The sequence below is a fragment of the Cryptomeria japonica genome, chromosome 5, assembly GCF_030272615.1.
Source record: "Cryptomeria japonica chromosome 5, Sugi_1.0, whole genome shotgun sequence".
Classification (NCBI taxonomy): Eukaryota; Viridiplantae; Streptophyta; class Pinopsida; order Cupressales; family Cupressaceae; genus Cryptomeria; species Cryptomeria japonica.
Genome location: NC_081409.1, coordinates 142,300,393 through 142,372,481, shown reverse-complemented (window position 1 = coordinate 142,372,481; position 72,089 = coordinate 142,300,393). Strand labels below are relative to the sequence as shown.

Sequence of the window (72,089 nt, the reverse complement as noted above, 5' to 3'; positions counted from 1 at the left end):
AAACCCTTGAGGTTCAGATTCCTTATGTAGGGGCTATTAAAATAACAATTGAGAACTGTAATTGCTCTGCAAATTTATGAATTAACATCTTAAAGTTGCATGTAAATTAGCATTTTAAAGGGTGCAAACTTGCACTCATATCAGTAATTGGAATTACAAGGTGAAAAAAGTCTTAGCTGGTCTCATAATGGAATAAGTGAAACCATCATTATTCAATACTTTAACGTATTAAAAATTCAATTAAGTGTACTCGAAATGCCTCAAAGAAATGTGGTCACATGAAATGCCATGATTCGTGGATATCCGCAGAAAGGATTTCCTGAAAAGACTTCAGGAATTGGCAGATGTAAAACCAGACTCCGCAACTTCTGCCAGTAGCTTCTCTGCCTGTGCGAAAACGGGAGCTTTGGAACAGGGTAAGGAATTCGTCAAGTTATAAAGGACAGAGGAATTTTGTCAGATGCTATAGTTGCAACTACCCTGGTAGACATGTATGCAAAATGTGGAAGCGTAAACGGGGATCCGTAACTGTTTGACAAAATGCCTCCAATTAATGTGGTCTCATTGAATGCCATGATTGCAGGATATGCACAAAATGGATTTGTGGCAAGGCTATAAAATCTTTGAAACAAAAAGATTAGCAGCATACTTCCTGCCTATGATAGCTTAAGAACAGGGTACAGACATCCATCAAAGCTCAACAAAAGGGGGATTTTTGTGAGATATTATCGTTAGAATCGCCCTGGTAGACATGTACGAAGCATTAACAAGGCACAATAAATGTGGTCTCTTGGAATTCAATGTTTGTGAGATATCCATAAAATGGACTTCACCAAGGATGCTCTCAGAATATTTGAATTATTGAAGCCTTCTGAACAGATCCCGACATTATAAAGATTGTTTGTGTTATATGTGCATACAGCCGTGTAGGTTTAGTGCATGTTGGCTGTACGTTCTTCAATCACATGGGTAACCCTTATTGCAATACAGCCACAATTGATCATTGTGTCTTTGACCTACTTCTTCGTGTTGGCTATCTCATGGACTTTATCATAAAGATGGTTGTGTGATCTTGGGATCACATATGAATATAGGCTCAAGCAGGCTTCGAATTAAACAATGACTTTTATTTGTCACATCAAAATTTTATGATAGTTTTGTTATTTAAATGTCTTACATTCAAGTTTGAAGAAAAATATAAATTGTCACAAAATATTTAATTTATGAAGAATTTTATATAAAATAATTTATATTTAACATTATTGTAGTGTTTTTTTTTTTTATATTGAAACACATGCAAACTTGATGGAGAGCATGAACAAAAATGTGAGAAAAAATTATATGTTTTTTTTTTTAAAATTTCTTAGGCTTGAAATGGTTGTCCAAGTCTTTGGGTTGGATGCCCAAGGCAAATCCAAGCAAAAGGCTTGGTGTTTCCCAAAGCAACACATTTGGCATGCATCAAATATAGCGCACACCAACTTTAAAAAATGCACATTTTACATTTGGCGAGTGTCAAATATGGTGTGCACCAAATGTGAAAAATTGAAAATTTTTCTAGTTTGGACACAAGTTAGACCCAATCCCTGGAGAAGAATATATACATGCAAACGAACATTTAAGTATAAGAAATGATTATGACATATTGAATATAATCCTTTCTTATACTTTAAGTTGCATCTCATATATATATTGGTAGAATTTTTTAGAGTGGTTTCAGATCTCTAGGAGCTATAATAAAAATTCTAGGTTTTAGAAGATCATATAAATTTTTCAGACTTAGTCAAATTTAAATAATCAACATGCCCCTATCGGGATTTTCTCACTCTTTCTATCTGACTCTCTTTACCTTCACCAAACTCTAGACCTATCTATCTCCCTCTTTTCTCTCTCTCGCCTTTCTCTCCCTCTCATCTTTCTCACCTCTATCTCCCCTTTCTAGGCCTCTCCCACCTTCTCTCGCTCCTTACCTTACCTAGCTTCCTTAGCCCCATCTTTGTCCCTACCTCCCTTTCTCTTCTCCTCTATCTCCCTCTCTCTCCATTCTCTCAATCACTACCTCTCTCTCTCATGCTTTCTCTCCCCATCTCTTGGTCTCTCCCTATCTCCCTCTTTACCTCACCACCTCTCCCTCCCTATCTCATCACCCACCTCTCTCTCCCCCTCTATCTCTCATTTATATATTCCCCCCTACATCTCTTACCCCCCTCTCCTCAAACTCTACTTCTCTCACTTATATAGATCTCCCCTCTCTAGTTTTTCTCTCTCTCTCTCAACCTCTCTCCTTTCCTCCTTGCCCATATTTTTCTCTCTATGAACTTCTCTTTATTGCCCCTCTTCCTTTCTACCTTACCCTCCCTCCCTCCTTAGCCCACTCTATCTTTCTCTTCTTTCTCTTCTTTTCTCTCTCCTTTCTCCTCACTTGGTTGTCATCTCTCCCTCCCTTGTAGAGAGTTTAGGGAATAGGGTACATGATATAGGATTTAGAGTATAGGGTACAAGATTGATGTTATAGGGTACATAGGGTTGAGGGTATTGCCTATATTGATACTTCCCTTTATCTCTATCTCCCTCTCTCTTCCCTCTCTAGTTATCTCACTCCCTTTCTTCCTCTCTCCCTGTCAATCTCCCTCCTCTCTCTCTCTCTCTCTCTCTCTCTCTCTCTCTCTCTCTCTCTCTCTCTCTCTCTCTCTCTCTCTCTCTCTCTCTCTCTCTCTGGTCTCTCCCTCTCTTTCCCTCCCTCCTTCCCTTTCTCACTTGGACTCCCTCTATCTAAAGGTTAGAGACCTAGATCCTAGGGGAAGAGGGGTGAGAGAACTGGGGAGAGAGATAGAGGTGAGAGAGATAAAGGGAGAGAGATGTGGGTAATGAGATAGGGAGGGAGAGGTGAAGAGAGGTATAGATGGAGGGAGGGAGAGACATAGGGATGGGGAGAGAGAGAGGGAGATGGAAAAGAGATGGAGGGAGGCAGGGAAGAGAGCAAGGCCATCGATTTACTATATATTCATTTACTTTTTCCTCCAAAAATAGGAAATTTGAATTCACTTGCTTTTTATATATCCATGTACTTCAATCAATTTATTCATTCATTATTTCGCTTGTTATAGCTTTTGTTTGTTGTCTCATTCTCACTTTTATTCTCATTTCACAATGACTAGCATGAAACTTAGGTAGGATTGTGTTGAACCTACATAATCTTGGTATGGCCATTCTTTTCTTTGTTAACAGTATTAGGGTTGAGATTAAATAGGTGCAAATGGGATTGTGAAGCTTTTACATATTATAAGATTTTGTGATGTAGAAAAAACATAGCTTCACAATGCTAGGAACATCATCATAGTGAATGACATATCTTCTAATTCACTAATGCAAAATGATCTCTAAAATAATAAAAAATCATATATAAAAACTTTATTTACCTTTTGTACATACTTCTTAATCCTTAAGACCTATCCTATCTCATTTATTAAATATATATATTCACTTAATATTTAAGTAATAATTTAAACTATATTTTAATTATTTTATAACCCCACATATTATATATATTTTTCTATTTTAGAAGTGAATTCCTTTTAACCTTAAGCGGTTCAATTATTCTCATCACAATATTGCTTGATAGTATGTTTGCTAAAATTACAATGCACTTATTTTTTAATAATGTATTTAACATATATTTTTCTATAAATTAATAAATTATGTTTTACCGTTTTTAAGCTCATCGGCAATGAGTTCGATGTACGAGGAATTCGTAGAGATGACGCGGTATGGTACCCAAAGCTGGAGAACCCATTCTCCCCATCCCCGCTTATACGGGAACCACAAGCTCCACGTCCTAACAAGCGCTCCTTCTTTAGTGATGAGGATCAGTTGCCATTATTTTTGCAAAGTCAAAATATAGGCGGATTAAAACTTCTCGCCTTTCAAAATTCTACTCTTCTTCAGCGATTTAACAGTGTCTCCGGAGATTTGATATGGTTTCGCTGGCGTGACAAGTACGCTTTAATTCGTTCAATCCCTTCTACTCTCTTGCTCAAAAATTTAAGAGTGTTGGAAGTTCATGGTGTCGACGCTCAAGATCTCTGCAAAATGTTTGATGATCATGAGGTATGTACATCAATTGTAATTGTAAAATTCGTAGCAATTAGAACCAGAGCTTTTCCATTTCGTAGTTGTTGTAAATATTCATAGCAATTGAACCATAATTGGTAAATATTCGCAGCCTCCTTCGCAACTGCGTGAGTTGACAGTCACTTGCACAAGAGACAATCAAATGTACAGTCCATGGATAGCTGGTCGTCCAACACCTGCTTTCAAGAGAATCTTAAAGACTTCATATTCACTTCCTTCAACAGTTGGTTTCCCAAAACAAGGGTTACCCTCAGAGACTTCAGATTCATTGCAAGCTCCAAATCTTTTTGGGAGTTCAGAGACTTCAGATTTATTGCAACCTCTAATAAAATTTGGACGGTGGTTTCAGGCCTGGTTAGGAAAGCTGAATTTCAAGAATATGGTTAAGCTAGTTTTACAATATATTCAAGGCCTGAAAACACTCCCAATTAAGTTTGAGGAAGTAAGAAACCTCAGGCATTTAGATCTTTCTGGCTGCAGCGATTTGGAGGCCTTGCCAGATTCTTTTACTCAAGAATTATTGCAACTTCAATATTTAGCATTGACAGATTGCAGGAAGCTCATTCTCCGAAGTTTGGGAAAAATCTCCACGCTTGAGTACCTCGACTATGAAGGTTGCTCTATGCTGATTGAATTGCCTAGGGGAACGGAGGCTCAAAGGTCCTTAAAGTATCTAAATGCGCTCCGTACTGGACTGAGGAAATTGACTCAGGATCTACAACAGCTGGGAAATCTGGAAGAACTACATATAGGGAGCTCAGATTTGACCGAGTTACCATCTTCTCTATATACTTTGAGTAGTTTAACAGACTTGACCTTGTTTGGATGCACAAATCTACTCTTTATTGACAACTCTATTGAAAAGTTGGTGCATTTGGAAAGGTTTAGAATATATAATTGTGAAATTGGAGCATTACCAGAAAGAATTGCATGGACGAATGTGAAAAGTTTTGATGTTCAAAGGTGTCCATTGTATTTCAATAACTTAGTGATAGGTGTAGATTCAGGAAGTACGCCAGCGGGTAGTTCTCGGGCCACTCGAAGCATCGATCACAATCGCTCAAGTTGTTTGACAAATCTGATTATAAGAAACAGCCACATTTTAGGGATAGATATTCCTGAAGCCGAAAGTCTTTTTCCCAAGCTTGAAATTGTTGATCTGTCCGGCAATGACTATTTGAGAGAGATTGGTAGGTTACCAGGCAGTTTGATAACCCTGAACCTGATAAACTGTTTTTCTTTGCGAACACTGGCATGCTTCTCTACTTTGGCAGGACTTAAAGTTCTTGATATAAGTGGATGTGTTGAACTAGAAACACTTAATGTGGAAGGTCTCAGCTCAATAGAAGTAATTAAAGCCGACAGGTGTTGGAAAATACAGAGCATTGAGGGCCTGGAGCAGTTGCAAAAGTTGTCTTATTTTCAGATATCAGTCCATAGTTTGCCCAGACCCAGTTGCACTGACATCATGGTGAGCCACCAAAACTATTCATAATCTTAGCCAGAAAAATATCTCAAAAAGCTTTATTTGCCATAAATGACAAAATCAAATTATGTTGTGTGGCACTTAACTGATTGTGCAGACTTGTGCTCGCAATATATCAACAGCTGTCCTTTCCGGAACAACTTCGAAAATGGAGGACGTTGATGAAATGGTAGGATCAGACTGTTACTCCTGCATTTGCATCTTTGTAAAATAACATTGCGTGATGAAACTTGACTGACGCGTTTCTTTTAAATGTACGCAGGATAGAATTGCACGCAGATTTGAAGGTGTTGAAGTGCGGAGGATTTTACAGAGGGATCCGTTGCAGATTCATGAGAAGCCGAAAGGTGCCATTTTTCTATACCTTATAACGGATCCGTTAACCAGCATTGAAGTGACATTCTTTGGCCATGTTTACACTACCCAATCTTCTGCCTCTAATTATCCAGTACATATACTGATGTGGACAGAAGATTCAGAAGCGTATAAAGATTTTAAATCCTCTAGTGTTAAGGCACAAGATTTTAGTTTGTTGAAAGCACAAATGAAAAAAGGATGGATGGTGCAAGCCGAAAATTCAGAGGTTTGTAAGCAGTTCATAAGACATCTCTTCTTTGAGGGGTACATATGAGTTAGTCCGTTGCATGAAATTAGATTAGGTTTGTAATCTAGTCAAAAGTACAACTCTTCTAATTACAGTTGTGTATTTTCTTTATTGTAAATTGAGAATTAACTTAGATCTATTAAGAAAGTTTATCTTTAAATTAGCATTATTCGTAATTAGAGATCATGAAAGATTAAGTAAATGATTTGGATAAATGTGACAAAGGGTTCTAGTTGGCCTATTTGATTGAAGGAAAGTCATTAATCGTAATGGAAATTTAAAATAAATGAGAATAGATGGAAAGTTGAAGTGGTAAAAGGCCTATTTAGCGGCTAAGGGTTAGTACAAGGTTAAGGGATTGCATTTTGAATGACATCTTTTAATCTATGACTAAAATAACATTATAATATTCCTTTTATCAATCACTATTGAACTTAATTTATAGGTAGAGAAAATTGATGTAAAAATAGTATTTATACATGTGGGTATTAACGAAGAAATATGTATGAAATAGCCTTTATTCTTTTGTGGTGAAGAGGTAGGGGCACTTGGTTTGGAGGTTGAAGTAATCTATGTATGGTTTGGCATAGTAAAAAATTATATGGTGTTATCAAATTGATACTTTCACATCGAGTCATGATTTTATTATAAGTGAAGCTGATCAATTATGTTTATTTTAAATTAATTGATGACTAATTACTAATCATTGTCTTATATGTTATTGATTGGTAATGATAAGGGAATTGCTAAGAAAATTGTTGACATCAATTTACTTAATCACAATTTGTGTTGACATCAATTTGTAATAACAAGGGAATTGTCGATGATCGATTATGTGATACATTTGATATGACATATTTAGGGGATAAAAACCATATTTGGGTATAGAAATATGCAAGGATTGAGTCAACACAAATTGTGGTTAAAATAAAAAAGCTATGTTAGAAATATTTTGTAGTATTTTATCATGTAAGATTATAAGATGCTTTAGATTAATTTAGTAGTTGGCACTAGACTCTTAATGGAATAGTGTCCTAAAATAGATGATGAAATTGAAGAGGCATAGAATATTTTGTATGATAGTTTTATTTGAAGTCTCATGCATGTCATGGTCAATATAAGGCCTAATATTGACCAAGCAAGGTGAGGTATAAGTAGGTTTGCGTTAAACCCTTCTAAATTAAATAAAACATATTTGCATGGAACTTAGTGGTATATATAATAGGTAGCTCTATAGGAGTCATGAATCTATGTATTAACATAGATGGTGATGGGTAAATTTGCTGCTATGGTTGAAAAGTGTGAAGTGTTGCAAAAGTCTATGAAGGAGATTAGTGAGAAATTTAACCATGGTAATGACACAAAGGATTTGGCAGAAGTGGAGGAGGTGTTGCATGACAATCAAGACTCCATGAAAAGGAAAATGAAGAAAATGTCTGTGAAGAATATGGAGATGATCAAGAAGAACTCTACTGCTCTCCAAGCTATACAAGATGAAATTGCGAGGAGGTGTACTAAGAAGAGTCACCATTTGGATTCCTCTACTACTATAGGGCTGGAAGCATTCGTGTCCAAGGTGGAGGCTACACAAGGCTCCTCAACAATATCCTTTGGGAAAGGTTCAAATAGAAGGCTCTTTTTTTTTCAGAGAAAGATAGATATTTGCTAGGATAGGAAGTTGGTGTTTTCCCCCACCAAGTAGGCCATCAATTCGTGCCTTCTGTGGGGGCGTGTCCTATTTTTTTTGGTCAGTTGGGTCTGGTTGTTCTATTTTCTAGGTTTTGTTAGTGGTTCTTGAAGCTTGTTGGGTTCATTATTTTTTCCAGTAGGCTTTTTGGTTTGGGGCCTCACATCTCGTGAGCCCTTGGTTTTTGTCGATCGTTGGTTTTGCATTTACATAGAGGTTCAAGCCTCTCCTAGTTTAATATTTTCAGAATGAGGAAATATTTATGAAATAGGCTTACTTTTTTTGTGGTGAAGGGGTAGGAGGATTTGGTTTGGAGGTTGGAGTGATCTATATATGGTTTAACCTTGTCAACAATAATACAGTATCATGAGTTTGACACTTATACATTGGCTCATTACTTTATTATAAGTGAAGTTGATCGATTATGTTTACTTTAAATTAAGTGATGATTGATTGATAATCAATATCCTATATGTTGATGATATATTATTTATTGGTAATGACAAGGGAATTGTTAAGGAACTTAATGATCAATTATCTAATGCATTTTATATGATATATTTAAGGGATAAAAACTATATTTGGGTATAGAAATATGCAAAGATCGAGTCAACATAAATCACTATTGTATTTGACTACAAATTGTGATGAATGTTTGGTGACACATCAACATAATATTGTTGACTTATCGACGAAACCTTGGCTTAAATTTCATCACTGGAATTTCATCGCTGTAACGACCAATTCTTATATGTGAAAACCACGACCCATAATCGTCGGTTAGTGCCAAAAAAAAGTTTGTGGTGTTCGTCACTAAATCGACCCAACTGTCGTCCATTTTCCGATGAGGTGGAGAAAACGCCGTGTGTACAACAACCTCGTCACAAATTTTTGTGGTTCGATGAGCTATGTTTGTCAAAATTTCAACAAGAATAATTGATTAGAATAAATTTGAGAATTAGCGTACCCCTTTCAAGTTATTAGAATGACTTGTGTTGTTAGGATGGTCTCTAAATGTCATGCCAACCGTGTTACCTATTCTAATAGAACTATCCTTTTGATGATCGCTATAGCTATGCTAAAAAGGTCATCTTTGAGGAAGTTTGTTTATTGGTATAACATATGCCGATAGCTATGTTCATCAAAATTTTGACAAAACCCTTCAGTTTAAAAAAATAATTATTTGATGAAAAATTATTCTGGACTCAGTGGAAGCATATCGGGATAATTTACCGATGGTTAGTTTTCACATTGACAAGAGTTATCGGGATAGATTTGTCGATGGCTAGCTAATCAAAATAGTTTCTACTATCGATTTAAAGTTTTCGTGCTATTTCGATAGTATAATTTTGGCCGATGAGTCTTGATCGATATAGCTATACTGATAGTGTTCCAAGGTGCATTTTGAGAATAAGTCTATACTGCCAGTTTATCCATTTTGTGCAATTACAATAGTGTTGGGGATTCCGATGGGATTAGGTTTCGGGATACCAATGCCAATAGAGGGGGATTAACAGTGTGTCATCGAAATGACTTATACTATCATTTTAGTAGGTTTTTGTTATACTGATAGTGTTGATGATTCCGCTGAGAGGTCATTTGGCTTGGATGATCCGTTCGAGGTAACCTATGTCGATGAAGTTTGTCACTGTGGAGATTGACTTTTGGGATGCTTATTCCAATATGATTTGAGATGGACGTTTGAGTGACTGTTGACTTGTTTGGATTGCTAGCATATACGGATGTGATTGGATCGATGTGGTGAGTGTACCGTGACTATTCAACGACCAAGGGAGTTGACAGTTGAACTTCTAGGAACCAAAATGAACCATATGAGAACAAAGAGAACCGATTTGAACAAAATTTATAGCTATGATCGAATTGGGAACAAGGTTGGATAATTTGTACATTTGCTGGTCGATTGGATAGAGAGTTGAAACAATATTGGACATGTATGATCGTGTTGTTGTTGGACTGTAGTAAGCAGTTGAGTATCTACGGATTTGATGCTCTGTATACTATTGAACAGAAAATCATTTGAGCTTGATCTAAACTTGTATGTAATCTTATTTTTGTTGTAATACAAGTGATCTCTCTTTGGTGTGGTGGGTTTTTTTCCATAACAGATTTCCCATGTAAAATCTATGTTCTTTGCGTGTGTCATCATTATTTAATTTGCTGCTATATACTTGTGAATGTGTATTGTTTAATGAGCTATAATGAATTGAAAACAAACTTTGCACTCTCCCATTAGAGTAGTCCTCTCTACCTGATGGGGCCAGCACATCATGTTCCAGATCTTGTCTACCCTGATCATGCTCAACATGTTGATCACACTCTACATGCTCTAAAGTTGAAACATGAAAGGTTACATTAAGGAATGGGTTGTCAACATAAGGCTACAAGGAAACATTAAAGGCATTTACATGAGATGAAGGAAAAGATACAACTATTCAATACATTAATGCATGATCATCAGGTACAGATTGAAAAGGATAGACACCATAATGAGGATCATTATGTACAGTAGAGATATCACATTAGAAAGACAACTTCATGATGCAATGCTATAAGGAAAAGTATAGAGTACAAAAGAGTTTCATAAAGATAAGTACATTTTCACATGATGGAAGCTACATGAAACATCTTTAATTTGCAGTAATAGGATAAGACACTGGTACAGTAAGCTAGTCACTAAGTACATCATCTATAGAGATGAAAAAGGAGAAAATGGAATTGGAAAGTAATTAACTAATTATTCTTGCTTCTACACAAAGAGTCATTGTTTAAACAATGATATAAAGAGGAATGACAAAGATTCATCGATTGTTCTATTTATACAATAAATACAAGAGCACATAGAAACATAGTCATGTTTGAAGTTACAGAAGTAAACATATTATCAAAAATATGGTTGTCAAAAATATCAATTTTTAACATTCATTAACATATGGGGAAGGTTTTACGCCCCCAATACAAAGGCAACAAGGTATAAGTTTTGGAAAAAGATTGAGGAGAAGAGGGGGTTTTTTTCTCATGAAAGCTGGTTGATTATGGGAGATTTTAATACCCCTCTCTAGGCAGCTAAAAAATATGGGGGATCTCAAGCTCATTTGGATAACATAATGGATTTTATGGAGTTTATCAATAAAATGGCTCTTTTTGATGTTGAGTTGCAAGGGGCTTCCTATACTTGGTCTAATAGGAGAGATGGTGATGATTTAATCCAGGTAAGGTTGGATAGATCTCTGATTTCTAATGAATGGCTCTCTAAATACCATTGTTCTTTATCCACCATTAACAGAGTTGGGTTAGATCATTTCCTCATTTCCTTCACTAATGACAATCTCATTAAAAAATGCAACTTTCATTTCAAATCTGAGAAAATATGGTTATCTCACCCTTCCTTGGAGAAAAATATATTGAGATGGTGAAAAATCAGTGTGGAGGGCACTGTGATGTTTAAAGTGGTTAAAAAATTAAGATTTGTTAAGGACAATGTCAAATCTTGGAATAAAGAGGTCTTTGGAGACATATTTGCTACTAAACCAACTTTACAAATGGAGTTAAAACTGGTTCAGGATAGTATTTACAAAGAAGGATATAAGTCTATTTCAAGAGCTAAAGAAAATGAAATCCTAGCCAAATATCATAGTATCATTGCTAATGAGAAAGAATACTAGAGACAAAGGTCAAGAGCTTTGTGGCTTTCGGTGGGGGATAAGAACACTAAATATTTCCATATGTCTACTATGAAACACAAAGCTGCAAATAGAATATCCTAGCTAGTGATAGATGGAAATGTTATTAAAAAAGAGGACGACATTGTAGCTGAGGTTGTTCGGTTTTTTGTTGCCCTTTTGACTGCTGAGTCTAATCTCTGTATGAGAAGTCAAGATTATTTGCTTGAAAATATTTCGAAAGTTATTGGGGATGATCAAAATAAAAGCTTATTGGTTATTCCTACTGTGGAGGAGATAAAAAAGGTTGTGTTTTCCTTTCAAGGAGACAAAGCCCCTGATCTTGATGGATATACCATGTTTTTCTTCCAATATTTTTGGCACATTATTGAGAAGGATATTGTTAATGTTGAATGTTGTTAAGGAATTCTTTGGGTCTAAATCTCTTCTCAAGGAGGTAAACTCAACTTTTCTGGTTCTTATCCCCAAAATCTCTGAGTTAGACTCTTTAGACAAATTTAGACTTATTAGTCTTTGTAATTCCCTATACAATATTATTTCCAAGGTTGTCACTTGTAGGATGTTGGTTGTTCTCCCCTCCCTCATATCCCCGTAGCAGAATGGCTTCATTCTGGGGAGACAAATATTGGATTCCAATATTATGAGAATATTCTAAGAAAGAGGGGTTTCTTATTAAGCTAGATCTTGCTAAAGCCTATGATAGAGTTGATTGGTTTTTTCTGAGGAGGATCCTCCAAGCTTATGGCTTTGATGACAGAGTTTCTAGTATTATTTGGCAACATATCTCTACTCCTTCTTTCTTTGTTATCATTAATGGATCCCCATCTAGATTTTTCAAGACCTCAAGAGGTTTAAGACAAGGAGACCCCATCTCCCCCATCTTGTTTACTATCATTGCAGAAACCTTGAGTAGACATCTTCAAAATTTGGCTAAAACAATGGAAATCAAAGGTTTGAGGCCTTCATCTTCCAATCTTGTCTGCTCACACAAGCAATTTGTGGATGATACCATCCTCCTTGGAGCTGCCAGTATCCATGAAGCTAGATATTTCAAAGGTGCCTTACAATTCTATACTCAAGTTTCTGATCAGAGTATAAATTAGAATAAAACTTCAGTCTTCTTTATCAATACTCCCCCTCGGAGGCAGAGAAAAATTGTTGAAATCATTGGATGTTCAGTGGAGTCCTTCCCTTCAATTTATTTAGGTCTCCCGCTAGGATCATCCCCTCCTGACTCCTTTTGGAGCTCCATTGTTGAAAGATTCAATAAGAAACTGGTAGGATGGAAAGGTGCCTTTCTTAGTCAAGATGGGAAATTGCAATTGCTGAAATCTTTGCTTCAAAATCTTCCTATTTATGCTTTGAGTCTATTTTTGATCCCCTCCAAATTTGTTGAAGCTATTGAGAATATACATATAAAAGATTCTTTTGGTCTCGAGTGGAAGATAGGAGAAGTATTCCTTTGGTTGCTTGGGAGAAAGTTTGTTTACCTAAAGCTTTGGGGGGGCTAGGCTTAAGGGCTTTTAAAGACTTTAACAATGTTTTGTTAGTTAAACAAGTTTGGAGGTCTTATGGTGATAGAAAGGAATGAAATTCAGTGTGGTTCAATAAATATCTTAATGGTGTTCCTAATATGGTGTCTTTCTTTCATTCCTTTTATATTCCACATGGTTCTTTCATCTGGAACATCATTCTCAAGGCTAAAAAGGTGGCTGAAGCTAGAGCTGGTTGGGTTTTAGGTAAGGGTTCTTGTATCAGATTTTGGGAAGATTTTTGGATTTTTTATGAACCCCTCTGTTTGTGCTCCGATCTGTTGCCCTTTTTCAATATTTGCAAAGCTATATTTGACTTTTTTGTTTCTAACTACTGGCAAAACTCTTCTTGGGTTAATCTGGATGAAATCAACGTTGTCTTTTCTCCAATCCAACAGGCTCTGCTATCCTTGTTTGTTAATCCTCTAGTTGAAGATTGTTTTATTTGGAGGTTAACCCCAGATGGATCTTTCTCTGTGGCCTCAACTGTTAATAGATTGGTTTCTCCCCTGCCCCATCCTCCTGTTTGGGCCAAGGCTTGGGTCAAAAATCTCACCCCTAAAGTTAATATTTTCTTCTGGCTTTTTCTTCAAAATAAAATCCTTACTACTGACAACTTAAGTAAGAGGGAATTCCTGATCCCAAATAGATATCATTTGTGGCTCAATGCTAAAGAACCTGTCTCTCACCTTGTGCTTCAACACCCCTTCATGTTTGAGATTTGGAGCTTAATCTTGAAAAACTGGAAGATAGCTTGGGCCATTCTGGATAAAGTCGAAGATTTCTTTGTTCAATGGAAGTGTCCCTCTTCCAACTCTTTTATCAAAATTCTTTGGTCCCTATTGTTTCCCTATGTTTCTTGGCATGCTTGGAAGGAAAGAAACAACAAAATCTTTAGGGAATCATTTTGTACAGCTGAGATTGTTTTTGACAAGGTGTGTAGATCAATTAAAGAAAACATGAAGTTAATTTGGAGTAGTTTTAACCACCTACCTTCCACTTCTATTTCTGAGGAGGATAAGAGGATCTCTATGGAGTGGGGGTTAGAGGATGCTTTTGGAAAAGTCAAAGCTAAGCAATCTAGAGACAGTGTTGTCTAGAATTACCCCCTAGAGGGATGGGTGAAAGTTAATTTTGATGGGGCAGGTAAGGGGAACCCTGGACCTGCTAGAGGGGGGAGGAGTGGTTAGAGACTCTAAAGGGCGTTGTATGGTTGCAGTGGCCCTGCCTTTGGCTTCCAGTCCAATCACATAGTTGAAGCTATGGAAGCTATGGCAAGCCTTAAAATCATTGATAAATTGCAATTTTAAAAAGTTTGGATAGAGGGGGATTCTTTAAATATTACCAATTGTCTAAAAGGTCGAGCTAAGCCCTCTTGGAAAATTAAAAACATTATTATAAGGGCCCTTAAAATTATTGAAGGCCTCGATAGGTGTGTTATAGTGCATACCTATAGGGAAGCAAATAAGGTTGCAGACACTTTTGCCAACATAGGAGTTAAGTTATCGGCCCCTATTATTTGGCAAGGTGAAAGTAATATGTCTTTAGAGGCTAAGGAGAAATTATTTTTAGACCACATAAATGGAATGGTTGCTCCCTTATTATTTCATGATGGCCCTTAGATCGAGTTGTTTCATTAATGATGGGTGAGCTGGCAGGAAGTTTCTAGACTGCATGAGGTGGACTTCCCTGCACGCTTTGTGGGCGATTATGTGTATGCTCTGCCTTGGCTCTGCTATTCTCTGTTGTTTTTGTAGAGCCTATTTTTTATCTAGTGAAGGAGGAGTGGTTGGAACTGCTAAAACCATGGGGGGCAATATTAACAAGAATGAGATGACGAGCTATGAAGGTTGGAAGCAGGAACATAAAGTTTGGAGAAGATTACAAAAAGGGCGGATAACAGGTTATATTGAGAAGCTACATGATAAAAAGGACAATGTTTCCAAACTCTTTGTCAAGAGACGGAATAAGAAGAAAGTCACTCTGTTTGGGCAAATGGTGAAGTTGGATGAGAAGTTGATTGTGGAGGTAACAAGGTTGTCGATGGAAGGAGCCAAATTCTTCAGGGATAGAAAATTCTCTGACAATGTTGTGAAGACATTTCCCAAGAACGAAGAGGAAAAGGACAGGCTTGTCAAGCATGATAGGACTTAATTTGCTCCTAACCACGTAAAACGTTTCTGGCGCAAAATGTTGAAAGTGGTAATGGAATTTGTTACAGTTGATGGGAGGTTTACTAAAGTTTATAGCTACCATTTTGTGTTTCCGAATCATTTTAGATATGGGAATAAGATTTCTTTTCCCTTTTATCCAGTTTCTTCCCTTAATGACTCCCTGGATGACCACATTAAGAACCCTAAGTCAAGCTCTTTAGCGCATCAGGGTTTAATCCTTTTAATTTATGAGCATTTGAAAGCTAGGGTTAATAGAGTAAAGGCTATTCTTGGTGATAAAGATGAGGGTTACATCCCTAGTGATGGTTTAGATGATTCTGAGTCTGATGTCAAGGTTGCCACCTTTAACCCCCCATGAAGAGGGTTAGAATCCCAACGAACAACAATGATATTTCATCAGAGGAGGAAACCTCTCGTTGCAAGGTGAAGCCCAAGGGGAAGGGTAAGAGGGTTATTTTATCTGATTCTGATACTGGGGATAAGAAGCCTCCTAATATTTCTAAAAACCAAGAATCAGAACCTATGGACTTGGATTCCTAGGACTTACAAGACAAGCCTGAAATGATGTTCGATATATTGGGAACTGCTAGAAGTGCCTCAGTTGATATTTATTGATTCCAACATTAGGTGTTTCATGAAATTAAGACTCTACATCTTAAGAAGAGAACTTCCTTAGCTAAGATGGAAAGGATTGAAGGGGTTGTGAAGAAAGAGGAGGCAAGAATAAAGGAAAAGGGGAAAGGAAGTGTTTTTGAAAGCAATGAGTGCACCCTGTGGAAAGAAGATGAAAAAATAATGATGTCGAAATGCCTTCAGAAAAATGGTGAGGCTATAGAGCTTTTTAAGTATACATATGATGAAAAATTTGGGGAGATCAACCTCAAAATGTAGAAAATTGAGACTACTCTTAAGAATATCATGGAGAACAGTGCGGCTATGCTAAGAGTGTCTACTACCAATACGTCAGCTATGGTGGCTAGATTGGAGAAAATGCACAATGACAGGAGCTTTGTGGATTTGGAGATGGATGTTAGGGTCTCTAGCTCCAAGGATATCCCTCGCACCACGAGGAGAACTAGGCAAAGCACTAAAGCTGTGGAGGTACTTGTGCCTCAGGATCTTCTCGACCTTAAGAAAGCTGCAAAGACTATGTTAGTGCTAGAGACAGAGGTCATTGATAGTCTCAATATTTTCATGTAGCTGGTTGGTTGTTTTTTGTTGTTTCGTTTTGCTAGCACCTCGTTGGTTTTTCTTGTTGTCTTTTCCTTTGGTTGTTGTGTTAATGATGTCCTTCTCTCTTGCAGCCTGTTATTTTTCGTTGTTGTTAGTTTTGGTCAAGATACTTTAATGATCTGTCTTTGGATTTGATGTATGGGGTTTCGAGTCCCCTCAAAACCTGTTTTTACTTAATCAAAAACATATGGGGAAGGTTGATTAAAGGATATGACACCAATTTAAGGATTGGCACGAATAACAGAGCTGAAGCTATGGAAACCTGGATGGGTCTCTCTTGGATTCAACATAATTTGATGGAGAATGTAATCTTGGAAGGAGACTCAAAGTTGATCATTGACTATCTTAATAACTCCATTTCTCCCCCCTAGGAGATCAAAGGGATTATAAACAACTCTAAATATCTCCTTAATCTCTTTGGGAACATTACCGTTTGATGCATAGCCTATGTTTAAAAGTACATATTATTTTTGCAATTATTGTATTATAATATTTAATGTAACCAATTTATTTTAATATATATTATATAAAAAATAAATATTAATCTTATTTAATTTTTAAGTATATAGATAAATGAAGATAATTTTTTAATCAAAATAATTGTTGTTTTTTCATAATTGTAGTCATATTATAATTATATATAAGTTGAATTAAATAAATTAATAATAAATTATAGACTAATTTTTTAGCTTTTAAATAAGTTTTATTATATTTCTAATTTTTTAAAATTTAAAAATTTAAATATAATTTACGTTTATTTTAAATATTTTATTAGAAGTGTCATTTTAATTATTATAATTTAATTTTTTATTTATGAATTCAATTATATTTACTCTCAAGTTTATAATTTATTATTTGTTAATATTGAATTTATATTTCAATAAATGTCAATATTGTTTGTAATGTATTAGTTATATTTTTAGGTATATATTATTTAATATTTTAATTATAATAAATTAAAATTTAGGTTTACTTTTTGAATTTAATTACTATCAACTTAATAAGCATATTATTTATTATTAATTTAAAAAAAAAAATTAACTATATTTAGATTTTGATATAATTAGAACTTGTGCATTTAGTTTATTCTATTTTAATTTTTAATTTAAATTTAACTTTAAAATTTATTATAGTTGTTCTTGTCTTTTTATGAAATTAGAAATAATAATTTAAAGTTCTAATTAATAAAAATCAAGACAGGGCCTATACCCTTACATAACTAGGAGGAACTCACAAGTTGTTAGACCATTAGACACCAAAAAAGAGAACACCCCTTTTTTGAAAGTAGAGCTTTTGACAAGAGCACCGAAAGAATGGGAAAAAGAGTCTCGAACCCTCAGTAGACTTTCATATTTAGAACAAAGGGTTTTAGGAAAGAACCTCAAACTAAAGACTAAATGAAAACCCTTGCATTGGCCAAACAATGAAGGAAAGAAGAAACTAATAGCGAGTTTTGAAAGGCAACCCATAACCTTTTTGCTAAAGGGACACCATGAGAAAAGACTTTCTTAGCCATGGAAGGAGACCATAAGGATCTGGGGGCATTCAGATTACTTACAATCACAAAAATAATAGCCCCAACAAAAATCGTAAACCATAATAACAAGGGACTGAATCTTTGTATGAAAAATTAACCTTCAAGAACAACAGAGTTAACCATCTCAATAGGTTCATTTGCAGTAGAGCTTCTATGAGACAACGAGCCAACAAAAAGGGTCCTCTCCACGCATAGATCAATAAAACTTAAGTGCATTCCCTTTAGAGAGAAACTAGATCTAAGAGGAAAGCAGACAAAGGAGAATATAGAATCCACTAGAGGAAGTACATATTAAACAATAAAGGGATCTTGATGGAAGAAAAGAACATATTGGTTAAGCACCTATAGGGTATTCGACCCTTGCTGTGCAACCAATGCCCACCCACAAATAGCAGTAAACAAAGAACATCAAATGAAAAGCCATCAATAGCAGAAGTAGACACAATCTTAGAACACCCCCAACACACTCCACTCCCAGACATCTTAGAGGTCAAAAGTCGAACAACCTCCCAAGAATCAACCTTAGTAGGATCACCAACCAGGTTGCCACTCCACACAACCTCAGAAAGAATAGAAGCAACCAAAAAATGCAACAACCACCTCCATAAGAACTATGCAATCGTTCCCCTCCTCTAAGGCTAAAAACATGGAACAATAGAAAAAATCCCAAAAACGGTAGAGGGAAAATTCATAAAATTGACCACAGTCCCCTGGGAGGCCAAGGCGTAGAGCCCCATGCCACACCAATTGCCAAAAAATGATCTCTGCAATCCGAGTAGGGAAGGCACAATAAGCACATATCATATTGATTGGAACCCACTAGAATCGAGCAAGAACAAACACATGAACCATGACCAAACAACAACAACCACAAAGAGAAATAACCCACCTTTATCCATAACCTATTGCCAACAATACAATAAACTGATAGAGGGGGGTGAATTAGTTTTCTCATAAATTTTACTCAAGCTGAACAACTGAAAACCAACCTCAATATTGGACCTCAACCACCTACAAACACCATACCAAAAACCCTTTAATACGTATCATCTCATCTACAACACATAGGCCAAACCAACTCACACAATCTAACTACAACACTGAAAAACACAGATGAATATATTGACATCAATGACAAGACATCAATCCAGCAAACTTCAAATAATATCTAACAATCTCCCCCCTTTGCATTGATGGAAACATATGAATGTGAAAAACAATTAATGCAAAGAAAAATAATAATCAACTCCAACAATCTCCCCCCTGAGATCATACATATAGCTCAACAAGCTATCTTTCCAAATGATATTGCAGTTTTTCGCATGACTCTTCTCCCCCTTTGACATCAATGCCAAAGGCATATACACTACATAAACAAATATTCTCCCCCTTTGAATCACGATCAGTCCCCTGTAAGGAGAACAACAAAACTCACAAATTTCTCTCCCTTTAGCCAAACAAAATCTTTGAATAACAAAACCAATATCTTTTACCAAAAACCTGAACACCAATCAGAACTCTCTCCTCCTTAGATCTGATTCACAAATCTGAACATCTAAATTACAATACTGACTACTCCCCATAAGTAGCAACCACCTCATCAATCCGGATCACAAAATATCTCTTTGAAGTTCACTAGATTGATGCAACTCAGTGCATCTTAGTTCTCATCAAGATTGGAAATCAACCCTAGCTTCTCCCCGAGAAACTCAAAAGTATCTTTGGGCAAAGGCTTAGTAAAGATATTTGCAATGTGTTCCTTTGTAGATACATACTCCAATATGACTTCCTTCCCATTGACTGTCTCTCTCAAGAAATGAAACTTGATTGATATATGCTTAATCTTAGAATGTAGCACCAAGTTCTGAAAAATATTAATAGCACTTGAATTATCACAATATATATCAATAGGCTCATCATAAACAACTCTAATATCCTTCAACATCTACTTCATCCACAATACCTACGTAGAATTGCCAACAACAATAATGTATTCAACCTCTGTAGTAGACAAGGATATAGCATTTTGTTTCTTTTTCATCCATGAAACCAACTTCTGCCCCAAGAAAAATGCACCACCACTAGTACTCTTCTAGTCATCAACATCACCTGTCTAGTTAGCATCAGTATAGGCACACAAATTAAAGTCATCATCTTTAGGATACTATAAACCAAAATCAACTATTTCTTTCAAATATCTGAATATCCTCTTCATAGAAATAACATGAGATTCCTTAGGATCATCTTGCAATCTAGCAACAAGACACACAATATTCATAATTTCTAGTCTAGTCTGAGTCAAATATAGCAATCCATCAATCATAAACTTGTATCTAGTCTAATTTTCCTTCAGAGAATCATCATCCTTTGTCAACTTACATCCGACTATCATAGGAGTACCAACTGGCTTTGAGTCCTCCATACCAAACTTCTTGAAAAATCTTTCACATATTTGGATTAAGATACAAAGATACTTTATCCAGCTGAGTAATTTACAATCCCAAAAATAATTTCATCTCACCAATCATTGACATCTCAAACTCATTGTGCATATCATCAGCAAAAATTTTGCACAAACCATCATCTCCTCCAAAAATAATATCATCAACAAATACCTCAACAATCAAAATGTTATCATAATCAATCTTGAAATACAAATTACTATCAGTACTACCTTTATTGAATTCCAACTTTAGTAGTGCCTCCTTGTGTATGGAACTTCTGCCCCACCTTTTAGTGAAGCAAGAAAGCATTTAGTATATGAAACTTTTCATATCATGTTCTCTATTCAACTATTATGAGGCCTATGTGTTTTCCTTTATAGAAATTTTAAAAAAATCATTGTAGAAATTTCATCTTAGCTGATTATTTGATAAGATCATATTTTTATCAATGGCAAACTAACAAATATTAGTAATTGAGTAATTGAGTAGTGTTTTTCTTTTCATAACCATGTTTGATGTTACACGGTTGCTTTTTATAGCATACAAAATTGTAACTGGAGAAAAATTCATTTGAAGTGCATTTATTTTAATGGAGAGTTCAATATTAAGAATAGGTTATCTGCATGAATATGAGCTCCAAATTACTTTAGCATGTTTACCTATATGATTTTTGTGTGTAACTAGATGTTCTAGTGAGCCTTTGATAGTAGTTCTAGATATATTCCAAGCAATGTTTCAAGACTTTTGGTTCTTATCAATAATAACATGCACACAAAAATTCTATATGTCCAATAATGAATGTATCGAGAAAAATTATGCTAACTTTCAAATCTTTGTCATTGTCACCCCAAAGACAAAATAAGAATCTTCACATGCACCAATAGTTTGAATATCAACTTAAAACAAATAAAAAGTGTTACATTTTTTGTGTAGTATGAACCTCTAAGAAGCTTAGAATTTGACTAATCTAGATTCTAAAGATTAGGTAGTGGTTTGTGAGACTTGGATATTACATACAAAGAGCATGTGTCCATACATATGAGAGTGGGTACATACTAACTATTTATGTACACATTTTAAATATATGGGATGAGACTATGCATATAGTAAAAGAAGCAAGGAGAAACACTTCTCTCTTCACCATTTATTAATTTAAAATATTTGAAGACCTACTTTATTTTTTTACTCTATTTATGAATTTTACTAATGGTTTCCTAAAATATGAAATTTTTATCTATAAGGGTTGAATCCTATGCCCCCATATGATATGAATCTTAAGGGTGATTTCTGAAATGGAAAAAAATGATAATCCAAAAGGACTAAAATTAAAAAAAAAATGTGAAGATGAACCAATTTCTAATATTGAAGAAAGTGCGCACATATGAAAAAATTCTTCCATGACTTAGCATTAATGATTTATGTTTTTCTATGATTCTTTCATTGGAATATACGGTATGAATCCTCAATCAATTACCAATAACTTATTGGATCCGAAGGTATTTATTTACAAATTATATTTTTAATGATAAGTATTACTAGTTGTTATTTAATTTGATTTAAGTGAGATAATGGAAAAATGAAATAGCCATCTCCATATATAATGGCATCTTTCTGCATATTTTACATATATTTTTTTTTAAATATAAATATGTTAATTAATTTATGTTAATTAGTTTATAACATTACCTAAAATTCTAATTAATCAATAAAAAGAAAATATGCATCTTGAATACTACAGAGAAATTGTCACCCTAACACCATTAATCATTAAATCTACTCTATACTATAATATGAAAATATCTTCCCAAAAATATGTGTAAGGGTCACCCGTAGTTGTCATAGAACTTTTTAAATTTTATCAAATCTTACATATATAAAATGAAAAAAAATGTGTAAGCTTATCAACGTACATATGTGGAACAACAAATGCCTTTCACCCTTAAAGATTTGACAAAACTCGAATCTTTATATTGTTGAATCACGGAGACCGTTCGAATGGTATGTAAGAACATCTTTATTCATGTCTGCTCATCGAAGAAATGAAGAGAAGTTGAAATAAATTTTACATTAAAATAAGTTTTTTTTTAATTTTATTTTTTAATACAAAGCTTCAATGTTACTCATATGTAGCCATGAAAGAAGAAATATCGTATATGAACTGCTTACAAACCTGTGAATTTTTGGCTTGTACTATCCATCCTTTTTTGATTCGTTACGTCCACATTAGTATATGTACTGGACAATCAGTTACGTGCCACAAACATAATTTGATTTAGTAAAATATGGCAAATAAACATGTTTGAGGTTTTTTTCTGGCTAAGATTATGAATAGTATTTGTGACTCACCATAATGTCAGTGCAATTAGATCTGGGCAAACTATCGACTGAGATCTGAAAATAAGACAGCTTTTGCAACTGCCCCAGGCCCTGAATGCTCTGTATTTTCCAACACTGGTCGGCTTTAATTACTTCTATTGAGCTGAGACCTTCCACATTAAGTGTTTGTAGTTTACAACATCCATCCAATATTATCAAGAACTTTAAGTCCTACCAAAGTAGAGAGGCACGCAAGTGTTCTCAACTCTGAACAATTCATCAGGTTCAGGGTTATCAAACTGCCTGGTAAGCTACTAATCTCTCTTAAATAGATATTGCTGGACAGATCAACAATTTCGAGCTTGGGAAAAAGACTTTCGGCCCAAGAAATATGTATCTTTAAAATGCGGCTGTGTCTTATAATCAGATTTGTCAAGCAGCTTGACCAATTGTGATAAACACCGTGATCAATGATTACCTGCGCCTGTGAACTACCCGGTGGTATATTTCCTGAATCCACTCCTATCACTAAGTGATTGAAATACAGTGGACACTCTTGAACATCAATTTTTAGTAAGTGAAATAGATTAGCAAAGGGGTTGGTCAATTATTGTGAGCAATATTGTAGTCCATTAAAGCGTTGGATTCATATCTATATATAATTAAACTAGCAATCCCATCTTGGTGTGTAATGGGTACATCGAAGAGTTGTGGAAGTTGAATTAGGAAAAAAATTGGTATATTTTTTGCATACATTTTTGTAGGTTGGGATGTCAAATGATAGGCCATTTAGCAAATGATAATGTTTGTGCAATGAAAGTCTCGATGAAAAAGTGATAGAGGAAATATAAAGAGATAGAGATAGGGAGGCAAAGGAATATAGATATAATAATTTAAGAAGGTGAAAGAGAGAGGGAGACGAAGAAAGATGGATGGATATTAAGGGGGAAATGTCTAGAGAAATAGATGGATATATAAGAAGAATTTAATATTGAATATTTACTTCAAATTAAATATTTGATTATAATTTCATACAAATTGATGAGGCATAACTGTAAGGTACTTTTTTCCTCCATTTCATTCTGTGTTGGGTATTGTATGTCTATGATTTAATCACCAGGTTATAAATCTCTTTTTCATACTGCTTCTCAGTGAGATTCTTTCACTACAACATAGAGGGGTGTTATAAATCCCTTTTTCATACTGCTTCTCAGTGAGATTCTTTCACTACTACATAGAGGGGTGTTTTAAGACAATTTTTGAGGAAATTGTCTCAACTTGAGACAAAAAAAGTTTGGTTTTGTCTTAAAAAATGTCTTTAACCGAGTGTCTTAAATTATCGTCTTTAAAATTATCTCTATAAAGACGATAGAAAACATAACTTTTTTTGTCTTTGTAGAGACAATTTGGGATTTAAAGACATATTGTCTCTAGAGAGACAATAGTTGGGATTAAAATCATATAGTCTCTTGAGAGACGATATGTCTTTAGATCTCAACTATTGTCTCTCTAGAAACAATATTGAAAAAGGTATTAAAAAAATAAACAATTTATTTTAAATACTTTTGTGTAGTTTTCAATAAAAATGTATTAAATAAATAATCAATAGAATTGTCAAATGTTTATGCTTAGAGTGTTGAGTGTCACGCGGTTAGCATTTATATAGGGCAGGGATCTCTTTGGGGTGTTTCAAGATTAAAGTGAGATAAACTAGGAATCTTGCAAGTGTTTCAAGATTAAAGTGAGATAAACTAGGAATCTTGCAAGTTTTGTTCTGGCTGCCCTACATGATTCCATCACTGAAGGATTTTCTTTGCAATCTCTTTGTTGCTATTATATAAATCAATTGTTAGCATATTAGTTGATTTGTATTTAAGTCTTTGTGTAACAATTAAAGATGAAACGTAGGGCTTGACTTTAACAAAAATGATTAATAGTTTCTTGATTTTGTTATGGTATGTGGGCTCTCTTGGCGCTGCCCAACTTTGTGTACATAGGGGTTTATAATTTATTTCATTTCGGAAAATTTGAAATTCATCTGGCTTTTGTCATGTTGGTATATGATCTTATTATTTACTATTATATTTGTAACTTTTAACATAATTTATATTTGTTGTCCTATTATTTTCAATAGCCTATGGGCTTTAACAAATGAATGCTTTGTATGGAAAGAAAATCTAGACAATGACATTTAGCTTGCAACAAGCATTTATTTGCATGATAAACGTGGTGTTGCAACAGGCACTGTATTCTGCTAACAATCAAGATCTGTTCCAAGTGATTTGTTAGGGCAATCACGTCTCTGCTTGAAGGCTGAAAAGCAATTTAGTGTTTTTGCAATGTTTTAGGGCATTTCAGGGATGAGGATGCTAGGACATTTTTCAGGACAACAATCTACTGGACATTTTTTTAGGGACTGATAAGTGAGAAATATAGCAGCAATAAAAAAAAAAAACAATTTCATTTTTGATTTCATTGTCCAAACTCAATAAACATAACAGAGGGAAAAAGTATGGTACTAAGTACAATTATGCTTCATCTGAGCTATCAATATCAAAAGAGTTGTATAAAAGAAAAAGAAAGAGCTCCTTGAATCCAGGTCACATTGTATGTCAAGCTGTGGTTTCTAAGACAATCTTAACTCCCTTTTTGGCCCTGTCAATTTTAATCAATTAATTTCCTCTCGCAATGGCAACAAGACTTGGTGTTTTCCATTATTTTCCCATGTTACATTAGCATATTGAAAAATATTACCACAGTAACTACTTTTTGTTCTCATATATTGTTATGTTTTAAAAGCTATTTAATGCTACAATACTTTATAAAGTTATTGCTGATAATACTTACCAAGAATAAGTAATAAATAAGAAAGAAAGGATAAATGTCTAAACAACAATAATTCCCATGTCACAATTTATATAGAAGTTCCAATTCAATGTGGCTCGTCCCAAGATTAAATTTGATTCCATCCCTATCTCATTCTCTTTGTCTATCTATTCCCTATGCTTCATAACGTCTGTTGTCCCACACTGCATGATGACAACAGCTACTGGAGATCACACACTGGATTATCTTTACTAGTATCACAAAAATTTCTTGAAGATCTCACGCAATTGGTCCTTATATTAAGCTTCCTTGCGAGAAAATTCCAGATACTTTATCTTGTTTCCTTTAACCTATCCTGCAGAATTTATTTTATCTTGTTCATTGTGATGTATCAGCCAGTCGAGAACACCTCTAAATTCAATTACCCATGGAATCTGTTAAACATATATCATTTCAAAATTGACTTAAGTGAGGAAAAATTTGATAATTGGTAGTTAGAAAAATGGTCAGGAGCAGCAAAGGTGTGCATAGGAAGAAGATGGAGCAGCAGCAAAATAACTCACATTTGCCAAACTGTGGTCACACGTTCAGTTCTCTGCAGGTCCCAGTAGCAATTGGTTGGGGATCTCATATTACAAAAATGGCCCAATCCTACCTCAAGTCACCAAATCAATTTTAGTCAATGCAGCTTTGGGAAAATTGAGTACAAGAAATGGCCATCAAAACCAGACTTAAGCAATAGTAGCAATCATTTTTTCGCTAGAAATTGAATTCCAATTCTTATTACAAAATAACCTAATACCATTTAAGTTAGAAAATCATTTGTACCCATAGCTGCATTGTGAATTGAACGAGGGAAATCTTATAAAACCCAATTTAAGCAACGCCTGCATTGAATTTTTTGCTCAACAATACAGTTCAACCCTGCTTCACCACAACCTAATGACATTTGTCACCAAAAGACTGGTACCTACTACTGCATTTTGAATTAAGTGCAAGAAAAGCACATCAAAACCCAGCTTAAGCAAACTTTGCATCGCTTATTTTCTTAAACAGCGACTTCCAACCCTTATCACCGCTTATGTATGGGAAGTTATAATTTATCAATGTGGTATCATTAGTGTGAGGCTACTGGAATTTAGCAACCTGTAAACCAAGTACAGTTACTTACTTTCCTAATCAAAATTGATAACTATTTAAGAAACAGCCAACACTACATGTTCTTAAGGAAGAGCTTGACAATAAATAAATTCACAAGAATTAATTAAACAAATATGATGATATATAAATTAGGTTTATAATAGCAATGAAAACTGAACAAGGATAGGAAGCAAATATGTCTTCTGTTCATTTGTTTCTATCCATCCTCTTGCTTTGTGTCCTCTTTTTACGAGGCACCTTTCTGATTGTGGGTGTGGATAGTTCATCACATTGAACACCCTCCTCAATATTGTTGTCTCCCACTTGTTGAAATTCAAGGATGGTTTCCTGCTGAGTTTCAGGAATGACAATCGAATCATTTTGTGCAACAAACAATTCATCATGATCCTCTACCTCCTCTTGATGCTCACTACCTGATGAGTTTAATTGTTGGGCTTCCTATACACAAAACAATTTAACTTATTTAAATAACTTAACTCTAGTTAAATTATTGCATAAGTCATATGATATTATAAAGAACTTACCTCAGATTCTGACCACTCACTAAAATCTCCCCTCGATCTAACAAATGTTGTCGTAAGCCTTGGGAACCATGTAATAAAGCATATTTTAGGTCATCCTCTGAAGCTTCCTTTTGAAATTGGTGAACCTACGTTAACAAACATAACCAAATTTACAAGGTATAATGAATCATAAGATACAATTAACTTAGAAGTTTTTCATGACATTTTATGAAAAAGAAAAATACAGTAGATGAAAATATTCACTCACCAAACCACCATGAATGCCATTATACCTACCAGATCCTAATTTATGGGATCCAATACTTGACACCCTAGCTTGGGTTGCTTTTGTTGTATCTCGAAGGTGTCTTTTAGATCCTCCTCGTGTAGATGGCCTATAGTTTGGATTATTGTGGGCTTTCCTCTTATATTTGGCATCTTTCATGAGTTCATCCCATGTCACTTGGTCTGTAATCCAAGCTGGATGTGGATATCTCAAGTCTTTTGTCAGCTTCGACCTTAAATTATCTCGTTTAGAGTGCATGTATTTCCGTGCAATATCAAGAATAATATCCTTATTAAAACCAAGATTTCCAAATGTTGTTATGACATCTTTAAAGAGTTCCTCTTTCTTAGCATTGGATTGCTTCCTCCAATCCATTTGAATGGTATTTCCAAATAATTGTTTTGCACGACGAAAAATAAAGTGAAAAAATTTTAACCCCACTTCATCCTTCAAGACATTTCCTTCTGAGGTGAACAAGATTGTAACTTCTTGCGTTCCTTTTGTAGTCACTGAGGATATTGTTGTAGTCTTAGGGGTTGAGGTAGATGCTCCTATAGGTGCATCAATCACTTTGTCATTTATTTCCTGTATTTACGGTGAGATTGTGAAATTGTCAGAAACCCAACCAAAATATGAAACTATTTCTAAGCAGCCAGTAGTATGAAGATGATCCAAGACATTTTTGGATACATCACTGTTCAAGTTGCAACAGTCAACAAGAATAAAGGTCTAACAATAAAGAGAAAGATTGTTTGACAATATTTGTAGTTTTGATTTTGTTTGTTTTGATTGGGATTGGTGCGCAAGCATTCATAGTTCTGATTATGTTCATTCCATCTTTGTTATTGGGACCTAGGAAGAAGTATCTAGAGGATGTTGCATGTAACAGAGACGGTTCATCTTAAGTTGTAGTGACCAAAGTATCTACAATGCTACAAATGAAGACGACAACCATTGAGTAAATGTTAATGACCAATCATAATAAAGTTCTAATCATAGTGTTTAAAGAAAATAAAACACAATAAAAAAACATTAATTGTTAAATTATGAAAATGAAAATCTATAATTAATTTTACCTGTTCATTTGAGGTAGGCCCTGCACTCTCCAACAATGCCCTTTCCCATAACTGAATTTGTACAAGTATTTCTTGTCTGGTTGGAACATTTTCAAGAGTATCTGGTAGGAGCCTTAGTATTCTTGATTGTGAATCTATGAGACTCCTTAAGGAAACTTGTTCGGTTATTGGTGGGAGAATTCTGATTGAACCCACATCAGGAACATTAGTGTTTGTTGGAGTAATCCTTGAAATATCCTATAAGGCACAAATATAAATATTAGGATGGTATAATAGGTGACAATAACATAATCAAACCCACACAAACATATGATTGAATCTTACGTCTGGCATAACAGTAGATGTAGTGGAGGGCACAGATGGATCCTTCATGCCAACAAGATTCATGCTCGATGGAGTTACTTTCGAGATGGCCTGCATTCCACAAACATAAATTAGCATAATATAATAGGGAACATAAGATAATTTAGCATACAAAAGACAAATTTTAAGCTTACCTCATGCACCATAATAGTAATTTGTTGTCCTTGTCCATTTTTTAACATATCAATCAAAGCATTTAAGATCGGAGGATCCCCCATAGTAGAATTGGTAGCATCCTGTTGTGACGTTTTCACACATCGCCCCATTGCAAATGGGGACCCATGTTTTTTGCTCGCTTTGCTCGTTTTCGCTTTGCGTTTTAGGATTTTGGTTTAGTTTGTTAGTTGTCTGGATTAGGGTCAAGCCTTAGGGTTTTTCATTTTGACGTTTTCAGGCCAGAATCCAGTTAGTCCTAAGAGCTTTTTGAGCTTCCTTTCGTAGGATGCAATTTTGATGAAATGAATTCGCCAGAATGGTCTATTTTCAATTGGAATTTTGAGTGCAGAGCTTAAATTTGTCAAGTGTTGATTATGAAATATGAATTCTGTCCAATTGAGTAATTTTTGACCAAATTTTGAGTTTTTGATTTTTGATCCTGGGCATTGGGAATGATTTGTTTTTGCCTTGTGAAGTGATTAAATGTGCGAAATCATGATATTTTGGCCTGTAGGAGCAAAATCGCTCCTGTCCCTCAGTGAAGGACCGGAGCTCGTTTTCAAAAATCTTATTGTCCTTGCAGAGTCCAGATGAATTGTGAATGGGAAGTGATGAAGAAAGGCGTGATCTTTCCGTTGAATATAAATTGAAGAATTTCACAAACACGGAAATGCCTCCAGGAGTCAAAATCACTCCTGTCCCTCAGTAAGGGACCGGAGCTCGAAATCAAATATTGCTTTGTCCTTACAGGATTTTAACGACTTGACGATTTGAAGAGGTCAAAAGAGGTGAGTTGAACCCGTTGAAGATAACTTGAAGTGTCGTCATGAAGAAGAGTGACCCAAAATGCCAAAATCACTCCTATCCCTCAGTCAGGGACCAGGGCGAAGTTCTTTGTAGCTCCCGTCCATCTCCCAGGGACCAGAGCGAAATTCTTCATAAGGTACGTTCTGGGCAAAGATCAAGTCAGTTTTATGTTTGAAGGCAAGAAAGGAGGTGAGTTGAACCCGTTGAAGATAAATTGAAGATTACAAAACGTCAACAAGGGACCCAAATGCCCAAGTTCGCTCCTGTCCCTCACGCAGGGACCAGAGCGATTTTTGTCTTAAATGATTTTCTTGCCAAGTTTGAAAGAATTCCAAGGCATGGATGAATGAAAGGAGGTATGACAAGACAGTTGAAGACAATTTTTGAAGGTGGTAATGTAAAATGAAGCCCACAAGACCAGGATCGCTCCTGCCCCTCTCCAAGGGACCAGGGCGATATAATGATTATATTGCCGTTCCTCCAAATTCAAGACACTCCAAGATGAAGTACAAGGTGGTGAAGACGTTTTAAGGCATCTTAATGAAGGACGAAGTATCCAAAGTCGCCTATGTTGAAGGAATTACATCAAGACACCTAATTCGCTCCTGTCCCTCAGGAATGGACCAGAGCGATATTTCCATAAAGGCATAGATTTCAAAAGTTAAACAAGTATCAAGTGATTAAGAAGGATCAAGGGACTTCATCTTACATTATGAAAGCGATGGCAAGTGGATGGAAACAAAGACAAGCTCAAAATCTTAAAGTTCGCTCCTGTCCCTCAAGAAGGGACCAGAGCGATATTAATCATATTGGCCAAATCTCTCAAAAATCACGTGAGGTTAAGGTTTTGCAAGGTGGTAAAAGGTCCAAGGCACGGTTAGAAGATGATATTCAAAGGCTTCAAACGTTAAACGATCATCAAATTGGACAAAGAGGCTATATCGCTCCTGTCCCTCTCCAAGGGACCAGGGCGATTTGCATAGGATCCTTCATTTTCCTTCAAATTCATGCCAAGTCAAGGTTTTGTAGGATCACACAAGATCTAAGGCGTCTTAACAAGGTGATATGCAAAGGTGTCGAACGTCAAAATATACCAATTTGAATAAGAAAGTTATATCGCTCCTGTCCTTTGGACAAGGACCAAAGCGATTTTTATTTAAACACTCATATTCCTTTAAAATCAAGACAATGCAAGGATAGGCAAGATCAAGGATATCCTTTAAGAGGCAATCAGTGAGGTCCACCTCAGCATGTCCAGATTCAATGTACTTAACTCATGGAAGGTGGCACAAACTCCGATGTACCTACCCTGGCTATCCATTGGTCGATTTTTCTAGAGATGACATGTGTCCAAGCAATACAATTTTATCATTGGTCAAAAAATTAAATGTTATGTAATGGTTGTAACAAACCCTAATTAGGGTTTTCATTGTTGAATCTTGGCCATTGATCTTGAATTGATCTAAGCCATCAAATTGTATTGTGGGCACTATATAAGCCCAGACATTTCATTTTGTAAAGAAGATTAGAGAGGGTTGTAAATAATAGAAAGCAGTTAGTAGTTAGAAATTGATAGAATAGTAATTAGAGTAGAATAGGAGGACAAGGCAAGAAATTGTTGCCATTGATTGTAAACAAACTCCATTTTCATTGAAGTAATGGTGAAGTGTGTCGTTTCTTGCAATTTGCATGGTTTCTTGTTGAGTCTTCAATCCTAGATGGTAGATGATTAGATGAATGGAGGAAATGTGATTGATTGATGGTGGAATTCGTATATCCATACTACTAGCAGTTTGTTGATTGCAGACTTGCCTTGTGTAGTCAACTGGAATCATTCAGCTTAAGCTCAATTTCAATTTGTCGCTTCTTCATTGATATGCATCAACTTGATGGTGTCTATGCCTGCGGTGATGATTTGAACATCATAAAGCTTCCCTTAGAAGATCGCACTAGCCTTGTGGAGATGGTCCATTGATGTCAAAACAAGACCTAGTTAGAGTTTCATCAAAAAATCAAATCATTGCTCCTACATTCTTAGTATTAGGATTAGATCTTCTCTTCGCCCTCATCCTTTTTCCTTTTTTTCAAATCTAAGCCAGTAAGAGCCTGTGTTCCAGCAAAGCAGATCGGAAGTTCAATCATCAGATGTAAGTCCCCTTGTGATTCCAGCAAATCACATCATACCACTGGAGTTTATCCATACGTAGAGACCCTACTAACCAGAACATTGGAGTCATCCTAACTGATCCTTCATGCGAATCTTCAGCAGTTAGAGACTTTATTCAAGAGAGGATAAGATGCCTTTAGGTATTTTATTCTGTGTATGATGGTGTACAAAATACACGTCAACTGAATTGGCGCTAGAAGGAGGGCTGAACAGTTGGACGTCAAAATTTTATCAAGGTACCCTCCTCTACGCTCGACAGAATTGAATTAGGAGTGCCTGATAGCGAACACGAACTCTTGAATCCAAGGAAGATCAGTGGAAAGCATTTTCTCAAACAAAGAAGGAAGGTGATCGTTGGGTCATCAGTTGGACTTATGCAAGAAGGAATCAAGCTGGAACCAGTTGAACGTTCCAGTTGAATCTGAGATATTCAAGATCTCTCTTATTCCAGAAAATCCAAAAAAAGTGAAAAACCAGAAAATTAAAAAAAAAAGTGAAAAACCAGAAAATCCAAAAAAAAGTGAAAAATAGAAAATCCAAAAAAATTGAAAAATCAAAAAATAAAAAAAAAAGAAAAGATTTCTCATGGAGCAACAACAGTTTCACGAGGAGCAACAAGTTGATTTTCCTGAACTTTGGTGGATGTTAGATACACAACTTTATCCACGCAGATTGTCCGAGTTTGCAAGACTAGGGCAGTGTCGAGTTCACGAGACAGAGGAACATGATGAAATGCATTGCTTGAAGTACTTATCAAGGATGGAATCGGCAGCGCAGGGAAAAATCTTCTTTTGGGATGTCCCCAGGCCAAAAACAGAAGAAGGCAACTTCAGTGTCCTAGAGAGCAAAGATCCTCTTCTAAGCTTCATGTGGATGATCGAGAGTCAACTCATTTTGGATGGTGAAATACATTTAGAGAACATATTGCTACGATTGTGGTGTAGAATTCACAACTCACCTCACTCTGAATTTACTTGCTCAGTATGTGAAATGGCTATCAATCAAGTCAGAAACCAGTTTGGAATGCCAACTTTGTCCGAGGAAGAATGCATTATGAACAGATCTTGGGGTGCACATCTCGCAGCCGAATTTAGGAGAACATATGAACAAGACATCGTTCCAGCACCTGAATGTGAGAAGGATCAAGTGTACGTTGATGATACTAGTGCACCTGATGATCAGTGTATTACAATGGATAGCTTGCCATGCCTTGCACCTGAAAAGGAATATCATGAAACAAAAGTTGAAGAAGCCATTGAGAGTACTCAAGCAATGATAAAGGAAGATCCAGGAGTTGAACAAGCAATTAAAGAAGAGGACGACTCATTCCTTGAAGAATTCTCGTTTATGCTACAAAAGGAGATCCTTGAGATTGAATTACAAGATGTTTCAAATGGCCTCATTGAAGAAGACAATCAAGTTGAGATGTTGAATGAAGAATTACAGATCATCATAAGTGAGCCCAGATATGAAGAACAATTCAAAGGGGCGCTTGAAGATTTCATCACCATTATGATATTTGAGGAAGTGTTGAAGGATCTTGTATAGGAAACACAAATGGAATCACTGTCAAATTTTTTTCTAGATAAGAAAATTATTGTGAGTGATATGATCCATCATCAACTCCGACCTCCCGAGACTATGCTTGAAGAAGAAAGGTCACCTGAGATTACATTTGATCAACTAGAAGAGATGTTTGAAGCTCAATCCATCCAGGAGACTCTCATTTTTGAAGATATGCTTACAATATTTCATGAAAATGCCTGGTTTATGCAAGATATCTCAGTGAAAACAGAGAATCTTGAGCTATTCGAAGGGGCGCTAAGCTTGTTTCAAGAACTTCCTAATCAAGATCAACATGTTGTGGATACTCGTGGAATGATTCATCATCAATGGCGACCTCCTGAAACAGCTGGTGACCTCACCTCCAACAATGCAGTGCCGTCTGAGCCTGAAATATGCCAGGTTGTCTCTTTCCTTAATCCTAGCTTTGAAAGTTATTATGATTTTGATTATGGGGATTTTGGGAAAACAACTTGCATCTGGGTTGATCATGGTCCTAACGAATTACCTCAGTTGATCATTTTGAGTGAAAACTTGCTTGAGTATGAGAAATGCATGGTGAGAGTTTGCCTTTCTGTGTTTAAGGATGAATTTGCCCGATTGAGAACTATCACGTTTGCCATGCTCCTGTTGCACAACCTGAGAAATCATGTAAAGTCATGTATATATTTTGCTTCTTTGGGTCGTGTCGAGTCTAGGACTCTTGTATATAGGTTTAGAGTAGGTTTTCTTTTCGTGTTTTTAGATTAGAGGTCTTTTGGGCCTTGTTCTTAATTTGCCTTGAGTCATTTGACTCATGATCTAGTGTGGCTCAGGTAGTTTAGTTGTTTGCTTTCTTTAGATAGTTTGCTTTGGTGTGCGTTTTAGTTTAGTTTGCTTTGAGTCGGTTTGGTCGGTCGGTTTGCTTTAGTTTAGGTGTCTTGAGTGGGAGTCTCCATTTTGTGAGAAGGGTGTTTGTGTTGTTGCTCACACACTGGCAACATCCTGGATCTTATGTTAGACTCATTTCTTAGATATCTATTCATGAAGTGTTTGGAATCCGAGGTTGTTCCTCTTCAGCTTTATCATCTGACTAGGAATTGTATTTGACTTGGAAGGGAATCATTTTCTGTGTCTTGATGCCGACATCTGTTGATTACTATATCTTCACACATTAATGGACTCCGAGTCATTATGGTTTTCAGGCAAAGCTGTGATTGGTGAAAAATCCAAAATCTGACTTCAACGCCACCGCAATCCTCAAACCCTAGTAAGCTTCACTGCTTACGAGCCAAAGGAATTGACGGAGTGAAAAAAGCAATATCAAAAGGAAAAAATGAGAAAAAAGAGAAAATGAAAGAGAAAAATGAAGAGAAAAGTGAAATGAAATGAAATATTAAAATTGGCTAAAGGGAATATGCAAGTAACTCCATCGGGGCTATAGACGCCCGACTGGCAATGGAGCAATGTTCGTGAGCTTGCGGCGATAACCTCGTCGGGACTATGGACGTCTGACTGGCAGCGAGGCTCTATCCAGGATGCTTTTGAAGTTTAGATAAACTACGTAGCTAATCACAGGGGAACCTGAAGGTTATAATTGTCTTGTCGAGAGGAATGAATACACTTGCACACACCTGGGTAATCAAAGACTAAGTGTCTAGATCTGGTTAAGGATTCTCCTTCTACTTTGAGTGCATTTTCTAATCCCTTGATGAGCTAGGTTGAATCTTCCAGAGGTTCTAGGTGTCGATTGAGTCTTTATCTTTGAAATGTTTTTCAACATTTATTCAAGGTGGCGCTAGATGTTGTGACGTTTTCACACATCGCCCCATTGCAAATGGGGACCCATGTTTTTTGCTCGCTTTGCTCGTTTTCGCTTTGCATTTTAGGATTTTGATTTAGTTTGTTAGTTGTCTGGATTAGGGTCAAGCCTTAGGGTTTTTCATTTTGACGGTTTCAGGCCAGAATCCAGTTAGTCCTAAGAGCTTTTTGAGCTTCCTTTCGTAGGATGCAATTTTGATGAAATGAATTCGCCAGAATGGTCTATTTTCAATTGGAATTTTGAGTGCAAAGCTTAAATTTGTCTAAGTGTTGATGAAGAAATATGAATTCTGTCCAATTGAGTAATTTTTGACCAAATTTTGAGTTTTTGATTTTTGATCCTGGGCATTGGGAATGATTTGTTTTTGCCTTGTGAAGTGATTAAATGTGCGAAATCATGATATTTTGGCCTGTAGGAGCAAAATCGCTCCTGTCCCTCAGTGAAGGACCGGAGCTCGTTTTCAAAAATCTTATTGTCCTTGCAGAGTCAAGATGAATTGTGAATGGGAAGTGATGAAGAAAGGCGTGATCTTTCCGTTGAATATAAATTGAAGAATTTCACAAACACGGAAATGCCTCCAGGAGTCAAAATCGCTCCTGTCCCTCAGTAAGGGACCGGAGCTCGAAATCAAATATTGCTTTGTCCTTACAGGATTTTAACGACTTGACGATTTGAAGAGGTCAAAAGAGGTGCATTTTATCAAATGAATATAACTTGAAGTGCCATCGTGAAGAAGAGTGACCCAAAATGCCAAAATCGCTCCTGTCCCTCAGTCAGGGACCAGGGCGAAGTTCTTTGTAGCTCCTGTCCCTCTCCCAGGGACCAGAGCGAAATTCTTCATAAGGTACGTTCTGGGCAAAGATCAAGTCAGTTTTATGTTTGAAGGCAAGAAAGGAGGTGAGTTGAACCCGTTGAAGATAAATTGAAGATTACAAAACGTCAACAAGGGACCCAAATGCCCAAGTTCGCTCCTGTCCCTCAGGCAGGGACCAGAGCGATTTTTGTCTTAAATGATTTTCTTGCCAAGTTTGAAAGAATTCCAAGGCATGGATGAATGAAAGGAGGTATGACAAGACAGTTGAAGACAATTTTTGAAGGTGGTAATGTAAAATGAAGCCCACAAGACCAGGATCGCTCCTGTCCCTCTCCAAGGGACCAGGGCGATATAATGATTATATTGTCGTTCCTCCAAATTCAAGACACTCCAAGATGAAGTACAAGGTGGTGAAGACATTTTAAGGCATCTTAATGAAGGACGAAGTATCCAAAGTCGCCTATGTTGAAGGAATTACATCAAGACACCTAATTCGCTCCTGTCCCTCAGGAAGGGACCAGAGCGATATTTCCATAAAGGCATAGATTTCAAAAGTTAAACAAGTATCAAGTGATTAAGAAGGATCAAGGGACTTCATCTTACATTATGAAAGCGATGGCAAGTGGATGGAAACAAAGACAAGCTCAAAATCTTAAAGTTCGCTCCTGTCCCTCAGGAAGAGACCAGAGCGATATTAATCATATTGGCCAAATCTCTCAAAAATCACGTGAGGTTAAGGTTTTGCAAGGTGGTAAAAGGTCCAAGGCACGGTTAGAAGATGATATTCAAAGGCTTCAAACGTTAAACGATCATCAAATTGGACAAAGAGGCTATATCGCTCCTGTCCCTCTCCAAGGGACCAGGGCGATTTGCATAGGATCCTTCATTTTCCTTCAAATTCATGCCAAGTCAAGGTTTTGTAGGATCACACAAGATCTAAGGCGTCTTAACAAGGTGATATGCAAAGGTGTCGAACGTCAAAATATACCAATTTGAATAAGAAAGTTATATCGCTCCTGTCCTTTGGACAAGGACCAAAGCGATTTTTATTTAAACACTCATATTCCTTTAAAATCAAGACAATGCAAGGATAGGCAAGATCAAGGATATCCTTTAAGAGGCAATGAACGAGGAACCAAGGTTAAAGATGACGCATTTTTGGCTAGAGCTTCAAGATCGCTCCTGTCCCTCTTCAAGGGACAAGGGTGATGATCCTTCCAAACGTCTAAGTGTCTTGTAAAATTCAAGTGAAACGAAAGGGGAGTGAAAGAATAGCATTGTTTGTTCCTCACAATGAAGGTTGAAGTTTGAAGTTACAAAGGTCAAGGAGAAAACACTAGGATCGCTCATGTCCCTCTCCAAGGGACCAGGGCGATAATGGTCATAAAAGGCATTTGTCCACATAAGCAAGACACTCAAGCTCGAAGGACCCAACGAAAGTGGCAAATTCAACGTGGAGATGAGGACTTTGAACGTTAAAATTGCAAGAATCAAGACCAAGATGATGGATCGCTCCTGTCCCTCAGTCAGGGACCAGGGCGATGAGGTTTGTATTTTTTTTTCATCTTTCCATTTTGGCTCCAAAACAAACAATTGAATTTATTTTAAATGCTAAATTCGATAGGTTTTGAAAATTTAATTAAGTGGCATTTAAAAAATAACGCATTACATTTATTAATTAATTTTGCCTATTAAAAATCAAAAAAAAAAATTAATTATAAAGGCATAAAGTTAATTAATTATAAAATCAAGTTGAGCGCTGGGGTTTATTTTGTCAAGGTCGGCCATTATTATTTATTTAAAATCGTTTTAATTGCCTCATTTTATCAAAGTCGGCCTAGAGGTAATTGTGAGAGGTGAGCGCTTACAAAAGGAGGTGTTTATTTCATTTTTTAAATCATTATTCAAGCATCCTCTTTCATATGCGATTTGAAGTATACAAAGGAAGTGCGAAATTATCATTCAAGAGGAGGAGCGAATTTCAATGGGAAGGTGCAAGCATTATCAAAGGAGTTCGAGTTTCAAGTTAGGCGAACTTGCCAAGGACATTGAAGAACACATCAAAGATATCCCCAAGGGTAGCGAATTAATAAAGAGGACGTTCATTATCCTTCAAGATCAAGTCAAAGGCTTCAAATTTTGATTTTTGCCTGGGCAAATTCCTTTATTTTGCATTTTAGAGTTAAGCTCTCAAATAAGGTATGGCAAGATCCCTTGTTTTAATTTTGAATTTTGATCGTCATAACCTTAAATTTTGAATTTTGAATTTTGAATTGTAATAGCCCAATCGTTTTTTAGGAAATGATAATTCTAAGACTTATCATGAGGTTTCCTAAAATTTACTCTCTAATCTATGCTATTCATTGCAAGATCTAGTTTCTAATTTTGAAATGTTGTGTAGGCATCAAATGGAGATCTCATCAAGGAAAATCAAGCCAGATCAAGGACGGTCTTCGCTGGGACGATCAAGCCAGGACAGGGGCGACCTCTTTCAATCCAGCGTTCCAAGGCGAGGTACATCATCATCCTGCACATCAAGGACACATGGAGTTAGAACAAGGGCTCGTTGAAGAAGTAAATAGTTCCAGATGAATTAATTAAAGCAAGCTTCTCAACAACATCAAGTTGAATGTCTACCAAGTTACAAGTGTCAAATGAGGTGGCGTCCTAGTCATCATTTCTCCAATCAGTGAGGTCCACCTCAGCATGTCCAGATTCAATGTACTTAACTCATGGAAGGTGGCACAAACTCCGATGTACCTACCCCAGCTATCCATTGGTGGAATTTTCTAGAGAGGACATGTGTCCAAGCAATACAATTTTATCATTGGTCAAAAAATTAAATGTTATGTAATGGTTGTAACAAACCCTAATTAGGGTTTTCATTGTTGAATCTTGGCCATTGATCTTGAATTGATCTAAGCCATCAAATTGTATTGTGGGCACTATATAAGCCCAGACATTTCATTTTGTAAAGAAGATTAGAGAGGGTTGTAAATAATAGAAAACAGTTAGTAGTTAGAAATTGATAGAATAGTAATTAGAGTAGAATAGGAGGACAAGGCAAGAAATTGTTGCCATTGATTGTAAACAAACTCCATTTTCATTGAAGTAATGGTGAAGTGTGTCATTTCTTGCAATTTGCATGGTTTCTTGTTGAGTCTTCAATCCTAGATGGTAGATGATTAGATGAATGGAGGAAATGTGATTGATTGATGGTGGAATTCGTATATCCATACTACTAGCAGTTTGTTGATTGCAGACTTGCCTTGTGTAGTCAACTGGAATCATTCAGCTTAAGCTCAATTTCAATTTGTCGCTTCTTCATTGATATGCATCAACTTGATGGTGTCTATGCCTGCGGTGATGATTTGAACATCATAAAGCTTCCCTTAGAAGATCGCACTAGCCTTGTGGAGATGGTCCATTGATGTCAAAACAAGACCTAGTTAGAGTTTCATCAAAAAATCAAATCATTGCTCCTACATTCTTAGTATTAGGATTAGATCTTCTCTTCGCCCTCATCCTTTTTCCTTTTTTTCAAATCTAAGCCAGTAAGAGCCTGTGTTCCAGCAAAGCAGATCGGAAGTTCAATCATCAGATGTAAGTCCCCTTGTGATTCCAGCAAATCACATCATACCACTGGAGTTTATCCATACGTAGAGACCCTACTAACCAGAACATTGGAGTCATCCTAACTGATCCTTCATGCGAATCTTCAGCAGTTAGAGACTTTATTCAAGAGAGGATAAGATGCCTTTAGGTATTTTATTCTGTGTATGATGGTGTACAAAATACACGTCAACACATCCCTGACCACATTCTTAAAAAAACAAAAAATGACATAAAAATAAGAAAATATTGATTAGAGAACATATGCGTATAGGACCCATGGCCACTAGAAAAAGTTTTGTATACTCTAAAAAATTTGAAAATACAGAAAAAGACAATCATAATCAGAGTCATAATCCATGGCAGAATGCTATGAGATCATATATGTAGATTTTGGGTGCTCTTCTATTCTTATCCACATTAAACGACCATAGAAAAACATAAATAGACCATAGAAACAAAAGATATCTGTAAAATATGGTCTCCCAAGACGCATTCTGCCTTAAAGCCTTGAAAATCATAGACCGCCCAATGGTCTATTAAACAGACTTCTAAAGAGAACAAAGAGCAACAGTAATTGCCTTCAAAAGATCCATGTCAAATATTGTCACCCTACAAGCGTGCTGAATTGAAATTTTTAAAAATATACACACCTAACCAATTCTTTGGAATGTAAAAGCTACAAATATAGCACCCATTACAGATTTTCTTTCTAAGTAATTTGAGCAGATTTGTATAGGGTAATGTTGTAGACAGTGACTGTGAAAGGACTGTGAACAATCCAAAATCATTGTTTCAATGCTTCATGAACAGTCATCATAATGGATCAAGGTAGACAATCATCTATACTGCCTATGAGTTGATCATACACAGTACACATAAAAGGACATAACATTTGCAATGGTAACAAACCTTTGATCATTGTCCACACACCATAAGTGTAGCATCATTCTAAGAAATCCCAGCCAACTTCATTAAAACAAGGTCTCACTGGAAGTTAGTTAAAAGATCTCATTTCATTAATATAATTTACTTATTTAATAAATGCTCTTACAGATTTTATCAATTTTTCAGTTTAAAAAATTAACAACATTTTCATTATGGTGCATTCTACTTGCTGCAGAGAAAGGTTGATTGAAGGCATTAGTGGATACACTCTCGGAATCAGGAACTCTGCATTGCTTTTTTCAGGTGATTTTCCACAAAATTTGGTACTTTAAGACTGAAATCTTATTTACAATCGAGTGATATTTTGATTCACTGACATTTGTATTTTTTCTCCCTGTTTTCTAACGACCCAGTTTCCCATTGTTGCATCAGTTTTTCTGAACACCCAGTTTTGGATTGGGAGTTTCATTGTTTTTGCGATGAAAGTTAAATATCAATAAAGTAGTAGCTATTGTTTGTGCCTCTGAAAATTCTAGACCATTTTCATAAAATCTCAAGCACCATCTTAAGAGGAGTTCAAAAACAATGATTGCTTAAGATTTTCAGATTGTATAAATGCTGCCAGCCCTTCTTACGAATGTTCAGAGTTCAAAATTGTCTTCAAATATTGGCATCTCACAAGGGTTCTAGTTGACAGGGAAAATATGTGTGCCCAGAAAAAATAAATTGAAGCCCTCTTCGTCTAGCAATTCATATATTCTAATTTTGATTCTGATGCAAATATGGAGGCCTAGGGATTAGACTTGGGGAAGAAGATAGTGAAGGCCCTATTTTGGGTGATATTAGACTTTGTGTTTTCTTAGGGCTTCTGTATTTTGAGTTTCTTTTTGATAGTGTCTACAGAAACCCTATCCCCCTACCCAATTCTCCCTACCATTATGCTTTGATGTACATTCATACCCTATTCAAGGCTCCCATTTTGGCACAGCCAGGGAGGACACAAGCAAACGTTGTTGAAATCTACCTTTACACCTATCAAATGCGTTTAGTTAGAAGTTTCAAAAGATTTTTCAACAAATTATTTTTATGCGTATTCTGCAAACCCACGTTTTGTCTATGCTTTGATGGATGTCCATACCCTATTTTTCAAAGCTTCAATTTTGACACAGGCAGGGAGGATGTTGGCAAAGGTTGTGTAATTTGGCTTCACACCTGCCGATTGCATTTGCTTGAAATTTTCTAAAGCCTTTTCAACGAATCCATTATGTGCATATCGTGCAATCATGGCATTCAATAAGATCACATTTTTTCTATGCATTTTGTCAAACAGTTAGCATGCCCTGTCGGTGCTCCCACTTTTTGCCTACATGTCTACCACATCATTTTGAACTGCTTGATAGTCAGTAGTTGTCTGCATTCACATACATACCCTGTTTTTCAAAGTTTCTATTTTAGAATCCTCAGAAGTATTTTCAGATTATTCAACAGCATATCTTTCTTCCTAAGAATTGAGCATCGTTAAAATATCCTTCCAATAATGGCAGTGAATGTCTTGCAAAATGAGGTTTTTTGCTATCAAAATTTCAAGCTTCAAACTATCAATATGTCTTTTCAGGAGTGTTTGTTGACACATGGACCTTAGAGCTGATAACGTCATCCTTACTATTATACATGTCCTTTATTCAGGTGAATCTGTTATGTATTTGGATGAATCAAGAAGGCTATGGTTCAGGCCCTGGAGTCCAGCAATTATCTATCACTACTACTAATATGTTATGCACAAATACATCAAATTTCTTATGAGCCATATATCTGTAGGTTTGTGCCTTTCAAGACATCATCTACACCTACAAATATTCATGGTATCATTTCTGTTGGTGTAAATAATTATTCATCATGGATATTATTACACTTACTTAAGTTTACTTAGGATAATGCATTACATAGTAGTTTGGATATGAGACACTTGGGTGTTTGTGCCTCATTGGGATAGTGTGTGTAGGAGAAATTCCACCTCTTATGGTGTTGATCTTGTTATTACATTATCATATCCACTTATTGTGGAGTGATAATTCCACCTTCGGTGGGTGATCCACCTCATGTGGAATATTATATTATTTCTCCTACCTACCCACACCTATTTCCTACCTACCCTTGTTTCTCATTGAGCCACTTGTCATATTTGTGTGCTCATACATCCATATGGCCTTGCCTATATAAGCAGGCCTCTATTCATTGTATTGGTTAATCCAGTTGATCATTTTTATATTGATGAGAATACAGTTTGTTCTTGTCATTCTATTGTCTCTTTCATGCTTTTCATTGTGCCCTTGATCTTGACAAAATCCACCATGGTATCAGAGCCATTGGGGCTTCGTTGATTAGTTTTTGGAGACATCGTGGAAGGCTTCTATTTTCGGATTTGGGGATCTTCATTTTTTGGAGGCATCTTACAGCGACTATTGTAAATCACTATTTATAAAGTGCCAAAATCATCACATTTGGGGGGGGTTCTTTGATTGAGTGAATTTGGGGGGGTGTCTTGTGTGATTGTGCCTCTCTTGTGCTCTTTCCATTCTTGTTGCAATGAGTCCTAATAAGTTTCCACCATTAACTCCACATAATTATGCATCATGGAAAATTAAAGTATGGAGTAAACTAATGGAAAAGGGTCTCACACACTACATAGATGGAACAATAACAGCACCACCTGATCCTAAGGCTGATCCAAATGCTCAATTAGAATGGCTCACTAAGAATTGCATGGCTCTTGGAACCTTACGCAAGTATGTATCAGATGACCTCATTTTCCACATTGAGAAGTGTAAAACAATTAAAGAGGCTTGGGATATGTTTCAGAAATTGTATGGACAAGTTGATGAAATCAGAGGCTATCAGATTGATAATGAGCTCACCAACTTAGATCCCAAGAATTTTGATACAATCCAAGATTATGTAACCAAAGCAAATGAGCTAAGAGCAAAGCTAAAGGATTGTGGAATAGACAAAAAGGATGCTCAATTGATATTCAACTTGTTGGACAAGCTTGCACCAGAATATGCAGCATTTGTATCTAGCTTCCAAACTCATCGTTTGACAGTAGGGAGTTCTTATGTTATGCCTTCTTTTGAAGCTTTCACAGAAATGTTGATATTGGAACAATCCAAGTTGTTGAACATGGGGCTTCTCAAGTCTTCAAAGTCCAAGGCTTTGGTAGCAAATCAAGGAAATCAAGGAAGTCAAGGCAAAAATTCCAACAAGAAGAAGAAGCAATCTAAGTCTCAACCACAACAAGAAAAGGGACAATCATCCTCTCCATCACAAGGCAATCAACAATCCTCTTCCAAGAAGGGGACAACACCTAAGAAGGATAAACCAACTTGTGCATATTGCAAAAAGTATGGTCATGATGAGCATCGATGCCACGCAAAGCAAGTTGATGAGTTAACCAATCTTCTCAAGAAAAACAACATCAACTTGCCATCCGCCTACACAAAGAAGGATTCATCTTCTTCTTCTTCCTCACAGTCAAAAGGAAAAGGGCAAGCATTTGTGGCTAAAACAGGTTCTTCACAGCAATGGATACTTGACTCGGGTGCCTCATATCACATGGGTTCTACAAAGGAGCAGTTTTCTTCATTAGAGCCATCTAAGGTACCTCACATTTACATAGGTGATGATACACAAGTAGAGGTTGAAGGGAAAGGTTCAGTTGACATGGATGATGGAACATTTGAGAATGTTCTCTATGTTCCTAACTTGTCTACCAACCTTCTCTCCATCTACCAAATCACTCACTATGGGAATGGGAAAAAGGTTGAGTTTACACCAGATTCAGTTGTGGTAAAGGAACTTGATGATGATGCCTTGGTAGCAGTGGGACAAGTCAATGACAACTCAAGGCTTTATTCATTTTCCCACTTTGTGCCACGTTCACCTTCTAGGGCCTTGCTTACTCATTCAAATTCAGAAAGTAAGCTATGGCATGAGCGGTTTGGTCACCTCAACTACCGCTATCTTCAGCAGCTCAGCACTAAAGACATGGTCACAGGTCTTCCTCGAATCAGCTTTTCAGAGGGTGTATGTTCAGGTTGTTCCATGGGCAAGCATCCCGAAGAGAAATTTGATAAAGAGAAAACTTGGAGAGCTTTGGAAGTTCTTCAACTTGTTCACAGTGATGTAGCAGGTCCATTTCCAGCACCTTCATTTAGTAAGGCCCGCTATGTTCTTACCTTCATTGATGACTACTCCCGCTTCACTTGGGTCTACTTTCTCATTCATAAGAGTGAAGTATTTGACAGATTTCAGGACTTCAAGGCTCGTGTGGAAAAGCAATCAGGGAAAGTGATCAAGATTCTTCGTACAGATAATGGCAGGGAATATGTGAACAAGAGACTTGAGGACTTTTGTACATTTGAGGGGATTGATCTTTAGCATTCTGTTGCATACACTCCACAGCAGAATGGGGTTGCAGAACGCAAGAATCGAACTCTCAAAGAAATGGCTAGCTGTATGATCCATGCACGTTCTCTTGATCCCGCCTTTTGGGCAGAGGCTATCAGTTGTGCCACACACATCCAGAATTGGGTTCCTCACAAAGCTTTACAAGGTATTACTCCTTTTGAAGCTTGGGTTGGTAGGAAACCGATTGTGAGACATTTCAGAGTCTTTGGGTGTCCAGCATGGGCTCGCATTCCTCCACAGAAACGCAAGGCATTGGAACCACAGAGTCGGCCTTGCATATTTGTTGGATATCCTGAGGGTGTTAAGGCATACAGATTGATGGATCCAGAGACACATGAGGTATTCATTGAGAGGAGTGTTCACTTTGAGGAAAGCTCTCCTAGCTTAGCCTCTCTACCTCCTCCACCTTCCTCCATTGTGGATAGTGATGTTAGTGATTCAGACGATGAGACTCCCTCAACTCCGACTCGCAGGGTAACACCTCCGCAGGGTCCATTTGTAGTTGAGGTGCCTCATTCTCCACCTCCACCTAGACCTCGTTGGGCTCGACAGACACTTGAGTCCGCGGGTTCTCTTGTTGGGGATCCTTTGGATACACGGAGAACTCGATCACAACATCAGGATCATCCACATGCATTTATTGCTACCGCTTCTGATCCACAGACATTCAGGGAAGCATCAGGGGTTCCTGAGTGGGACCAAGCTATGGAGGAAGAGTATAGTTCCTTGATGAGGAACAACACATGGGATCTAGTTCATCTCCCTAAGGGGAGAAAGATGGTTCGATGTAAGTGGATCTATCGAACCAAATTTGCAGCAGATGGTAGTGTGGATAAGTATAAGGCTCGGCTGGTTGCCAAAGGTTTCTCGCAGGTTGCAGGTGTTGACTATACTGAGACCTTTGCACCCGTAGCTAAGATGAACTCCATTCGTTTGACACTTGCTATTGCTGCAGCTCATGGTTGGGCTGTACATCAGATGGATGTGAAGAGTGCCTTTCTTCATGGTGATCTTGATGAGGAGATTTATATGGAGTAGCCACAGGGTTTCATCCAGGATACTTCTTTGGTTTGCAGATTAAGGAAATCTATCTATGGCCTTAAGCAGGCCCCCAGGGCTTGGTATGCCAAGATGGATTCCTTTCTACTCTCCGCAGGTTTCACCAGGTGTCATTCCGATCCGAATGTCTACATTTTGCGACAGGATGACTCTCACTTGATACTTGTGCTCTATGTTGATGACTTGATCATTACAGGGAGTACTTCATCCATCATTAGCAGGGTCAAATCTGCTTTGCATGACAGATTTTCTATGACTGACTTGGGTCTTTTGCACTACTTTCTCGGGATAGAGATTTCACAGTCATCTTCCGGGATTACTCTATCGCAGCCCAAGTATGCTCTTGATCTACTTGCATGCTTTCATATGGCTGATTGTAAGCCTGCCCCGACTCCCTTTCTTTCAGGAGTCAAGCTTGAGGCTCAGTGTTCTTCTCCACTAGTTGATGCCACTTTGTATCGTCAGCTTGTGGGTAGTCTCATCTACTTGACTCATACACGCCCTGATATTTCATTTGCAGTTGGCATGGTTTCCCGCTTCATGCAGGAACCACATGAGCTTCATTGGAAAGCAGCCAAACACATTCTACATTACATCCAGGGTACACATCACTATGGGATTCACTATGCAGCAGGCACAGGACTTCGCTTGGTTGGTTACACAGACTCCGATTGGGCTGGCGATCTAGTTGATCGTAAGTCTACTTCTGGTTACAGTTTTCACCTTGGTTCGGGCCCCATTTGTTGGCAGAGCAAGAAGCAACATGCTATTGCTCTCTCTTCGACTGAGGCTGAGTATCGAGGCGCTGTTAACGCAGCGACTGAGACCATTTGGCTCCAGCAGATTCTCACAGAGTTTGGGTTCACTACTCCACGGCCGACAGTCCTATATTGCGACAATCAGAGTGCCATTGCCATCTCGAAGAACCCGGTCCAGCACTAGCGGACCAAACACATCGAGATTCATATGCACTATATCCGAGAGCTCATCCAGGAGCAGGTCATTGATTTGCAGTATTGTTCTACAGCAGAGCAGGTTGCTGACATATTCACCAAACCTTTCACCGAGAGTAAGTTCCAGCAGTTGCGAGCTCTCTTGGGGGTGCGGGATGTGTCATTAGGGGGGGTCAGCTGACTTCTCCTTCCTGTCTTATGGGGGGGACTTTTTCCTCTTTGAGGTTTTGTCCTTCTTCCTTGAGATTCTTTTTCATCTCTCTTTTGGGGGGGAGTTTTTTCCCACTGGGTTTTCTCCCTTTCTCCGTTTGTGAGAGATTGCATTGCATTGTTTTGCTTGCATTTGCATGTTGTACATGGGTACCTATCATGGCCTCGTAGCCGGGACCCATCTTGCATTGCTTAGTTGCATTGTAGACTTAAGTGCATTCCCCTAAGTTGCACTTAAGGGGGGGTGTTGGTGTAAATAATTATTCATCATGGATATTATTACACTTACTTAAGTTTACTTAGGATAATGCATTACATAGTAGTTTGGATATGAGACACTTGGGTGTTTGTGCCTCATTGGGATAGTGTGTGTAGGAGAAATTCCACCTCTTATGGTGTTGATCTTGTTATTACATTATCATATCCACTTATTGTGGAGTGATAATTCCACCTTCGGTGGGTGATCCACCTCATGTGGAATATTATATTATTTCTCCTACCTACCCACACCTATTTCCTACCTACCCTTGTTTCTCATTGAGCCACTTGTCATATTTGTGTGCTCATACATCCATATGGCCTTGCCTATATAAGCAGGCCTCTATTCATTGTATTGGTTAATCCAGTTGATCATTTTTATATTGATGAGAATACAGTTTGTTCTTGTCATTCTATTGTCTCTTTCATACTTTTCATTGTGCCCTTGATCTTGGCAAAATCCAACAATTTCGATAACAGCAAACGGTATGAAAAGCTGTCAAATTTCTGTTTAGTATTTAAATCTTCATTTTGAGTATAAAACAACAAACTATTAGGTCTTTACATTAGCCGTGAGATAACTGCATCTCCACAGCTACGCCATCTGAATAGATAGCCATACTGTTGGACTTGGTTAAATTACCGTATAACTCCCAAGTCAAAGACAAATTTTAGAAGTTGAAAATTCATGCCATCTGGATAGAAAACCATATGTTGGAGGGAGACAAACTGATACCAAAATGTTTTACTGATTACGGGGACTTGCCATCAGCAGCAAAATGCTAGCTGCTATTTAATGATCCCTAGTCCAATAGTGCAATGAAAAATTTGAAGGCACTAGGCCGGCTGTACATATCATTAAATAACCATTGTATTGTGTCCCAATTCATATTTGGTCTGGGTTTAGCCACAATTCATTTCTACAACGAACAGTTGATGCTTCACGAATTGTTGTTGCCTGACATGCTTCTTAAGTTTATATTCAGCATAGTTGCAATTCTCGTCACAAGGCACACCCTGGAAACTATAAGGTGAAACAAAACATATTGACATCTTTCTGCATCTGAAAAAATTCAAAATTATATCTTTTTATTGTATACAGAGGTGTAGAGTTGTATACAAAGTGCTATTGAGATTGTTGGGCTAGAAGCCATTTTTTGAACACCAACCCATGGCCATTTTCTAAGCTCTAGCCTATCCACTATGACCTATATAACTGTTGGTTTGTGAACAACTATAAAATATAAAATCAAAATGATCTTCCATCTATTGATTCATCCAATACAACCCTTCCGCCATACAAGTGCCCTCTTCTGTTAACTTTTAGAGTTTTTACTTTGTTTTTTAGTCAATGTTCTTCTCAGTAGAGGCAGACAATAGCAAAACCGATCTAGACTCATGTAAGGTAGGGAAAACCTCCAATTACTAGCCTTCTTCATCTATAAAGGAAAGGCAAAAGTGTGAATGATTTATTAATTCCATTTCTTAAATAGTGCAATCCATTTCCCTTCAGATTCAATGAGAAAACAGTTGCAGATTTGATTGTTCAACACTAGGTCTTCACTATTTGCTTTTCAATGTTGATGTGTTTGTAGATTCAAGACACTTTCTATTAAATGATCTTTTAAAATGGTTTTAATGTGAAATATATCTACTCAATTTATTTTTGGTTTTTAAGTAACTGAGCAAGCTATAATATTTGCTATACTTTAAGGCTAAGATTTGAATTTGATGGAGATGGAGCAGTTTTTAGACTTCTTTTTTTCCCCGGTTGTTAATTTTTATGATTTTATTGCACTATGAAATTCTGATTTTTAAACAAAAGAAAATATTGTTAGATGAATTGACAATGTAATTGTGCTTTTGTCTTGTAGGCTATCTTTTGCAAGGGACAATCTTCCAGTTTCCACACACTTACTGCTCAAGGTGAGTAATGAATTCTTAAAACATCCTCACTATCAATTAGTTTTTTTTCTTTATCTATTGAGATCAATAGTAAAACAATTTTGCAAGTAAGTTGTATGAAATAAGATAGCATTCATAGAGATGATACTAAGAACCATAAAAGTCAGAGTGTAGCAATCAAAGACATAGAGATCATTAAAGTGATCATGGTGATCAAACAATGTCATCCTCAGATGAAATTTCCTCATTTGATGGCATAAATACCTCATCATTAATGGGCCCTAAATCTACAAATAAATTAATACTAGCATTTTCATGGTCTTCATCATCTTCAACTACAGGCAAATTAAAATCAATAAATTCATCATCTTCATGGACTTGATGCTCATGTGGTTTTTCATGCCCTTCGAACACTTCAATAAACACATCATGATCTTCATCCTGGTCATATGCATCATTGACAATAAAATTTTCATCATCTCCATCTATGCTATTTTCATCATCAAGGGGGACTTCTGCATCTTCATTGTCTTCAACATATGTTACTCTTCATCCTCTTGGATCATAATCAATAACAAATGACCAACCAAGTTGTTCTAAATTTGGAATGAGAAATATCTGGTCACATTGATTTGGAAACACATAAGGTTCAGAAGTGGCTTCAAACCTAGATGTATTAATCACATGGAATCCCTTGTTGTGCATAAAGATAGTTTTTTCTTCACCCACTTTGATAAGCTTGTACCATTCAACATGAAAAATAACTTTCTTGAAAGACATAAAATCAAGCTCTATAATATCCTCCAGCACCCCATAATAGCGAAGTGTGCTTGTGATTGGCTGTCTATCATTTGCATGTGAACGACATTCTACCTCAAATGATGCTGAAACTCCACAATCATAAGTTTGTCTCTTTTCATCAACCTTTTTGATGCAAAAATGATGACCAAAATTCCACATTCCTTTGTAATATGTTACCTAAATTCATATAAATATTAGATAATTAGATTTGAGAATACAAAATTTAAAAGACAATTTATTTAATAACTCCAATATGTTACTATATATGTATCACCTCCCCATTTATAGATCCTTTCACGAAATTCAGTTGTTGTCGTGTCACTCCATTTCTCCCTTTTGTTGCCTCATGTTCAATATTGGTCTTTAGCCAATTCCATGAGCATCTCTCTGGCCATTTTCTTTTATGGCTTGCGGGCAATCCTCAAACAGTGTTTTGACCATGTATATTATATATATTGGCCCATGCCTTTTCATGCTCTACTTTCTTTTGTTCAGCATACTTCTCCATCCATTCCAACATAAAGTAAGAATTTTATGCAACATACAAATGTAATGCTTCCCACTCCTTAGCATCTATGAAGAAAAATAGAATTGTTCAATGAATTAATAATTATTTAAAAGCATGCATTATAAAATTTAAGATAAAAACAACTACTTCCAACATTTTTGATACCTTTTATCCTCTTTGAAGTCCCTTGACCCTCTAATTTTTCTCCTTCAAATGATTGAGGTTGGCTATAATTCCATAATCGTGGAGCTTCGAGATGCAATTGAGGTAAGTACTCACTCAAATGAACCATTGCTTGGAAAACCAATCATCACGATCAAAAGTGCTTGGTATTGCTGCAGGCAACACATACTACATGACCATTAACAAATAACAATGTTAAAAAAATACATGAATTGATATTATCACTAGGATATATAAATTTATAATTATGTTTCCAACAAATCAAATGTACTACAAAATTACCTTTATCCAATTGTGCCAATCATGTGTTTTTAGGTCCGAGAACTCTGATCCATCTCTCGTGAATAAGTTTTTTAATGTTGCACCAAAGCCAGAAGGAAATCTTATGGTTTTCATTGTATCAATGATGTTTTCTTTCTCCTTTGATGTAAAAGTCCACGGAGCATGATTATATGAGTTGTTTTCATGCAACCACATGTTTGGCATGACATTGGCAACTTGGAGGTCCTTTCGTAACTTTATTTGTGCTTCAAGGTTGGTTCCATTTAGATGTTTCCACAAGCACTCTGCCACATTTTTCCCGATGTACATAGTATCAAATAGGTGGGCTATTGGCAAGTTCTCATAATAGTCTAATTTGTAGAAAATGGAGTCTTTTCATTTCTGGTGGAAAGCCCGTCCCTTCTTTTCTATCATACAGTGCTTTCCATCTAGCAGGGTTCATCCTTCTTGGCTTCCTCATTTCCACTTCCTTTCCATTGAAGTTATTTTTCTCATGCACTCGATAGCGATGATTTTTTGGTAAGAATTGTCTATACTCATCATATACAGTTTTATTGAGATCCTTTGACTGCCTATACAACATTTTTGGACCACATGATGGACAACCATGTTTCCCCTTTGTTTGTAGCCCTAAAATAAGAATGGAAACCACATTTACTAAATGGTACAATGGACACAATAATTACAAATGTAATTTACAATATATTACCACAACAAATAGAGAGCCCCGGGGCATCATGAATTGTCCAGATAAGCATAGCATGAAAGAGGAAGTTTCTATGATTGATAGGTCTTGATACATCAAGTATATTTACACCATCCCATAATTCACGAAGCTCATCAATGAGGGGCTCCATGTATACATCAACATCCTTTACCTAATACTTCCCTAAGTAAACAAAAAGTTTTTTATCAGGATTTTAATTGAATTAAAATATTTTAATATAATCTTCAATAAATCATTGCATTCATATATTCTAGTATCTGGTATGATAAGAGTTAACATTGCATGCTCCTTTTTCATTGCCATCCAGGGGGGAGATTGTTGTTAATAATTAGAACTGGCCAAACAGAATATGTTGTTCTAAGATCTCGAGAAGGATATACACCATCCATTGCCAGAGAAATTCTTGCATTCCTTGGCTCATTTCTTAAATGTGGCCATTTTTCCTCAATCTCTTTCCAATGTTTTCTATCCGCGGCCATACACATGACACCATCTTGGCTCCTCCCATGTGCATGATAATCCATATATTTTGCCAACTCCTTGTATTTGAACATCCTCTCGAACCTTGGCTTTAGTGGAATGTGTCGTAGTACTTTATAAGGAACCTTCTTGGATACTTGATCTTGACAATATCTACCTGTGTGACACACTAGGCATTGTTGCAAATTTGCATTCCTTCCATAGTACAATATATGGTCATTTGGACATGCATCATATGTATTGTACTCCATTCCAATATCTTTCATTACTAAAGATACTTCTCTATGTGAATGAGGCAACTTATTGTCCTTTGGAAGTATTTTGTTTGCCAAAAGCCTACATGACGCAACAAATGATTTTTATAAGATAAGTATACACATTATTAAAAAAAATCAAGACATCGAGAGCATTAATTTATACGAATATCAAATCCTACCTTAATATATCAGTAAAGCATGTATTTGTCAATCCATGTGTAACCTTCAAATTCAACAACAACATAAGTGTTGCCAATATAGAAGTATCTACAATTGAAAAAATAGGCTTCCTAACCAACTGAGCTAGCGAGGAATCAATAACTTCTTCAAAAGATGTGTAGAAGTCTTTGATGAATTCATCAACACCAGCCTCATTTATCTGCAAAGTGGCTTCATCCATAAATGTGTCTTGTTCTTCATCTTCAGAGTGGCTATCATCGGTGATATCCGTTGGTTCTTCAAGAATATTGTGAACTGGAAGCGGCTTTTTATCAAAAAACCAATTGAAATGATCAATAATAATGCATTGAATGATGTGAACCTTTATTTATTATAGGAATAATAATTTGTTAATTATAGTGTACCTCTTCTCTATAAGTTGCCGCTTCTTTAGTTTCCTATTTTGGCACCTATTGCAAATGCAATATATCATTTCGTTGAAGTATTCATTTGTCCCTGGAGCAGGTCTTGCTGCTCGCTCATCTGAATATTCAGATGATGATGATGTGTTATTTCCCTGAATGCACCATGTACTATCAACAATAAGAGTACGACTTATAACTCGAGTATTACTTCTTTTTGAAGAGAACATGACTCTTAGGTGCAAGATATGTTATAGCTTAAGAAATTTGAAACTTCGAAAACATGGCTTTAAGGTGAGATACAAAAAATTGGAAATAACCACTCTTAGGCTTGGGTAGTGAGACTCTAAAGTAGACCTCGTCGTATCGATGCTTATATTGTTAAACATAAATAATAGCATGTCAATAGTCAAAAGCCAATAGTCATGAAATTAGGTAACAGTCTACATTAACAGTCTCGGGGCACACTTGGAGCAAGAGGACAGGTATCATATGTCCTCTAGATGAAATCTGATCTAAAAAAGAATGTCTACCAAGTATCATGTAAAACATGAAAAACCATATATATATATATATACAATTGCACAGACACATTTGTGAAGTTGTTAAGATCCTATTACCAAAGCCTTTTGTTATCTATACAATGGAAAGAAGGATGCTTTCACTTGAACAACATTTGAGATAGAAACCCTAGCAGTCGAAGAATCCCTAAGAAGTACTTAAAAGGCCTTTATCAAGTGCTATGCATGATAGAGCAGTGAAGAGAAAATCTACAGGTGACAGTTAAAAAGCAGTAATCTATTAAATTTTGTGATAAGTAGACAACAAGATATGGTTGTAAGATCTGAAAGGTAATATAGCATTGACAGACCTCTGATAAAGATATGAAACCAGCAGTCATTGTTTTGGAGGATTAACCACAATCATACTACCACATGTTTAAGAATGAATGCAAGTTGGTCATAAGACTTGTCAATAACCCAGACAATCATCATGAAGATGTACCTATCTCATCAAAGTTCCAAACTCCTCAAACCATAGAAGGAAATCAAAACTTAGTATTTTCTTTTAACAGGAAGTTATTCTATGCCTAACTCCAAATCCCATCAAACCTAGATGACAATCATAACTTGTCAACAATCTATGGATGTAGATGGTAGTGACAGTGCTTTATAAATGAACAGTGAAAATAACACTTTTAATAGGCAGCAAAATCTCTTTAAATCACATCTGACAGTGTGAGCCAGTGCATGAAAATATAAGAGGACTTGCACTAAACATTGAAGGTAACTACAGAGGATACAAGAATATCAAGGTGATAGATCTGTTATATGCCATTATTTGTATGAAGGATATTGTAAGTCTCTTCAACCATGTAAAATCATAAACTCTGTACAAGCCAGTGATCATAAAGGCCTACAAACTAAATGGAACGTTCATCATGCAAGGACTATGAGCAGAGATTGCTTGCTAACAAACTTCTTTTTCTACAGTACCAAGCAAAGGATTGTTCATAAAAACAAGTGAATAGTTCACGAGTAACAGTTCAGATGACAGTTGACAGGTGATTAGTAAGCTGGGATAATCTACAGACACATGAAACCTGAATGTTTAGACTCCATGTTTGATGACAAAAGGACAATCTCAGTGAGCAGGCTTATTAACCATGGCAATACCCGAAGAGTCTAAGGACTTCCCAGACAGTGTAAGGACTCATAAAGACAATATACAGGTAACAATAATAAAGGCAAAACTGGTGATTTAGACTCGGGTGAAAAGTGCTCCCTGCATCGTCCTCCATTAGGCTATTAGATGCAGTAGTTGGTATACGATTTAGACTCTATGGGGTGAATCTCTATTGTAATCAATTGTGTGATTGCTAACTTTCATTTCCTATCAGTTTCTCAGGTTAATATTGCTTAGAGAACTCTAGTAATTCATGTTCTCCATTTAGATCGTTGTTGATAAACTATTGTATGGAATCTCCATCATAGTTTTACACATTTGGGTCTCAGAGCAATAAAGTTGTCAAAGTTTTCAGAATAACCAAAAAATCACATAAATGAGTTAATGACAGTTATCACAAGGCCCTTAAGTCATCAAAACACAACAAAGAGCAAGATCTCTGTAACAGTGTGCATGGTATAAGCAACATAGTCTCGTCTCAAAAGATACAATCTTTCCAACATAAAAATTATATGAAGTATTATTCTATGTACTACCTAATTAATCCTAGGTTAGTATTTCATTTCATTAAAATGATGCTGCAAGTAAAAAACAACAACATAAATACCTGGTCAGCCATTCCCTATAAACACCAAAAAAATAGCCTAGTAGAATTGTTGAGGTAGAATAAGCTTAAACATGTGTATTTAAATTTAATTAGAGAATGATTAGCAAAATATAGAGAAAATACAGAGAACACCTATTATATCTTTGTCAAACAGTCTAAGTAATGATTATACGACACATAAGTAAACCAATTCCTTTACCCAAGCACACACATCAACACGATTTACAAAGACTACAAATACCAAAAACAATGATATAAATACCTGGTCTGTCATTTTGTATAGACACCAAGAAAATAGCCTAGTAGAAATCTACAAAGAAAAGTGTGTGGATGCTAGTTAGGATCATAACATAAATAGCCATTAAAATATATGAAAACATGTAGCCCAAAAAAACCATAAAATTATTCTAAAATATAGCTTGAGAAATTAAAAAAAATGAAGGTTTGATTAAAACTTACATAGAAATTGATTATGAATTGTTAACGTAGAATAACCTGAATAACCTGAAATGCATGTATGTTAACACAGCTATTACTTGAACAGGTCAGTAATATCTCCTCAAGCTCCACTCTGTTGTTCGTGAAAGCAAAAGGTCATTATATACGCATAGAATTTATTAGTTTGAATAAAAGACTCTTACTTTGTTTGTTTTTATTAAAGAAAGAGCTAGGGTTCCATATACAATGATAAAGAGATTTTTGACAATAAAAGACAGAGGTATATGAGTAAAAACCCTCATCAAAGACCATTCAAAGGGAAATGCAGAGTCATATATCATCATGAGGTATATATGCAATGTATTGCCTCAAGGATCATGAGTGAGACAGATTCGGTCCATTAACCTTTTCACAACCCCCCCCAAAAAAGAGATATTCACAGTCCAAATAAGGAGAAAATATCAAGCAACCAGATCTCTTTGGTTTGAATAGGTCTAAGAAAGAGACAACACATTTCAAAGCAAATAAAGTCCTAGGGCAGCAAACACAGTCCAAGGGAGACTGTAACAGTCAGTGATTGATAGCAGAGTTAGCATCTGCCGTCATGCCAAGCATTGACAGTGAAAGGAGCAAGACCCAACCTTAGCATGAGCCTTATGAGCAGTACTCATGAACAGAGATACACTCCTATGCTTCAGACTAGAAGGACAGTTACAGAATCATTAAAGAAGGGAGTGATGTCAGTTTCAAAGACAATCTTTAGGTTACTAATGTGACAATGGATTGTGATAGTCATGGATAATCAAATGAAATTACAGCCCAGCATCATATGGAATTTTACAAAGCACATTCAACAAGACTAAATGGATAGTCAAAAACAGTAAAAGACGGTGATTGAATAAATGATCTATATACAAAAGCCTGGTTAAAAACGGAATGTTTCTTATGATACAAAATGCAGCTACCATAACTTTGGGGCTTTTTATTGCATTTTTATCCAGCTGGCACATGGCTTTTGTGTTGATTTCTCTGCTTGTTCTGATAGTTTTCCAATCATGGGGGCAACTCAATATGGTAAAGAAATTCAGTGCCAAATCCAAAGTACTTTTGACCATAGCTATTGATCATTCTTTTCTTTATGTAAGGGTCCATAACCAGAAAAATAGTATGCATGACTTTTTTATGGTGTGCTAATTACATACACGGGAAAGTAAGACCTGGGTCGAGATTTGGGGCTCTAAGCCACCAGGGTTTAAGTGACACCTTCTCAACCAATCAATCCAGTTCAACTATCTAAAATAATACCAATATTAATAGGCTTGCTCTTGACTACTGCAGATGGCAGAGGCTAAACCTGTTCATGTGGCAATAGATGGATTGAGAAACATTCACACCATAGCTTCATTTTGTGCTGAGGATCATGTTCTTCAAATGCATGCTCAACAATGCAAAGAACCAATGAGTTGTGCAACTCAACTGGCTATCATTGATGGTATTGGCTTTGGTGTTATAAATTTTGTCCTCTTTGCTACTTGTGGTTTTAGCTTCTGGGTGGGAGCTCAACTGGTTATCCATAGATTGACAAACCATACACAAATATTCAGAGTACTATAATTCTTTCTACTCAAAACATGTTGAGAAATATTTTAAGGTTTTATTAGTCTTTCTATAAAACAAATAGCGGGATGTACCAGTACCCGTATCTGTACCCAAGGATTTTTTATTTATTTTTGTCATGCCCATGAATCCATACCTATACTCGAATTGGTAACACAACTTGAAATTGGTAAAATCTGAAGGGGCTGATGTGATATAAATCTGCCAATGTATCTGACGTAATCAGTTTTCTGAAAATGAATAAAGTATGTCATTATTTCTGTTATAAACATGTGTTCTCTGGTTCTATTTTAAACACAAATCAAATCAGAATTAACACTCTCACAGCTATTTTCACAGAGCGTTCAAATAGTAACTATGTGTATTCCCAAAATTGCAAGTCAAAAGGTTATAATGAAGAGCCAATCAGCAAAGCATCTGGAACAGTGGTGTTCCTAGAAACCATTTGCAGTCATATGCACACAGTACAAATAACATGGACTATCTTTTCTAGACAAAGATCACAAAGGGCAAAACCTATAGGCACCAACTCAGACAAGAACATCACAGAGAAGACACGATAGCAAAGCTAGTTTTAGTCAAAAGGCAAGAGGATGAGATCACACTTCACAAAGTTGTAGTCAAAACTAATGAAGCAATCACTAAAGCGATAACAAAGGATTCATGGAGAAACCATATAGATACCACACCTATAGTAGCCTAAAGAGCAGAAAAGTGACAATTGTCAGTCACAAGTATAATATAAAGGTTTGACAGTCCAAATTAGGAAGGACACAGAGAGATATTTTGTCTCTAAAAAATAAGTTTGTGTATTAGTTGTAGAAGTCTTGGACAACATTGCTTTGGCAGGCAATATTAAATGGCATTATGATTGAGGACAAAAGCCAGAAAGGAAGTCATAAACCCTTGAATGGTCACAGATCAAGAGGTTTGACAACTCATACAAATGAAATGAGGGACAATGACACAGAGATGTAAGGGCATTGATCAAGATAAAGAGCACAGTCTCATCAAGACAATGAGACCTAGTTGGGAACAACAACAGCTCAAAGGGCATTATTTTCTATATAGACCAAAGGTATATGGGACTGTTACAGCAGCAAACTTGTGAAGGCACATCCTCTACATAAATAATCCATTGACAGAGGACATAGTTTCAAATCAAATGTAGTAACCTAGACCAAAATAAGCCACAATAAATATGGAAGACATTCATAGATCAACATTTCTAGGCAACGATGATCACAGTAGGTTGTGACAGTCATAGGAGATCTAAATCAAGCCTTAAAAGGATAATGTTAGATATAGTTATGATAGGAATATGGTGAGGTTAATGGTAATGATAAAGCTTGAGGTCAAAGGTCACTTCATTCCCTAAGCATGAGAACACAGAGCTAAGATGAATGAGCAATAAGACATGGTTGCATCTCAACAAAATCATAGAAAGCCTCTTCACCTGATGATAGAGCAGAGAGCAACAATATAGATCACTGTGAAAGGAAAATGGCTTCCAAGATCAAAACCTTCAAAACAAAAGAACAACCCTGTTGATACATGACAGAGTACAGTGTTACCTTTTGCAAAAAGTATTCATTTATAGTTCAAGAGAAGCTTCAAATATCAGTCAATGCATACCATACAGTCTCTATAGCTAAACACAGTCGTATTGTTGCAGACCTATGACAGGTTGCGGTAACTAATGAAAGAATTTTTTTGTAAAACACCAAGTCAATAAAAAGATCACTGTGTAAGGAACAGTCTTTTGATTGTTATGAATGCACATAAACACTTCTAGCCTTAGGACATCGATATTGTAGAACAAGGATTCAAATCAGTCATCAAAGATAATAAAAAACTAATAAAGTCTTTCAATGACAATCATCATGTCTTCGTAGCGGTCATTTGATCTGAAAGTCAAACCTTAGCAGAGGGAGAGATGACACAAAAACAACAAAGACTAACCTCCTTTCACATTGAAGTAAGAAAAATCTGAGTATGAAACAGTTTGTAAAGAGTTTGCCAAGTACAGAGTATGTATAAGGTCATAGTTCACAATCTTATAATGGTGATAGCTCGAGGGCAGTGATTAGTTGAAACAGTGACTTATGCAATATTGACATTCATATCTAGCAAATACAATGACTAGCATAAAAGATGATTGGTCTCAGTCAAAATAGCAGAGGACCAATCCATGAAAGATATGTCATAGCTATGATCTCAGTGCAATGATAACAAACAATATAAGAAGAAGATAGTACTATCAATAGTAGTGAGAAGTCACAAATAGGGAAGATTTGGAGCAGTAGAATCATGAAGAGATAAAGTAAGCAAAAGTCCTCATCACAGTGAACAATCAAGCTAAAGAACAGTGTATAAGAGACCTAGACTAAGTGGACATCACTATGACAAGGTATGTCAAGGCATTAGTGTAATACATGGTCACATAGAGAAAACTTCATAAAGCAGCCAGTCATTGTTGTGACAGTCCCAAAGAGGTTATAGCAGAACTACAAAGGACACATGCCACATAAACCAAGGATATGAGGAAAGCATACAAAGCATAAGCAACAAAGAGATAGTCATCATTGATCATACACAATGTTGACAATAGCATGATTAAAACTAGTGCATTAATCCAAAAGGTATTTCTAGATATAAGGCATAAACAAAGGGTTCTCAATTATTACTTTGATGAAAACATGTTTTAATTCCTTAAAGAAATCCTATGCCTAATGAAGGCTACACTCTGAGTTCATCATTCAACACTTTAAGGGTCAATCATTGAAATAAAAAGTGAAGGTCTAGTTCATAGTAGTTTGAGACTGAAAAGGGGAGTTTTAGAGGTAATTAAGTCAAAATGCATAAAATAGACTTCAAAATCAGAACATAACATTTGGAACAGTTCATCAATGAATTAGTAATCATTTAACTTTTCAAATTATTAAAAAAATATTAAAAACTTGTTGATATTTAAGTTGTTATCTTTCCACAACCATATCTAATAGATCTATATGTTGTAAAATGATACATACATCTTCAGTTGCAATTGCAAAGTGTCCAAACCCGATGCCAATATTTGTTGAGTCCATAATCTGTCAAGATAGGACAACACTATAATGAGTATGAATACAAAATGGTACTTATGTGCAATATGCTCTGACTAAAATTATATTCTAAATATTAATGTACCGTAGATATGGTGTCAATTTTCTTACCCATAGTCAATGCACTGGCAAAAATTACACCAGAAAGGACCTTCCCAGAAATGTCACTAGCTTCCACACCATATATTGGCCCCAGAAATTGGCTAAAATAGAAATGCCTATAAGATACAATGCTGAAAAGATGCTTATGAATTAGTATCTCTCGTAAACTTTGTCAAAGAAAAAAAAATAGCTCATATCTTTGAAATGATTAATCTTTACACATACCATAACCAATTGGAAACCTGTCAAGAAAATAGAATTCTATCACAGAAAGTGAGGAAGAAAACATCATCACAAAATTTCTGGTCCTGTCGGGGTTTGCCTATGGCAGGTCAAGGATTCAATTTCTAGCTGATCTAGACAAGTTGCCCATGGTAGGTCAAGGATTCAATTTCTAGCTGATCTGTGGAAATTTAACTTATTATCAAATCCGCATTATGTGCCCCAAGTACAGAAACCTGGCTTAAGGGAGAATTGGATACAAATCCATTCCAAATGTACAGACAGGTAGCTCAATGCTAGAGAAGCTCAGTAGCCTACTGGGAGTGATTGGTAAAAGAATTGGACAGATTCTACAACAACCACGTGTACAATTCAAGGAACACTTTCAATGAAGGAAGAACGGGTTTCCAAACAGAGTTAGACATGGGATTGCTACAGAATGTTCCAGATGGTACAATAAACTTCAATGTAGGCTTTGGCAAATGGGATAGCTAAGGAAAAGTAGTGTTTTTGCTTCTATGCAAACAAAAAAACCACCAGTTTTAGATAGGCAATAGTTATGTAATCACCCCTTGATGACACCAACAGATTTGTTATGCAACAAAAAATGGCTTGTGACATTTCAACTTCCTTAACTTTTCCACACCCTGCAGATTTTAGGCTTCTATTATTGTTTGTGAAGCATAAATAGACTACCGTATTCTTGAAATAAGCTATTGAAAGGCATGTAATTGTGATTATAAGTGAATTTAAGTTAGTTCATGGTTCTAATAGACTCTATTTTAGGAAAATATCAGGGCTGGAAGGTGTTTAGGGAGCTTTTAGGAGACCTTATCATTTGTTGTATATAAGATCCCTCCACAGAGACCAACAGTCTCACAGAGATATTGTAGTCAGGAAGGTAATAAAAAATGAGCATGGATCAGTCATGACTGGATGTATTGCAGTGTTTAAAGAGTTCGTATTGACAAATAGAGCCATTACTATCAAAGAAGATCACTGTTGGATACAACAGACGCAGACAAAAATAAAGGCCCTAGATGCCATTAAGGTCACCAAATTACTACTCAGGATACTCATTGAAGCATTTTTGTGACAATACTTTCAGAACAGTACAGGATACCAAAGGACAATGCTATACTGCTAGCAAAAGCAAATCATAGCATGATTCAATACTCTAAAGAAAGATATTGATAGGCAAGGTATGATCAGTTACAACAAGTTGATAAAGACATTCATGGTAGCACTCAAGGCTTGAAGACTTATCAATGGAATCTATTTTTGCTCCTATAACATGATGTGTGTTTTGGCACTATGGTGATGTTAATGAATTTTTTTTTTGGAGTCTATTATGCTAGGAATCAAGATTTGAACTTCATTTAACCATAGTCAAAACATCTTTTGACCTACATGTAAGAGTTTCAAAGTACTAGTCATAAAAAGATGTAATATGCCTAGAGCAATAAATGCTCTAAATGACCTAATGTTCTAAGATGTGATGGCTTGATTTGATTAATTAGCGATCTAAGACTTGTCTTTAAATATGACAAATTATAGTCCCTATGGTCCACTTTTAAAAAGGAGTTGGCCTAAGATAAGTACGACATAAGCTTGGATAAGGTAGACATGATCAAATGTGTCATATTTTAAGGAATTAAAATCACACCCATAAAGGTTTAACAAATTTCTAATCTTTAAAACCCTTTTTGGGTTCTGATATCCTTTGGCTTTTCATTGCCTTCCAAACCACAAAGATTATTTTCCCGTAAAAAATATTTAGATGGAAGATGCTAAAACCTTGATAAAAATCAATAACTTCAAAAAATCAGCAATTGAAAATTCCAACATGGAAATAATCAATATTGAGCCCTTTTCTGAGCGACCAAGTTCAAGATAGAGATCAAAGCAATCATTGGGCATATTTTCAACTACATTGTCTTCCATATCCATGAAAGAGGGGGTGCCAAGAAACAATTTAACCATCACATTTGTGTTTGTATGAAAAATGAAGTGAGTAATATAAAAATGTAGAACTTGAAACTAGAGGCCAACGGGGATAAATAGGACCTGGTTTATGAACTCCATATGATTTTGCTAGAAAACCATCTCAAATCGTCCCGTGATCTTTAAGAGATAACCCCTTAAACTATTGAAATTTGAAGAACCAAACATGAGGAATTATAAAATTGCATTAATTACAATTCAAAAGTATTGAATATTTGCTAAATTTTAATTAATAATTATTTCTGTGAAAAATGAATCCCTAATACTAGACAGCCTGTGGCAATTAGCTACGCATCTTCTTAAATTGCAAAACATGTGCCAACTGTAAATAATATTCAAAACAAACCATCTATAATCCACTATTTCAGATCTAACCTAAATTTGTCCCCAAAAACAATTGCTTGCACCCTAAAAGGTAAAGTTTTTAAATCTGAAAAATCATAATGTAGGTAACAATACCCAGATTTATGATCAAATAACTTACAAGCGTAAACAAGTGAGAGTTTATCTATCACACAAATGTTACATAGATTTTACAATAATAATAATGTTTGGTATTACTTATAAAAAACTTGAACTGCAACCTTAAAATTAATGGCAATGAAAAAATTTCTTGCATATTTTCTATATATCTAAGAGTGTCAGATTACGTAACATGTCCTTGATGTTTAAGGAGAGACTGAGGCAATCAAGATTAATGGAAATGAAAAAATTTCTTGCATATTTTCCATATAACTAAGAGAGTCACATTACGTAACACATCCCTAATGTTTAAGGAGAGAATGTGGCAATTACCATATCATTTGATAAAGAGCATTAGAAAGATAAATGAATATTTCCGAATTCTGACAGGGTAAATTTGATGACCATAAAAACAATCAAATATTTAAAAAGAATGATCATATAAAAAAAAGAGACTGATCTTCTATTGTCAAAGGTTAGCATGCAGCCACAGTAAAAGGACAACCTAAATCCAAAGTTGCAGCTCTATCAGAACACTTATGATCAAGTTTTAAGATATGTCAACAAAGATGGTACCAAATATGATGTCACATGATTAAGAGCATAGTCATGGTGACTGTTAAAGAGCATACAAAAGACAATGGTCACTTACAGGGAGTTTCAAATCCATACAAATAAGTGACCTTCACAGGACAAATAGTAGCATGGATACCACAGAAGCTCAGAGCCTCAAACCATCCTTCCGAGCAGCCATCAAACATTCAACTCACTATCATGCTCACTAGGGATCTGGAAGTATCAGTCATTAGGCCAAATGGAGGATCATAACCTCAAACCATGGCATGAGTAATACATGAAGACAAGGTTCTTTGATTGATGAACAATGAATAAATAAAACAAGAGTCCAAGCACCCAAGTTAAAAACAATAGAACAATTTGATATTGGATAGGGGCTCATCATTTTTTGTATATAAGATCCCTCCACAGAGACCAGAAGTCTCATAGAGATATTGAAGTCAGGAAAGTGTTGTGACGTTTTCACACATCGCCCCATTGCAAATGGGGACCCATGTTTTTTGCTTTTTAGGGTTTGTTTTCTAGGTCTTTTAGGGTTTTGTTAGTTAGCCTTTGCATTTTGAGTGCTGTCGGGGAGATCAATAGGATAGCAAGTCCAGCTTGAGTGATGTCCTGATCCTGAAATTTGGCTAAGTCTGGAATGTCCTGATCCTGAAATTTGACTAAGTCTGGAAACTGAAAAACCTCAAAAAACTAGATTTTGCAATATAACTCCTGGAGGTCTGAAACCACTCTCAAACATCCTGAAAGTATATATGGAATATAACTTAAAGTATAAGTTTTCTTCTTTCTTATACTTATATGTTATATTCCATTAAAATTGTCTTGATAGAGAGTTCGAAAAGTCAAATTTCGCTCTTGACCTTCACTGAGGTTCCAGAGCGAAAAGCGCTCCTGTCCCTCTCCAAGGGTCCAAGGCGAATCGCTCATGTCCCTCACCAAGGGTCCAGAGCGAAAAAGCTTAGTGGAGTCATTCTTGACCTTGTTTGGACAAATTGAGACATCAAAGGCATGAAGGAGGACATAATCAACCCATTGAAGATAGTTTTGAAAGTTAACAAGGCATAAATGAGCTCATAAAGGCCAGGGCGCTCCTGTCCCTCTCCAAGGGACCAGCGCGATTTTCCCTCAAGACAAGTTTTTGGCAAAAGGAAGGCAAGTTTCGCGTTTGAGGTGGGTGAAGGAAGACGCAATCGATCTGTTGAAGATAATTTTCGAAGCTAGCAAAACACAAGTGAGCTTATAAATGCAAAATCGCTCCTGTCCCTCTCCCAGGGACCAGGGCGAAAATGGTTCTAAGGAGCATTCGTTCCAAAAATTGAATAGATCAAACTCAAGGTTTCAAGTAAAATGCCATTTTGGACGTCCAAGATGAAGTGTTGAACGTGAAAAACAAGAATTGCAAGGCTAAAGTGTAAGGGCGCTCCTGTCCCTCTCCCAGGGACCAGAGCGATCTTGTTGATGTCCATTATCTTGCCATGCCTAGGCGCCAATATCATCTATGACACATTAAATGCCAATTTCGATAAAACCTTGAAATATTTTTTGACATTTAATAAGTGCGCAAAACATTTAATAATTAATTTATGCCTTTAAAAAATCGAAATTTTAATTATTGAGGCATTTGAAATTAATTATTATTAAATTAAAATTAAAAGATGAAGCGCTTGAGGTATTATTTTTATTCATTTTATCAAGTCGGCCTCTTCTTTTTTTTTAATTTTATTTTATTTTTTTTTGCCTTTACTTGCAAGGTCGGCCTCATGGGTAAGTGGAAGGTGAACGCTCTATATATTGGAGGTGTTGTTTCACAATTCAAATCATTCAATCATCCTTTCAAGTGCGATTTGGATAAGCAAGGAAGGAGGTGCGAAATCTAGCTTGTGTGGAGCGAATTTCTACCAAGTGTGGAGGCTAAGGAAGGAGAAATTCATCTTGAAGGCTATTGGAGAGGCGTATTTCTTGCTAGATTAGAGGATAATTTCCAGATTTTTTAAGACATTTGAAGGCGAATTTCTAGATCTTGAAGAAGCTAGTGGAAGATGGAGTTCTTTTCCAAGCTAAAGGGGGCGCATTCTGCTAAAGGGAGTCTTGATCTGCATTTTGCCTAGCGAATTCTCCTATTTTTGCATCATTTTTTAGAATTAATTCCCAAGTGGAGGTGTCAAGATGGCGACTCCCAAGCTCGAAAGATCTACAAATCGGAAGACTCTCCTCAAGGAAAATCAAGCCAGATCAAGGACGATCAAGCAAGGACAAGGGCGACCTCCTCCAGCCTAGCATCGACAAGGACGGCCTTCTTTGGACTAACGTCATCAAGGGCGACTTCTCCAATCCAGTATTCCAAGGCGAGGTACATCAATCATCCTGCACATCAAGGACACAAGAAGTTAGAACAAGGGTTCGTTGAAGAAGCAGATAGTTCTAGATGAATTAATTAAAGCTAGCTTCTCAACAACATCAAGTTGAATATCTACCAAGTTACAAGTGTCAGACGAGGTGGCATCCTAGTCATCACTTCTCCAGTCAGATTGATCCACCTCAGCACGTCCAGATTCAATGTACCTAACTCATGGAAGGTGGCACAAACTTCGATGTACCTACCCCAGCTATCCATTGGTGGAATTTTCTAGAGAGGACATGTGTCCAAGCAATACAATTTTATCATTGGTCAAGCATTAAATGTTATGTAATGGTTGTAACAAACCCTAATTAGGGTTTTCATTGTTGAATCTTGGCCATTGATCTCGAATTGATCTAAGCCATCGAATTGTATTGAAGGCACTATATAAGCCCTGGCATTTCATTTTGTAAAGGCAATTAGCAATAGTTAGAGAGTTGAAAATAGTTAGAATAGTTAGAGAATAGTTGGAAGCAATTAGAGTAGAGTAGAGAGAGAAGGCAAAGATTGTTGCCAAGATGTTGTTGTAAAAGACTTGTAACTTCATTGAAGAAATGGTGAAATTTATGGGTCGATTCGACAATTTGCATGGTCTTTATACTTCTCATATTTGATTTCATGTTATTAGATGAATGGAAGAAATGTGCTTGATTGATGGTGGAATTCGTATATCCATACTACTAGCAGTTTGTTGATTGCAGACTTGCCTTGCGTAGTCAACTGGAATCATTCAGCTTAAGCTTAACTTCAATTGTCGCTTCTTCATTGATATGCATCAACCTGATGGTGTCTATGCCTGCAGTGATGATTTGAACATCATAAAGCTTTCCTTCGAAGATCGCACTAGCCTTGTAGAGATGGTCCTGCGATGTCAAAACAAGACCTAGATAGAATTTCATCAAAGATCAATCATTGCTCCTACATTCCTTAGTATTAGGATTAGATTCTCTCCTCGCCCTCCTCTTTTTTCCTTTTTTTCAAGTCAAAGTTAGTAAGAGCCTGTTTTCTAGCAATATTCAAAGCAGATCAGACGTTCAATCATCGAATGTAAGTCCCCTTGTGATTCCAGCAAATCACATCATACCACAGAGAGCTTATCCACACGTAGAGACCCTACATACAAGAACCTTGAAGTCATCCCGATTGATCCTTTTCGCGACATCTTCAGCATTCGGAGGCTTTACTCAAGAGAGGATAAGGTACCTTTAGGTATTTTATTCTGTGTTTGATAGTGTACAAAATACACATCAACAGAAAGTAATCAAAAGTGAGCGTGGATCAGTCATAACTGGGTGTATTGTAGTATTTAAAGAGTTTGTATTGACAAATGGAGCCATTTACTGTCAAAGAAGATAACTGTTGGATACAACAGACCCAGACAAAAATAAAAGCCCCAGATGCCATTAAGGTCATCAAATTACTACTCAGGATACTCATTGAAGCATTTTTGTGATAATACTTTCAGAGCAAAACAGTACAGGATACCAAAGGACAATGTTGTACTGATAGCAAAAGCAAATCATAACATGATTCAATACTCTAAAGACATATATTTAAAGGAAAGGTATGATCAAATACAACAAGTTGATAAAGACATTCATGGTAGCACTCAAGGCTTGAAGACTTATAAATGGAGTCCATGATCTTGGATGACCTTCATAAATCAATAAAACTAGAAAAGATTACATGAGAAAACAGTCCTTTAGGGTTTGAGTCTAACCTTATAATGAATACATCAACAAAGATTGAGATAAAAGGCAGTGATCTAGGATCATTTATAGCAGTCATTTGTATATTTCATATCCTTATAAGGCAATGACTGTTATTGTGCACACGGAGAAGTTAATTTGTTGCAGACCAATAATAGTGATAAGGGTGGCTAGCTAATACAATGACAGAGATCAAAAGAGAAGTCGTGATAGCAGATTCACAGTACCTATAAGGTTAGACATCAAAATAGAACTAATTCACAGTCATTTCAAAAAAATGATCAGGCATGACAGTGGTAATCTGTATATGTGTTAGAAGCTACAACATATAAGACAAAAACACGTATCCATGAAAATTGTGTACTAAATATTAAAATCTGCAAAATAAGCCCAATTTTAAACATGTGGTTTTTACGGTGATGAGAAGAAACTTCCAAAAGAAATACACAGAAGTAGAATTTACCACAAAATTTTATAAACGATTTATTTCAGGCTTGATGGAGTCCAAGAGTGTAGGTGAACCACGCGTTTTTTCCCTTACTATTCTGTGTATGCATAATGGCAAGAAACAGAGTAGAATTGGGAAAGGTTTTGGAGCAATCATAAAAGAAGGCATCTCATTCAAAGGTGCAAGGTATTTAGTATTGCAATCCACTTCACTGATATTGTTGTGCAACAGTAAAGGAAAAGGCCCAAAGGCACAAAGATGGAGCTACTGAAGTCAAATCTTGGTTACTACTGAGCCTAAGGAGAAACAGAACATGTCCCTTAACTATGAATGGATAACACATGTATTTGGAGGGACCATAGAAGAGGACGGAGTCCCCCATTTAGTCATTGCAGTTCGAAAGACCGCAAACCCGGTTCCAAGTGAATATTCAACAGCAGAGACAAGCACGACTCAACATCCCTTTAACCAGTGCCAGATCCAGAACCACAATGTTAAAATTAAATTACATTAGAAATGGATGTGTGGGAAAATAAATTGGGTAATGTGGCCACGGTCTGAGGCATCCATGATTTCCCATCATTCCCATGTCACAAAAACAATATGAAATAAATATAAAAAAATACAGCAATACAAAGATATTGTTTTCCTGCACAACCATAGTTAGGGTAAAAATAGTACCTGCTCAAGTCCTGCAATGCCCCTACCGCACCTTCACACACTGGCCTCTCCCATGATTCTCGGTAAATAAGTATGAGAAAGCATCCATCCTTCCCGCGGAAGCAGAGAAGAGGCAGACGAGTGAAGAGGGAAATAAACCTAGCGGCTGAGAAGAGGCCGCAGACGAGTGCGTGAAGAGGGCAAAATAGATTTTAGGCTTAGGAAACTTTATTTTTTATTTTATATTGTCTTAATTTAAGACATTTAAATAACTAAACATATAAATTAAATATAAAATATATGTCTAAGACGAACTTAAAGTTTTGTCTTTAGTTAACGTCTTAAACATCCCTATTATGTAGTAGTGTTTAGATGTCAGATTGAATTTTTCTTGGGATTCGTAAAGTGGAAGTTGAATTTTTCACGTGCATCGTAACACATTCTGTTGTAAATTCAAGGGCCACCAAAAATTTCTTCAGCCTTTTGCCTGGGTTAATAGTTCTAGCTTCACATGCCTTTGCTAAGTCTCTTAAAGGAAACTTCGCTTTCTCATCTTCGGCCGCTTTTGCCAATTGATCAGTATTTTGAGTATTGTAAGCATTACAGCCAAGAAGTATAGAAAAGTTGAGACAATCTAGTTTTGTCCTTTTCTCTTGATATTTTTCACTTGAAAATAGAAAATGAGTAATCTCCAGGCAAGCTTGCGTAAAAAGATGGCACGCATCTACATTTTCAGATCACATTTATGGATGAAGATAAGATCACAAAATTAGTTATTTTTTATATTAATTATTCTGTTCAAGTACATGAGATGTCACACCGTATTAAACTTAACTGAACATACAATAGATAAAAGTATTCAATGATGAGGGTTTCACTTATTCCCTTAAGAGGCCAGCTCAGACGTTTTGTCAACCTTTGTAATTCCAATATGAGTGCAAGTTTAATATGCTAATTTACATGTAACTTTAAAATGTCAATTCATAATTTTGAAGAGCAATTACTGTTCTCAATTGTTATTTTAATAGCCCGTACATGTAGGGAATCTGAACCCGAAGGGTTAGTGTGTACTGTGTAGCCATTAAAATATATAAAACTAACCCTAAACGGTAGATTATGATGAGTTAAGAATTGCTTCTTTTTGTCCTTTTGATAACATGGAACTAGGAAATAGATGGTTAACGATCTCTAGAAAAACCCTTTAAATGGATGACACTCTCCCCATCTAAATGGGTTCTGTTATCTTTTTTCACAAGGGCAGTGAAATGATCAAATTAGAAGACAGTAGGGATGAAAAATGGAGTGGCATTCAACAGCTCTATAGCCTTTAGTAATCAGCCTCATTGGTTTCTGCAAAGAGAATCAGCAGATTTCACCCATTTCCTTAGTACTTTGAAGGGAATTTTTTAATATATAGGTTTTTTCTCTTATTTAATTGGAGAATGATAAGTTATAGAACTCTGCCCTTGATAACATCCAACAGTAAGGATTTATAATCAGAACAGGAAAGTAATTTAACTAATTTTGTTTAATGGTTAAAATATAAAGAGAGCTTACATTACATACCCGTGGAGAGATCATTGTATTGTTTCTGCAACAAAGGCGAAGGGGTGCTTCTTTTATGCCGATTTGTATTGCCAAGTCCCTCACTAAATCGTGCATTCTTATTTTAAAGCTTCCCTTAACCCCTATCCTCCAACTTACAAATTCACCCTGAGAATAAATTCATTAGCTACATTATGGCAATAAATTACTTTTTCAGAGTATGATAAAGATCTACGCCTATTTGAGGAGTGTGGGTAATTCTTACATGTACTGTTGTTGGAAGAATTATGTCTGCACTTTCAAACTCCACAAGGCATTTATGACGGAGTGCTTGAAGGCATTGAGAACCGCTACCATTCAATCCATCCAAAACCCTCTCCACCATACCTGCGTCTTCTCCAATTAAGAAATGGGCAATGTCTAAAAAGGCCTCTTTCTCTACAATGTGAAGAGATTTATAACTATCATTCACCATCTGCTCTAATAAGTTATTCGGCAGTTGTTCACGAAGGCTTTCCAATTGCTGCTTCCATTTCCTTGGATCACGTTCATTGTGGAGCTTCCCCGCTAAAACTTTCAAAGACAAAGGAAACCCACTAGTCCACTACACACACAGTCTAACCAACTCTTCAACCATATCTTGCAAATCGTCTACTGGTTCAGGGTGCCCGAAAGCGTGCCAACAGAACAGCTCTTGGGCATATTCTGAATCTAGTAATTTGACATTGTATATTTTTACTTCAAGACCATCAAGCAAAGATTGGTCTCTCGATGTCACCAAAATCAGACTGCCATATCCAACAACATCCTTCACAAATAACAGATTATCTATTTGCTCTGAACTATTTATATCATCAAAAACAATCAAAACACCTCTCAATCCTCGCAGACGTTTTCGAAGCACGCTCCTCCCTCTACGCGTGTCCTGTAAATGCGATTTCTGATCACACAGCAGATCCCTCAGCAGAGTTT

The 72,089-nt window shown here is 36.3% G+C and overlaps 2 protein-coding genes across 5 annotated transcripts in view; one reads left to right on the top strand and one right to left on the bottom strand.

The window, feature by feature from the left end:
• Positions 1-6,384, top strand: part of LOC131028460 (TMV resistance protein N) — an 8,758-nt gene extending 2,374 nt beyond the window's left edge. For 3 of the 4 annotated variants that reach the window (XM_057958716.2, XM_057958715.2, XM_057958718.2), the window contains 4 exons: positions 3,718-4,107; positions 4,223-5,602; positions 5,715-5,786; positions 5,880-6,384. In XM_057958716.2, coding sequence (XP_057814699.2) covers positions 3,718-4,107; positions 4,223-5,602; positions 5,715-5,786; positions 5,880-6,248 — 2,211 coding nt within the window. In that variant the 3' untranslated portion in view covers positions 6,249-6,384. The remainder of the gene's footprint in view (positions 1-3,717; positions 4,108-4,222; positions 5,603-5,714; positions 5,787-5,879) is intronic. The other variant, XM_057958717.2, reaches the window with a different exon arrangement.
• Positions 6,385-26,913: 20,529 nt separating this feature from the next.
• On the bottom strand, positions 26,914-59,427 carry LOC131057662 (uncharacterized). Its single transcript, XM_059221292.1, has 10 exons — positions 59,341-59,427; positions 56,325-56,400; positions 56,092-56,139; positions 40,181-40,191; positions 29,195-29,297; positions 29,022-29,111; positions 28,698-28,934; positions 27,604-28,206; positions 27,357-27,481; positions 26,914-27,270 (listed from the first exon to the last, which is right to left on the bottom strand). Exons 3-10 carry the CDS (start codon positions 56,101-56,103, stop codon positions 27,255-27,257), a joined length of 1,197 nt encoding a protein of 398 aa, XP_059077275.1. The 5' UTR covers positions 56,104-56,139; positions 56,325-56,400; positions 59,341-59,427; the 3' UTR covers positions 26,914-27,254.
• Positions 59,428-72,089: the final 12,662 nt, after the last annotated feature.

Excerpts from the sequence above, each read along its gene's own strand:
- LOC131057662 (XM_059221292.1), bottom strand. Across the intron at positions 28,207-28,697 it reads GGCCTACCTCAAATGAACAG|GAAATAAATGACAAAGTGAT; the intron begins GTAAAATTAATT and ends CCGTAAATACAG. Across the intron at positions 27,482-27,603 it reads ATGGCATTCATGGTGGTTTG|GTTCACCAATTTCAAAAGGA; the intron begins GTGAGTGAATAT and ends TTGTTAACGTAG.